This window comes from Delphinapterus leucas, chromosome 7 (assembly GCF_059928025.1).
Source record: "Delphinapterus leucas isolate spDelLeu-1000000601 "Yukka" chromosome 7, BTC_Dleu_Yukka2, whole genome shotgun sequence".
In the NCBI taxonomy this organism is placed as follows: domain Eukaryota; kingdom Metazoa; phylum Chordata; class Mammalia; order Artiodactyla; family Monodontidae; genus Delphinapterus; species Delphinapterus leucas.
In genome coordinates, this window is record NC_143135.1 from 109,073,616 (window position 1) to 109,145,704 (window position 72,089).

Sequence of the window (72,089 nt, forward strand, 5' to 3'; positions counted from 1 at the left end):
GCAACCGGAGCCTGAGGGAGAGTCCTGTTCCTGGGTTGTCAGAGTGGAATGTGCCCTAAGAAACACCCAAGGCTTGTGTCTCCGGACTTCTTCCCCCTTCCCCTTTCCCGCCCACCCGCCATGCCCTGACAGATCCCAACTCCTGCCACACCGCTCGGCTGAGGTGCTTGTCATCCTTAGGTGGGGCCACCCTGAGGAGGGAGGCTGGAGGTGGGAACCCCACCACCGGGAGACGGAGCGCCCAAGGGAATTTTCAAAGCTCTTCCAGCGCAGAGGCTCCACCATCCTTTGGGTGCACTAGGCTCGGTTTCTGTGTAGGAGGGCCAGCAGGGAGCTGGAGACGGTGGGCCCATGCAGAGGGGAACAGGCACTCCAGGTCCAAGGCGGGGGTGCTTATTGGCTGGCACATCCTCCTCAGTTTCCTCCTTCCCACGGCAGTGCAGCTTCGGGACCCCGACCTGCTCCGGCTCCAGGGATGTGACAGCAGCCTGGGTCACAGAGGCCTGAGGAGATGGATGGGGACTTTCTTTTCTTTTCTTTTTTAAATTATTATTTTTTATTGGAGTGTAGGTGATTTCCCATGTTGCTGGGTTGTTTTGGGCTTTTTTTTTTTTTCCCTAGCTGGACAGCAACTTGATTCACTTACACATAGATGTGTACATATTCTTTTTCCAGTTCTCTTCCCAAGTAGGTCATTAGGGTGTTGAGTAGGATTCCTTGTGCTACACCCTGGGTCCTCATTGATTATTTTATAAATAGCAGTGTGCATGTGTTTATCTCAACCTGCTAATTGCTCCCTGCCCCTCCCACGCTTCCCTTTTCCGAACCCTAAGTTTCCTTTCTAAGCCTGTGAGGCTGTTTCTCTTTTGTAAAGTTCATTCGTATCCATTTTTAGATTCCACCTGTAAGCGGTATCCTGTGATATTTGTGTTTCCCTGTCTCACTTACTTGACTTTGTATGATCATCTCTACCTCCTTCCCCATGGCTGGAAATGCCATGATCTCATCCTTATTCATGGCCGAGTAATATTCCATCGTGTTCCCAGACCCTATCTTCTTTATCCGTGCATCTGTCCTTCTATGCTTCGTTTGCTTCCATGTCCTGGCTATCGCGCAGAGTGCTGCCATGATCGTTGGCGTTCACGTGTCTTTTAGAGTTTTGGTTCCCTCGAGATCTTCCCCCGAGGGTGAGACTGCTGGGTCACATGGTAGTTCTATGTTTCGTTTCCTAAGGAACCGCCATACTGTTCTCCATAGTGGATGTATCGATTTGCATTCCCACTGACAGTGTAGGAGGGTTCCCTTTGCTCCACACCCTCTCCAGCATTTCTTGTTGTAGATTTTTTGATGATGGCCCTTCTGACCCGTGAGAGGTGATACCTCATTGTCGTTTTGATTTGCATGTCTCTCGTAATCAGCGACGCTGAGCATCTTTTCCTGTGCTTAATGGCCATCAGTATGTCTTCTTTGGAGAGACGTCCATTTAGATCTTCTGCCTAGTTTTGATTGGTTCTTTTGTTCTTTTGATATTGATCTGCAGGAGCTGTTTGTATGTTTTGGAGATTAATCCCTTGTGGGCATCTTCCGTTGCAAATATGTGTTCTCATTCTGAGGGTTGTCTTTTCGTTTTGTTTCGGGTTTCCTTTGCTGTGCAAACGCTTTCAGTTGCATTAGGTCCCATTTGTTTTCCTGTTCATTACTCTAAGAGATGGATCAGAAAAGAACCTGCTGAGATTTATGTCAGAGCGTGTTCTCCCTATATTTTCCTCATGTGTTTTAGAGTATCCGTCCTCAGGCGTAGATCTTTCATCTGGTTGGAGTTTATTTTTGTGTATGGTGTTCGAGAGTATTCCACTTTCATTCTCGTTTTAACGTTTTAATATATTTATTCTATTTAGTTTTATTTTTTGCTGCACTGTGTCTTCATTGCTGCATGCGGGCTTTCTCTAGTTGTGGCGAGTGGGGGCTACTCTTCGTTGTGATGCTTGGGTTTCTCATTGCGGTGGCTTCTCTTGTTGCAGAGCACAGGCTCTAGAGCGTGGGCTCAGTAGTTGTGGCGCACGGGCTTCGTTGCTCTGTGGCATGTGGGATCTTGCCGGAGCAGGGCTCGATCCCGCGTCCCCTGCATCGGCAGGTGGACTCTCAACCAGTGCGCCACCAAGGGAAGCCCTGCCCTCTTTTCAGTTCTTTTTCGATGACCTACCCCCAGATGTTTCTTGAGGGCAGGTGCTTTTTTCCTTCCAACCCCGTAGGCCTTGTGAATATTCAGTGCCCATCAGCACAGGTTTTAAAGTTGTTGTTATGGAAAACGGCCACAAGGCGGCAGCATCTCTCCATGCCCCACTCTTCTTTTTCTTTTCTTTTTTTCTTTTAATTTAATTTATATTTTCTATTGTAGTAATGTTGATGTCCAATGTGGTATTTATCTTAGATGTACAGGAACTTGATTCGGTTATATGCAGTCTTATGTGTATTATACTTTGGGTTCTTTTCCCACGTAAGTTATAAGACTGGGTTCAGTAGAGTTCCCTGTGCTCTGCAGTAGGTTCTTGTTGGTTATGTCTTTGACATATTCTAGTGTGTATCTCTTAATCTCAGCCTCCTAGTTTTATCACTTTTCTGTAAGTTTCCTTGTTGATAATCGTAAGTTTGTTTTCTAAGTCTGTGAGTCTGTTTCTGTTTTGTAAATTAGTTCATGCGTCTGAATTTATAGATTCCACCTGTAAGTGATATCTAATGGTATTTGTCTTTCTCTCTCTGAGTCACTTCCCTTAGTATGATCTCTGTCCATCATTGCTGCAGCAGATGGCATTAGTTCGTTCCCTTTTATGGCTGCGTAGTACTCCGTTGTATACGTGTGCTACATATTCTTCATTTTCCTGTGGATGAACATTTCGTGTGATCCTATGTCTTGGCTACTGTCAGCAGTGCTGCCCTGAAAAACGGGGGTGCCCGTGTCATTTCCAATTAGGATTGTCTTTGGAGCTAAGCCCAGGAGTGGGCTTGCTGGATCACGTGGTAACACTATGTTTAGTTTTTTTAAGGAACCTCCATACTCTTCTCCATAGTGGCTGCACCAATTTACATCCCCACCAAGAGCAGAGGATGATTCCGTTTTCCCCAAGGCCTCTCGAGCGTTTATTCTTTGGAGATTTGTTTTTTTGTTTGAGCCTGGCCATGCTGACGGTTGTGAGGTGATACCCCATTGTAGTTTCGATTTGCATTTCTTTAATAATGAAAGATGTTGAGTACCTTTCCATGTGCTTTTTTTTTTTTTAATATACAGAGTGAGTAAAATTTACCTCTCGAAATTACCTTGTTGAAAATCGGCCCAGTTTTGAACTATTTTCTGATGATTTACCCCAGGACAGTTCTTGAGGGCAGGTGTCATTTACAGCCCCACAGGCCTTGTGAAGATTAAGTGCCGCTCAGCACCGATTTTAAAGTTGTTGTTACGGGAAATGGCCACAAGGCGGCAGCACGTCTTCAAGCCCAACTCTGGTTACTGGGCAACCGGAGCCTGAGGGAGAGTCCTGTTCCTGGGTTGTCAGAGTGGAATGTGCCCTAAGAAACACCCAAGGCTTGTGTCTCCGGACTTCTTCCCCCTTCCCCTTTCCCGCCCACCCGCCATGCCCTGACAGATCCCAACTCCTGCCACACCGCTCGGCTGAGGTGCTTGTCATCCTTAGGTGGGGCCACCCTGAGGAGGGAGGCTGGAGGTGGGAACCCCACCACCGGGAGACGGAGCGCCCAAGGGAATTTTCAAAGCTCTTCCAGCGCAGAGGCTCCACCATCCTTTGGGTGCACTAGGCTCGGTTTCTGTGTAGGAGGGCCAGCAGGGAGCTGGAGACGGTGGGCCCATGCAGAGGGGAACAGGCACTCCAGGTCCAAGGCGGGGGTGCTTATTGGCTGGCACATCCTCCTCAGTTTCCTCCTTCCCACGGCAGTGCAGCTTCGGGACCCCGACCTGCTCCGGCTCCAGGGATGTGACAGCAGCCTGGGTCACAGAGGCCTGAGGAGATGGATGGGGACTTTCTTTTCTTTTCTTTTTTAAATTATTATTTTTTATTGGAGTGTAGGTGATTTCCCATGTTGCTGGGTTGTTTTGGGCTTTTTTTTTTTTTCCTAGCTGGACAGCAACTTGATTCACTTACACATAGATGTGTACATATTCTTTTTCCAGTTCTCTTCCCAAGTAGGTCATTAGAGTGTTGAGTAGGATTCCTTGTGCTACACCCTGGGTCCTCATTGATTATTTTATAAATAGTAGTGTGCATGTGTTCATCTCAACCTGCTAGTTGCTCCCTGCCCCCCCCACGCTTCCCTTTTCCGAACCCTAAGTTTCCTTTCTAAGCCTGTGAGGCTGTTTCTCTTTTGTAAAGAAGTTCATTCGTATCCATTTTTAGATTCCACCTGTAAGCGGTATCCTGTGATATTTGTGTTTCCCTGTCTCACTTACTTGACTTTGTATGATCATCTCTACCTCCTTCCCCATGGCTGGAAATGCCATGATCTCATCCTTATTCATGGCCGAGTAATATTCCATCGTGTTCCCAGACCCTATCTTCTTTATCCGTGCATCTGTCCTTCTATGCTTCGTTTGCTTCCATGTCCTGGCTATCGCGCAGAGTGCTGCCATGATCGTTGGCGTTCACGTGTCTTTTAGAGTTTTGGTTCCCTCGAGATCTTCCCCCGAGGGTGAGACTGCTGGGTCACATGGTAGTTCTATGTTTCGTTTCCTAAGGAACCGCCATACTGTTCTCCATAGTGGATGTATCGATTTGCATTCCCACTGACAGTGTAGGAGGGTTCCCTTTGCTCCACACCCTCTCCAGCATTTCTTGTTGTAGATTTTTTGATGATGGCCCTTCTGACCCGTGAGAGGTGATACCTCATTGTCGTTTTGATTTGCATGTCTCTCGTAATCAGCGACGCTGAGCACCTTTTCCTGTGCTTAATGGCCATCAGTATGTCTTCTTTGGAGAGACGTCCATTTAGATCTTCTGCCTAGTTTTGATTGGTTCTTTTGTTCTTTTGATATTGATCTGCAGGAGCTGTTTGTATGTTTTGGAGATTAATCCCTTGTGGGCATCTTCCGTTGCAAATATGTGTTCTCATTCTGAGGGTTGTCTTTTCGTTTTGTTTCGGGTTTCCTTTGCTGTGCAAACGCTTTCAGTTGCATTAGGTCCCATTTGTTTACTTTTGTTTTCCTGTTCATTACTCTAAGAGATGGATCAGAAAAGAACCTGCTGAGATTTATGTCAGAGCGTGTTCTCCCTATATTTTCCTCATGTGTTTTAGAGTATCCGTCCTCAGGCGTAGATCTTTCATCTGGTTGGAGTTTATTTTTGTGTATGGTGTTCGAGAGTATTCCACTTTCATTCTCGTTTTAACGTTTTAATATATTTATTCTATTTAGTTTTATTTTTTGCTGCACTGTGTCTTCATTGCTGCATGCGGGCTTTCTCTAGTTGTGGCGAGTGGGGGCTACTCTTCGTTGTGATGCTTGGGTTTCTCATTGCGGTGGCTTCTCTTGTTGCAGAGCACAGGCTCTAGAGCGTGGGCTCAGTAGTTGTGGCGCACGGGCTTCGTTGCTCTGTGGCATGTGGGATCTTGCCGGAGCAGGGCTCGATCCCGCGTCCCCTGCATCGGCAGGTGGACTCTCAACCAGTGCGCCACCAAGGGAAGCCCTGCCCTCTTTTCAGTTCTTTTTCGATGACCTACCCCCAGATGTTTCTTGAGGGCAGGTGCTTTTTTCCTTCCAACCCCGTAGGCCTTGTGAATATTCAGTGCCCATCAGCACAGGTTTTAAAGTTGTTGTTATGGAAAACGGCCACAAGGCGGCAGCATCTCTCCATGCCCCACTCTTCTTTTTCTTTTCTTTTTTTCTTTTAATTTAATTTATATTTTCTATTGTAGTAATGTTGATGTCCAATGTGGTATTTATCTTAGATGTACAGGAACTTGATTCGGTTATATGCAGTCTTATGTGTATTATACTTTGGGTTCTTTTCCCACGTAAGTTATAAGACTGGGTTCAGTAGAGTTCCCTGTGCTCTGCAGTAGGTTCTTGTTGGTTATGTCTTTGACATATTCTAGTGTGTATCTCTTAATCTCAGCCTCCTAGTTTTATCACTTTTCTGTAAGTTTCCTTGTTGATAATCGTAAGTTTGTTTTCTAAGTCTGTGAGTCTGTTTCTGTTTTGTAAATTAGTTCATGCGTCTGAATTTATAGATTCCACCTGTAAGTGATATCTAATGGTATTTGTCTTTCTCTCTCTGAGTCACTTCCCTTAGTATGATCTCTGTCCATCATTGCTGCAGCAGATGGCATTAGTTCGTTCCTTTTTATGGCTGCGTAGTACTCCATTGTATACGTGTGCTACATATTCTTCATTTTCCTGTGGATGAACATTTCGTGTGATCCTATGTCTTGGCTACTGTCAGCAGTGCTGCCCTGAAAAACGGGGGTGCCCGTGTCATTTCCAATTAGGATTGTCTTTGGAGCTAAGCCCAGGAGTGGGCTTGCTGGATCACGTGGTAACACTATGTTTAGTTTTTTTAAGGAACCTCCATACTCTTCTCCATAGTGGCTGCACCAATTTACATCCCCACCAAGAGCAGAGGATGATTCCGTTTTCCCCAAGGCCTCTCGAGCGTTTATTCTTTGGAGATTTGTTTTTTTGTTTGAGCCTGGCCATGCTGACGGTTGTGAGGTGATACCCCATTGTAGTTTCGATTTGCATTTCTTTAATAATGAAAGATGTTGAGTACCTTTCCATGTGCTTTTTTTTTTTTAATATACAGAGTGAGTAAAATTTACCTCTCGAAATTACCTTGTTGAAAATCGGCCCAGTTTTGAACTATTTTCTGATGAGTTACCCCAGGACAGTTCTTGAGGGCAGGTGTCATTTACAGCCCCACAGGACTTGAGAAGATTAAGTGCCGCTCAGCACCGATTTTAAAGTTGTTGTTACGGGAAATGGCCACAAGGCGGCAGCACGTCTTCAAGCCCAACTCTGGTTACTGGGCAACCGGAGCCTGAGGGAGAGTCCTGTTCCTGGGTTGTCAGAGTGGAATGTGCCCTAAGAAACACCCAAGGCTTGTGTCTCCGGACTTCTTCCCCCTTCCCCTTTCCCGCCCACCCGCCATGCCCTGACAGATCCCAACTCCTGCCACACCGCTCGGATGAGGTGCTTGTCATCCTTAGGTGGGGCCACCCTGAGGAGGGAGGCTGGAGGTGGGAACCCCACCACTGGGAGACGGAGCGCCCAAGGGAATTTTCAAAGCTCTTCCAGCGCAGAGGCTCCACCATCCTTTGGGTGCACTAGGCTCGGTTTCTGTGTAGGAGGGCCAGCAGGGAGCTGGAGACGGTGGGCCCATGCAGAGGGGAACAGGCACTCCAGGTCCAAGGCGGGGGTGCTTATTGGCTGGCACATCCTCCTCAGTTTCCTCCTTCCCACGGCAGTGCAGCTTCGGGACCCCGACCTGCTCCGGCTCCAGGGATGTGACAGCAGCCTGGGTCACAGAGGCCTGAGGAGATGGATGGGGACTTTCTTTTCTTTTCTTTTTTAAATTATTATTTTTTATTGGAGTGTAGGTGATTTCCCATGTTGCTGGGTTGTTTTGGGCTTTTTTTTTTTTTTTCCTAGCTGGACAGCAACTTGATTCACTTACACATAGATGTGTACATATTCTTTTTCCAGTTCTCTTCCCAAGTAGGTCATTAGAGTGTTGAGTAGGATTCCTTGTGCTACACCCTGGGTCCTCATTGATTATTTTATAAATAGCAGTGTGCATGTGTTCATCTCAACCTGCTAATTGCTCCCTGCCCCCCCCACGCTTCCCTTTTCCGAACCCTAAGTTTCCTTTCTAAGCCTGTGAGGCTGTTTCTCTTTTGTAAAGAAGTTCATTCGTATCCATTTTTAGATTCCACCTGTAAGCGGTATCCTGTGATATTTGTGTTTCCCTGTCTCACTTACTTGACTTTGTATGATCATCTCTACCTCCTTCCCCATGGCTGGAAATGCCATGATCTCATCCTTATTCATGGCCGAGTAATATTCCGTTGTGTTCCCAGACCCTATCTTCTTTATCCGTGCATCTGTCCTTCTATGCTTCGTTTGCTTCCATGTCCTGGCTATAGCGCAGAGTGCTGCCATGATCGTTGGCGTTCACGTGTCTTTTAGAGTTTTGGTTCCCTCGAGATCTTCCCCCGAGGGTGAGACTGCTGGGTCACATGGTAGTTCTATGTTTCGTTTCCTAAGGAACCGCCACACTGTTCTCCATAGTGGATGTATCGATTTGCATTCCCACTGACAGTGTAGCAGGGTTCCCTTTGCTCCACACCCTCTCCAGCATTTCTTGTTGTAGATTTTTTGATGATGGCCCTTCTGACCCGTGAGAGGTGATACCTCATTGTCGTTTTGATTTGCATGTCTCTCGTAATCAGCGACGCTGAGCATCTTTTCCTGTGCTTAATGGCCATCAGTATGTCTTCTTTGGAGAGACGTCCATTTAGATCTTCTGCCTAGTTTTGATTGGTTCTTTTGTTCTTTTGATATTGATCTGCAGGAGCTGTTTGTATGTTTTGCAGATTAATCCCTTGTGGGCATCTTCCGTTGCAAATATTTGTTCTCATTCTGAGGGTTGTCTTTTCGTTTCGTTTCGGGTTTCCTTTGCTGTGCAAACGCTTTCAGTTGCATTAGGTCCCATTTGTTTACTTTTGTTTTCCTGTTCATTACTCTAAGAGATGGATCAGAAAAGAACCTGCTGAGATTTATGTCAGAGCGTGTTCTCCCTATATTTTCCTCATGTGTTTTAGAGTATCCGTCCTCAGGCATAGACCTTTCATCTGGTTGGAGTTTATTTTTGTGTATGGTGTTCGAGAGTATTCCACTTTCATTCTCGTTTTAACGTTTTAATATATTTATTCTATTTAGTTTTATTTTTTGCTGCACTGTGTCTTCATTGCTGCATGCGGGCTTTCTCTAGTTGTGGCGAGTGGGGGCTACTCTTCGTTGTGATGCTTGGGTTTCTCATTGCGGTGGCTTCTCTTGTTGCAGAGCACAGGCTCTAGAGCGTGGGCTCAGTAGTTGTGGCGCACGGGCTTCGTTGCTCTGTGGCATGTGGGATCTTCCTAGGCCAGGGCTCAATCCCGTTTTGCCTGTATTGGCAGGCGGATTCTTAACCACTGCGCCACCAAGTTAGTCCCCCGTTTTAGTTTTTTAAGGAGCCTCCATCCTGTTCTCCACAGTGACTGCACCAATTTACATTCCCACCAACAGTGCAAGAGGGTTCCGTTTTCTCCACACGCTCTCCAACATTTGTGGTTTGTAGACTTTTCTTTTTTATATATATATAAATTTTATTATTTATTTATTTTTGGCTGCGTTGAGTCTTCGTTGTGGTGCGCGGGCTTTCTGTAGTTGCGGTGAGCGGGGGCTGTGCTTTGTTATGGTGCATGGGCTCCTCATTTCAGTGGCTTCTATTTCTGCAGAGCACGGGCTCTAGGTGCACGGGCTTCAGTAGTTGTGGCACGTGGGCTCAGTAATTTTGGCTCGCGGGCTCTAGAGCGCAGGCTCAGTAGTTGTGATGCACGGGCTTAGTTACTTCTCGGCATGTTGGATCTTCCCAGACCAGGGCTCGAACCTGTGACCCCAGCATTGCCAGGTGGATTCTCAACCACTGCGCTACCAGGAAAGTTCCTGTAATCTTTTCGACAATGGCATTTCTTTCCGGTGTGAGGTGATACCTCCTTGTGTTTTGATTTGCGTTTCTCTAATATTTAGCAATGTTGAGGTCTTTTCAAGTGTTTTTTTTGTAAACAGTGTGAGTACAACTTACCTTTTGAAATTGTCTTCTTGAACGTCTGCCCTCTTTCAAATTACTTTTCAGTGACCTACCCCAGGATGTTTCTTGAGGGCAGGTATTTTTTCTTTACAGCCCCATAGGCCTTGTGAATATTAAGTGCCCATCACCACAGGTTTTAAAATTGTTTTCATGGAAAACGGCCACAAGGCGGCAGCATTTCTTCATGCTCCACTCTTTTTTTTTCTTTTGGCTTTTTAAAATTTTTTATTTTTTCAACGTTTTCTTTTATATTGGAGTATAGCCGATTAACAATGTTGTGACCTTTTGAGGGTCACAGCAAAGGGACTCAGCCATACATATGCATGTATGCATTCTCCCCCAAACTCCCCTCCCATCCAGGCTGTCACATAACATTGAGCAGAGTCCCTGTGCTGTACAGTAGGTCCTTGTTGGTTATCCACTTTAAATATAGCAGTGTGTGCATGTGGATCAAAAACTCCCTGAATATCCCTTTCCTCCTTCCTTCCCCCCTGTTAACCATAAGTTCATTCTCTAAGTCTGTGAGTCTGTGTCTGTTTTCTAAATAGTTTCAGTTGTATGATTTCTTTTTCGATTCTGCATGTAAGGGATATCATACGATATTTCCCTTTCTCAGTCTGACTTACTTCAGTCACTATGAGAATCTCTAGGTCCATCCATGTTGCTGCAAATGGCATTACTTCATTCATTTTAATGGTTAAGTAATATTCCATTGTATAGATATACCACGTCTTCTTATGCAGTCCCTGTCGATGGACATTTAGGTGCTTCCATGTCCTGGCTATTGCACATAGCTCTGCAGTGAACATCGGGGTGCATGTATCCTTTTGGGCCATTTTTATTTCCAGATATATGCCCCGGAGTGGGACTGCAGGATCACATGGTATTTTGTCAAAAGTTTTACTTGTGTTTTAGGTTCAAAGGATTCGCTGGCAAAATAACCAGTCCACACTATTTTAAGCAAAACTTAAATAGTTTATTGAATTAACATAAGAACGCATTATATTAATTAAGAATAGTATAACTAATGTAGGAAGAATAGTAAGGACAGAGGTTTATACATCACCGAACTGGAGAAGCACCTACATCCAGATCAGAGCAGCGCTGGGAAGTCCCTGGATCAGCAATCCGGAGTCCCAGCTGGGCAAAGGCCCAGGCTGTGTGCCCAGCCCACGGGTCAGACTTCAGCTGGCTGCTGGAAAGAGTCCCACTTTTAGTACTAGACCGCAGGCTGACAGCAATCAGCCTACCTGCAAATTTGCATCTCTGGTTATTGTCAGAAAAGCCTTGGTCTTAACTCGTAAGTCTTGGAGTGTTCTCTGAATCTCGGGGGCTGGCCAAAGGGTTCAAGAAGCCCCCAGACTCAGTCCCTATCTTATGTAGCGATTTACAACATGAGCTGGTGCCACCCCTGCTGGCCCGTAGAGCCTCAGCCATTCAGCATGCAGCCAGCTTTCAGGGCCCTTGCCCAGCTAGAGAGAGGCCTAGAGCCGCCTCCATAGCCAGAAGAACACTCCTTTACTAGCTTCCCCAACAACAAGCAAATTATAACCTTCCTAAAGAAGACACCTCCTCATTTTTGATGCATTCCCTATAATATATGCAGAGTGCTAAGCATATAATAGATAATAACTTAGGAAATTATTTCTTGATAATTTTATGTACTAATTACTTTAGCAAATATTTCTTGAGTAACTTTTCTATGATGTATCTGCTAGACATTGAATATACAGTGAAAATAATAGTTCCTTTTCTAGTCTCTTAGGCAGTTTGCAATGGGGAAAACAAATACTAATAGCAATTTCAATAGAATAGTGCAAAAACAGATAAAATTTGCAATGGGAATATAAAGAAGGAAAGAGGGATGGAATTTCCAAGAAGAAGTCCCTGCATATACAAAATGTTAAGAAAGGAATGCAAAGATATATATAGATAGCCTTGCACACTGAAATTCTTTTATCTGTCTTACTTTATTTGATTGGTTACTTGTTTATTGCCAGTTTCCCGAATGGAAATGGAAATTCTGTGAGAGAATAGACCATCTGCAGCTAGCTCTCCATTATAGACTCTGACTGTATATTGCCTTGCATATAGTATCACTAAATAAATATTCTCTGCATAATGAACACAGGAGGTCTTCAGTGACTTGGTTACTAGTCCTTTATGTCTGTTTGGCAGAGGCTGTGGATGGTGAAGCACAAGTAGTGAGGAGGAGGGGAAGTTCTAAGTGAGTTACACACAAAGATTTATAATCCATTCTGAGGCCAGAGAAGACCCACAGAAAGAGAGGGAGCAAGAGAAGTTACCACAATCACATACATCTTGAATGATCTCTCTGGCACTGGTATAGGAGTTAGTAGGAAGAGATAAGATATTGGAAAACCAGCTTGGAGGTTGTTGCATCTGGAATTCATTACCTAAACAAAATCAACAACTGTGGAATGGAAATAAGGGTGAGAACTCTAGAAACATTGAAGCAATGGGAAGGTAGACACGGGGTCACTCTGGAGAACATTCGGGCAAACATACGGATTGTAACTTATACTCCTAGGGATGCATCACGTAGAATTCGATGTTGTTGCAGCATTATATCCTGCAGGCAGGCCTTTTAGGTGATGTGGTTTTCCACGGGGAGCACAGTAGAAAGTTAAATGTGGTGTATCCTCACCAAGGAATATTAGCAGTGGGTTTAAGCAACAGATTAAATGTATACAAAGCATGACATGGGTGGATCATAGAAATATAGTACTTAGTTTAAAAAGTAAGGTGGAGAATGCAACATCTAAGAAAATTACATTTGCATAACAAATATGCTTGCCTATAGAACAGCCCATTCTACAATAAACAAAACTAACAAAATATACACTTAAGAACAAGAAAATCAATCTTATTTCAGAAAAAAATCTGTCATTATTTTTCTTGTTATTGTAGCAAAGTTATACATTTCCAGTAGTAGAATTAACAATATTATAATGTTTAGCTTTCTTATTCAGCCTTTCATTTGTTCAAATCTACTCTTTTCTCAAACGTGAAAATTTAAAGGTAACAAAAATAAGGCACGTGAGGTGGTATCTCGGGAGGTTATTTGTGCAAACATCTTGCAGCCCTGCTGGATTACCTGCACCATGATTGCTAATCATTCACTGTTGTAAATTTGTCAAATGGCTAACCAGGGTGACTGATGGCTAGGTTACTTCCGATTCCTGCCTGATTCCTGCTCTCTTCAGAAAAGGGGAAGAAGAGGCACTGGAAAGACATAACTGTGCCTCCTTTATGTCTGGCCTCTGATGCTCTTGTAGGTCTTATTCCCAGAGTCCCCACCGAACCCTTTCCTGTTGCTCACCAGCAAAGACTTTCAGACATTCCTGGTCAACCAGATAAATGCTGGCACTTCGACATTCAGAGCATTGCACACTCATTCAATTTAAAGAGCTGAGTAAAGAAAAATACGCTAATGAAAAGGCCAGGTCTTATTTTGACAGAGTTTTTAAACTACATTTATGCCGAGACCTTCTCCTCAGTTACTAACACTTGCCGAAGTGAAGCTGCTGATGCAGATATGAGTTGCTCTCCTCCACTCCGTCATCATCCCGGAGAGCAAAGAGGCGGTCACTCGGTTAAGTGGCTCCTGATGTGATTCTGCTCTGACTGCCTCTGTGAATTGATGACCTTCTGCTCTGACTGCCTCTGTGAATTGGTGACCTTCCAAGTGTCACCACTTTGAAGGTGGACCCTTTTCATTCAGAGGCCCCTGAATGCTGACTCATCCTCCTGATGGCCTTGAACTGGTTCATCCTTGGCGGGTGTGGCAGAGCAGGAATAACAGCTATGGAGCTGCAGACTCCGGCCTCTTTGCAGCTGCTCAAGACTTCCTCAGCCAAGGGTTAATGAGCTCCCCCTCCTGAGCTACACTCTGTTTTAATTTATTCTGAAGGGTTCATAGAAATGTGATTCCAAATGAATAACAGAACGTTCAAGTAATTTCACTGACCGTTTTCATTCATGGTTTTATTGTAAAATTATATTCTACTTTGTAAAGATGCTATCATTTTTAATATTTTAGAAAAATTAGAACTCTTCACATATTAAATGCAAGTTTCCTGAGAGGCAAGACACAATCAGTGGGACAGCCAAGCTAGTGCCGGCCTTTCTAACATCATTCACATTACTTAAAACCTTTTAATATCAGCTTGTATGTAGATGAGAATAATACTGTCCACCTCCTCATTAGTCAGATTTCTGCAGAAAACAGAGCCAACGGGATACACAGAAAGATATATTTGTGAAATAAAATTCATATTTTATGGCAATACAAGAAAAATTTAAACATAAAAATCTTCTCTATGCTTTGGCCCCCTCTCTTCCTGCATCGTGCATCATGCATCTGCATTATATGTCCACCAAACCTCCCCATCAGCAGAAACATCTGCTCAGCTGTAAAGAGCAACATTCTCCCAGCACCAGCAAGACAACATCTTAAACATAACACTCTTAGGACTTCCCTGGTGGTCCAGCGGGTAAGACTACACGCTCTCAATGCAGGGGGCCCGAGTTTGAACCCTGGTTGGGGAACTAGATCCCACATGCATGCCACAACTAAGGGTCCGCGTGCTGCAACTAAGACGTGGCACAGCCAAAATAAATGAATAATAAATAATAAATAAATATATATATATAAAAAATAGAAACACTCCTTCTGGTCTTGTAAGAGGCCAAGATGATGCTTAGATGTGGATTGTGTACACTGTCAATAATACGTCATTTAATGTATAGCCCTCTGTCTCAAAAAAGTTATATAACTGTGTTTTGACCTCTAATGAGTGACACAGTTCTCAGACCTTTCTGAGAGGCTGTTCCTGGGTTATAATCCTCAAGTTAGCTCGAATAGAATTTTCCATCAACATACTTCTCTGGAGGTCCAGTGGTTAAGTCTCCACGCTCCCAATGCAGGGGGTCCCGGTTCGATCCCTGTTCAGGGAACTAGATCCTACATGCTGCAACTGAAGATCCCGCACACCACACTGAGACCCGGCACAGCCAAATAAATAAATAAATATTTTAAAAGGTTTATTGTGAAGGATTGGCTCACAGGATTACAGAGGCTGAGAAGCCCCAGGGTCTGCCTTTGCAGGCTAGAGCCCCAGGAGAGCCAGTGGTGTAAGTCCAGTCGCAGTGCAAAGGCCTGAGGACTGGTGGGTGATAGAGAAAGTCCCAGTCTAGTCCAAAGACCCAAGAACCAGGAATGCTGATGTCCGAGGGCAGTAGAGCGTGGACGACCCAGCTCAAAAGTCAAATTTACCCGTCCTCTGCCTTTTTGCTCTATTACCTGCGTTAGCAAGGGGGGCGCTTTTGTCAATCTCCCAACCCAAGTGCTAGCCTCTTCCAGAAACACCCTCGCAGACACACCTAGAAAGGATATTTCACTCAGCTACCTGGGCACCCCTTCGTCTAGTCAAGCTGACACAGAATTAACCATCACCACTTTGTAAAACTCGTGTGTAGGTTAGTAGTCATAAGTAGAAGGTGTTTGGCCACTGTTGGTACTTAAAACTGGGAGATACGATGAGCATTATGTAGAGATAGTGCAGTAGAAATAAAGGACAGGGTTGTTAGAGCCTGTCACAGGTGGATTCCAATCTTAGCTCTTACATGAGGAGCTCAACTCTTCTGAAATCCATTTCCTTTTTACTTAGTAGTGTGTGTGTGTGTGTGTGTGTGTGTGCATGCGCGCTTTGTTAAAAAAGACTCATTCCTAGGTCGTTATTAATACTTTGTTGGGAAAAAATAGGAAAGCCCAAGTAAAGATTCTCTGTGCCTTGCTATTCTAAACTGACTAGCTCATCATCTGACTGATTGATTTCTAAGGGTTGTTTGCAATTTTTACCAACTCTTCCAAAGGAAGAAAAGTCTGTCTTGTGCCTCTTTTCATTTCTGGCCTTGGAGACTGTCACAGGTCTTGTTCTAGTAGACACTGATCACAGATAATCAATAAATGTTTTAATTATATTCAACCACAAAACCATGTGCTCTGCACCGTCTTTCAGAGTTATCAAAATCTAACCTCTGCTCATGGCTGTGATGTTTCAGCCTCCCATCCCCATTGCTTGAAGGGGGAAGTGACAGTAATTGGAGATGTGTACTTACAAGCTATTTTCAAGACTACTTGCAATTTTCCAAATATGGGCACCCATCCAGCCCAATTGGGATTAGGCTTACATCACAGAATAATCATATATTCAGCAATTTTTACCAGGTAATGTGTCTGCTTCATGCAGCAGTTAAGACCAGCAGCAAATGATCTCTGAAATAGAATACAAACGAAGAAGGCGTGATTACCTCTGTCAGCATTGTGGTCAGTAGCCAAGACAGGTACACATACACTATTTTCGTGAATGAATTTAATCAAATTTGGGGATTTCAGATTTAGTCTTACTTCACACTTGAAAATAAAATGTATATCATCTAGTTGATTCACATTAAATTATCATGAACTTTTTATTACAATATACACAAAAAGGGTCCTGTTTGTGCAGTGAAAGACGTGTGAGCATTAGAGAAGACACGTATGTATGATGCTGTTGTGGATGAGTGCGTGTGGATGTACCAGAGGGAGGAAGTTGGGTTCAAGGGCACTCTGCACCATCTGTGACCATCTTGACGCTTGCCTTTCTGCTGATGTCCTCATCTTATCAGTCCATGGCTCCTCTCTAGACCTCTCTTGAGGCGATTTCTTTTTTCTCCACTTCTTTGTCCCACTTTCTTCTATATACATCTTCAGTCTAGCTGAACAAAGCCCAATTTTCCGGCAGAAGCCAGCGGGTGTTCATGCATCTGTGCCCCTCACCACAGTCAACTCCGTGAGGCCACAGGTGGTCTCTCCACAGTGCATTGTGCGTTTACAGCCAGACCCAATTCCCCAAGTTTTTGAGGAAATTCACTTAATGACCTTGTGGAAGTTGATGGTTATTTGGGACTTAAAATTGCTCATTTAAAATTTTTTTATCGAAATATAGTTGATTTATTACAGTGTTGTGTTGAAGTTGCTTATCAGTTCAGATAACTCTGCAGGCTCAAAAACCAGTTAAAGCTCATCAAAAATCCACTTTCACTCTTCACCTCCTGGCTGGGAATAGCGTCTCAGACCACTTAGTAGAGTTATCCATGGTAATTATAGGGTCGGTACGCTAAAGAAGATAAGTTATTTTAAAGGACATTTTTTCTTACATGTCTAACATATACGTTGGCCGAGAGTACACGTGTTAGGACATTTTAGAGCTTAGAGGGCACTTCCTGATCCTAGGGTTTATTGAAAAGAAAACTCTGTTAATATCTGCTTCAACTATGGCATGTGCATTTGTTTTCACTTCTATTTAAGGAAAACTGGTAGTACCTCTATGAAGGACACACATTGCAGGATGAACAGATTGACAGATTTGATCTCTGACTCAGCATCAGCACTCAAGTCTCAGTTGTCCTGTTTATTAACAAGCGATCTGTCACTAGACAGTTTCAGAGAGTGTATCTGTCATGATGATGGTTTGTGGTATATTTACCCTCAAATCTCACCGCTCTGTGTCCATTGTGGAGGCTCCCACTGAAAGAAGGCATCAGTTGCTCTGTGGTCCGTGCTCCTTTGTGGGCTGTCCTTGTCCTTGTAATGAACGGAATGCTGCTGACTGGAGAGTAGCAGCTGTAGCTACTGTGATTCCTGCCATCTCACACTCAGCATGGTTGTCGCCTGCTGCTAAATAATCTCATGACCTGCTAAAGAATATTGAGGAATAATTTTTTCCATAAGAAAGTCAGAGCTCTGTAGGACCTTCCCTCTCCTCGGGGTATTGGTGTTTAGGGAGGAATAAAGAGTGGCCGCAGAGAAAGACAAGGGAAGCTCAGGTGAATGAGTAGATATTCGGCTGGACAAGCTTGCTACAAAGAAGGCAGTTGAAACTGTTGTCAGTTTCTACGTTCAATGATTTACATGCTTATGAAAGGAAAGTACAAGTAGGCAATAAAATGTGTCCATTAGAGCTCAGGTAGGACTCGCCTTTCCCATTACGTAGCTCAACATTGTTTGCTAGACCTGTGTTGTCTCCATCATACTCATGTTTCTCCGGTGTCTGGTGGTCTGCATCTTAATGAAAATAAAACTCTTGCTCTACAGCCGCTGGCAAAGCCTCTGGTTAAAGTAAGCTTGGAGGAAGAAGTAGAGATGCTCCCCAACTACACACACAGTTTACTGGGTATCTCAGCGCCCTGGACTTCTTTCTGATTCTCGAATAACAGGCTCATTTTTCCATACAGCCCCCTTGGTGCTTGAAATAATATCTCCCAATCCTTGCAAAGCAGCGTCCTTTGCACCGTTCCATCCCTCTGCTCTCTGAGAAGTCCCTGCCCCCTCAATACTTGTCCAATTGATCTGTCTAATATTTTTTGTTGCTTTTATTGTTATGTATAATTAACTTGTTTATTTCTTCTGTGCTAAACTATAATCCTGTAAGAACAGCTGTGTCCTGTGTCTCACACATGGCTTTACCACCAGAGCCTTCATACTTTGAACCAGGGTTTGGGTCACCCTACCTATTAGAGAACCACATATGACTGTTATATAGATGTTACTGAAAAATAATCATTATGCCTGTAAAGGATGCATATTATTAGCACTTATTACAACTAAAATATGTTATAAATAAACTCAAATGTTAACCCAAAACACCAACATATCTCACAAAAAGTTAAAGGCAGACGTCTGGTCGAGATTTTTTGTGGTTTAAGTTTCATGAGGGTTGATGATCTATGGCATGATGATGTGTCTTAAGTTTATTGGCCAACATTTCCTGTGTCACAGGATAACATTTACCGAGGGCTCTTAGCTGCCTTTCTTAGGAAGATGAGCCCTAGGTTGGTAAGTGATTTCAGGAGAGCTGCAGTTGTTTGTATTTTTCTGCATGAAGTAGCCTGTTATCTCCTTCAGTGAATGACGAGATAATCCACATATCTGGAGCTAACAGCAACCCAATTACCATTGCTTATGTTGCTAGTCTTGTAAATTGGCTATAGGGATAATTGGTTTGCTCAAGACAGATCCTTGGTACTATAAGTAGTCCAGTGTATAGCTAACACAGTGCCCAAATCCGTGAGAAACCATAACAAGGACAATAGGAAAGAGGAGAAAATATATAAGGAGAGACCTCACGTAATATTTTTAAAGATATTTGAATGGCAGAATCAGTAAGGCTATTTTTTTCTTCTTCTAATTGCTCTGAAAATGTTTAGTACAAACTTTCATGCTAGCAGTAACACAGTCTTATGACAGATGCCTACAGGTTTGGGGCTAAAATTAGATGACTTTCATCTCATTTTAAAATTTGTTTTTAGAAGCCTATTATAAATTAGAGGTACTCTTACACATTGCAGTAGTTACCTTACAAAATTTTGAAGCCATTTCATTTTGAATGTAACTTATTCGGTGGTTTACAATTTACTTCAGTATCTGAGGACTTACCACTGACTAGTCAAACAGTTTAATTCTATTATGTTTTTTTTATTTAAGCTAAAACCTCTGTTTCAGTAAGCTATTCAACAAATGGAGGGAAAAAATTTATTTTTCAAGAAAAAATTGTCTTACACTCTTCAGTTCTTGGACTTATTGACTGCTCTTTGTTCACTATTGTCATCATTTTTACAGTCGTGAAACTGAGCTAGTATCCGATAAGCAGTACCCTGTTGTAGTTTTAACATAATTTAGAATAACTCTTTTTCTGTATATCACGTCTTTCTTATAACTCTTCCCATATCTTTATACATTTTCACCCTCACTTTATTGTTTTTGCACAATGTTAACAATATATAATATGTAACCTTGATTATCACTCATGTTTCCAATTATCTATTGTTATATAAAAGCCTATCTCCAAATGTGGTGACATGTTTTGCCTGTGAGTTTGTACCTTGGGCAGGGCTCAGCAGGGTTAGCGTCTCTCTACACTGCTAGACTCTGCGGGGCTAGAGTGAAATGAAGCTTCCTTCACTCAAATGTCCGGCAGTTGCTGGTGGCTCCTGGCCAAGACCACAGCAGGGACTGTGGCCAAAGCACCAACCACCACACTTTCCATGTGGCTGTTTGTCTCCCTCACAACAACCTTAGACTGTGTTCTAAGGCAAGTAACTTATGTCCCTTAAGAACCAGGCAGATGCTGTTTTGCCTTTTATGACCCAGACTCAGAAGTTATACAGTGAAGTTTCTACCCCACTCTATTTATTAGAAATGAATCACTAAAGCCAATCCATCTTTAAGGGATGGGGAATTAGATTCCACCTTTATGATGGGAAGAGTGTGAAAGATTTGAAAATATGTTTCAAAATTCCCAAAGTATTTAAAGTTTCTATTTATGACAAAATGGGAAAAAGCAAAATAAATGAATAACCAGTCATGAAAAGTCTTTAATATAATTTTATAGTTGGAAATACACTTAGTAATTGAGTTCTATTCCCTTATTTTAGGTTTGAAGAAACTAAAATTCCTTAGATTCAGTAGACTTTCAAAGTATCACACAACTAGTTAATTTGTGGCAGATCCAACAAATGGAATCAGGATATTCCAATTCTAAGATAAACTGCTTCTACAGAGATGAAAAAAAGAAAAAAAATAGCCCAAAGATACACCAGGCTCAGATACAGCAAGCATAGGGTAGTCAAACCATACAGTAAATTTCCTATAACTCCTTTATACAGAATAATTACTCTTTGGGGGAAAATAACAGTGGTCACTTCTAGTTTATTATTTTTTAACTCAAGGATGGATTGAATTTTCTTTTGTTTGCTTAGAATTAGAAGCATAGGTGTTTCTGTAGCTTTATTTAAATAGAGTCACTCTCATTGCCACAAAGAAACATCAATGACTATAAACGCATTTTAAGAATCTACCTAGGTAAAAGGTGAGTGGGTAGAGTGAGTTAGGCACAGTCCCCCTACTCTTTGAAATTAAATCAAAACTAGACGTATTAATGGGTACAGAGTTTCAGCTTGGGATGATGAAAAAGTTCCAGAGATGGATAATGGTGGTGATTGGACAACGGTGTAAATACACTTAACGCCAGTGAGTAGTACACTTAAAAATAGTTAAAAGGGTAAACTTTATGATATATACAATTTACCACAATAAAAAAGACACGAAAACTAAACAAAGAAAATAATTTAAATATATAGGTAGATAAAATCAGATGACAATATGGTATTAGATGAAGGCATGGCTAGCTGAATTATGAAGTACTAATTAAATAAAAAAATTATAGGTTTATAAGATGTTGCAAAGTTAATACAGAGGCTTTCCATATACTCTTCATCCAATTTCTGCTAATGTTAACATGTACATAACCATGGTACATTTGCCCACACTAAGAGATTAACAGTAGTATATTACTGTTAGCTAAACTCAAGACTTCATCCAGATTTCAGACTTCTTCCATGAATGTCCTCTTTTGGTTCCAGAACCCAAGCCTGGACATCACATTTCATTACACAAGTAGTTTGAAATTTTTGTTTAGAGCCTGAGTTTCAGAGGACGTGTACATTTCTCTCACATGTGGACATTTGATTACCTGTCATATATGCACAACATGGTTTTCCGTTTATTCTCTTTCTATTGTTTCTATTCAAGTATATTTGACTCACATTTAAGCAGGTACATAATTGTCTACTATTAATTCCATGAGTGCAGTTTTTGCTGTGCATCTCCAAAATTAAAGCAAAAAACATATATTGAAGTACCACGTGACTCATTCTCCAAGGTAGATGCTGTCAACGTAGGTGCTGAAAACCATCAGCCCCTACACCACAGTCCCAACTTCCCTCCACCTCCATTGGATTGATGGCTCTAATAATCTGCTGTGTGACCTTGGGGAAATAACTTAACCTCTTTTTAAGCATTTTAAATAGTGCTGATATCACTAAATTATATATGAGTAGCTGAAGGGTAAAAGATGTTAAAGGAATTTAACAGAGCTGTAAGTATTGAAAGCAGAAATCGAGTTGCAGCTGCTGGCATTCTGACTTCGGAGCACAAAATTGTGGAGGATACACAGATGAGCAGGAAATACAGTGTAAAGTCGAGTTAAGCTTTGTCTTAAATACTGTTAAAAATTTGTCCCACGAACAATCCATTTACTTATTTTTTTTTCTTACTAGCAGCACATCTCAAATTTTATGTTGTCTCACCTATGCAGAGAGCACTGTGTGCATTAACAGGAAAATGTTGTATTTAATAATTAAGCTTTAACATTGTATGGGGAAGTTAACACAAATTCATGACCCATTTGAGGGTTCATAGTGAAGCTAAAATTCCTTCTGGTAATTTCCATTCCAGAATTTGTTTTTGGCGTAGTATTTTTCCTCCTTTATACGAAGAACATTTACTGGACTGATTCCTCATAAATTTATTACAAAAATTTGGAAAATAAAAAAGAAATTAAAAAGCATCTGTGGCCCCATTAAAATATAGAGACTTGCCCTTAACCTTGTGATGGATAATGCATAAATCTTTTTCTCTATTTCACTTTATTATTCTGGTATACATAAATATGACACATCTCTACTCATTCTGAAACATAGTAAAATATTTTATAATCATCTTCCCATTTAGCGATTTACATCACATATATTTCCTTTGTTATAAATATTAAGTGTATTATTATCTATTATTTATTACTTGCTGTATGTTTTAATGTGTTAATATATTTTATATAATTATATATTACATATTAATCCACAACCAATATGTTTGTGGCCCCCAAATTTCCCACCATGAGGATTTATTTATTCAATCTCTCTGAAGATTTTTCACAATATAAGCAATACTATGATGGGTATTCAACATAAAAGAAAACTGTGCAAGACTGTGATATTTTTCAATAACAAATTATTGGAAATTTAAGTTTAAGTCAAAAGGCATACATACTTAAATGATATGGATCTGAATTTCTCCATTGAAATAGTTTACTCTGCCCACAAGAGGATACTGGATGACTTTTTCAAACACTCAATGGCGGTGTTCAAATGACAGCAACTAAACATTTTTTCTCTCCTTTCTTCATCTCCTGCACATGGAGAACTAATTCTCTCTGTGAATTACAGTAACAGGCCCCTGGGCCCCCTGCAAATTAACACTTTTCTTTAGAACGTTCCAATGTTATCCTGTGCTGAGACTATATGTGCATTGAAAATGGTCAAAAGCATCAAAATATTCAGAATATAAAATAATAATTTTATATACTGCTTGGATCATGTAAAGATGATTGATATCATATAGCTTACTGCAAAAATGACTTTTTTTGTTTTTTTAATCTATGCATTTGAGTTGCAGGACACCCAGGTCACTGTGTCTCCAACATGTTTTACAGAAGTTCATTACATACCTTGTTTATTCTAAGCAATCCCTCAGAGAATAGAAAACTCAACTCTGGTCACTTCAGTTTCTGGTCCTTTCACAATCCGAATGCAAAAATATTTACATACATATTGCAGTTGAGGTTCAGCTCAACTGATTTATTTGTGTTTCATCACGTCAATTGGAATTATTAAATTTAAAAGTCATAGGAAAAAAGCTAAAGCTCAGCCCTCAACTTTTATTAATATACCTTAATATATTCAGAAAAATTCTATCACTATTTCAAGAACTCATATCTATTCCATGCTGCAAGAAAGAATGATATAGAAAAAGTAATGACTGGTAAAAATAATTTTTTCAAAACAAACTTGTTTCTGAAACAAATTATATTTGATTAATTCTCTCTATTATAAGTTTTCTGTCTTTATTTTATTCCTTTCTTTTTTCTATTTTCATTTTTTTTTAACATCTGACTTTTGCTACAGGATAATGATTTAATTAAGTATTCCTTTAAATAAGGAGTAGCTGCTCTCCATCATATGGTAAGCTCTTACTAGATAGTAAGTGAATTTATGAATATGAAATTATTTTCTTTAATTTTATGCCCTTCATGATACTCAGATTACAGACAGGGTTTAAATCAAGTGAGAATACAGAAAACGTTAATATAAAATAGAAGTAGAGAAATGAAACCTCAGATGATTCAGGAGAAGTGGCTCCCAAATTCCTCTATCTTATGGAATAAGATACTATTCCATAGTATCTTATTCTGTAGAATCACTGGGAATTTATTTCTTGACACTACAACAGCAACATTTTTCATGAAATTAATCAAAGAGGAGGGAAGTACCAAGAAAACAATCATTACAGGCTAGAAAGAAAAGAATTAAATATGTTTGGAAAACAGTAGAACTTGGGAATTTATTATCTAAGATTTGCCAATAGGTAGTCTTTAAAGAAAATAAAAACAACTTTATTTTTCATGTTCAGTAGAAAGAACAGGAATTTTACTGAAATGTCACTAACATTTAAATTAAATTTCTGGTAAATATTAAAATTAAACACCTGTCATTTAAAAAGTCATCATTAACTAGAACAAATAGCTTTTTAAACACAAGGGTCCTTCAGGTTTACAGAACAGTATATCTTTTAAAGATTCAAGGCCATATACTTGTAAAATAGGTTGAGAACGCAAAATTACTGCCTTAAATATAATCTTAGTATATAATGACATCTTCTTTATATTTTGTCATAGAATGAACACTCATTGTACAGTTTGGATTTTAGTGAGTTTTACGTCAGTGAAGGAAATTTGTGGATGAAAAATCCTAGTGGCAGAAGCCACCTTTTTCTCCGCGTGCCACCCAATTCAAACAGTACAGCAGCACAACGAGGGGCTGTGTGCCTCTCCAACAGGGTGTGCTCCCCGGGCACATTGACCTATGCACAGGGTCCAGTGCTTGGTGCAATGTGCTCTTGTTGTACTCTTAAAATGCTTAATTATTCGATCCCTGAACTTAGGTTTTGTATGTGAAGTCTGATGGGACAATCAAGCACATCCATGCTTGAGCTAGGAGACATGTGCAGTGTGCATGGCCATAATCACCTAGAGTTTGTGATGCTCCATGGCCATGGGATTCTGGTGGTCCCAAGATGCCTGGGACCTCTGCAGGACTCCAAGATGCAGGAGTCAAGTGTGTCAGGACTGTGACACAATACCTGAGGAAACCAACAACCCTGAGAGGGCACCCTTTGCACTCAAACCAGAATTTGCTTTAAACAGAAGAAAATGGCATTCCAAGACACATCTGTACCCAAGAAACGCTTTCTTTGTTACTTCCCTGAATTAGCCACCCACTTAACACTGAAAATTATGACAGAAGGTAGGAGAACAGCCCAGGGGTCCTTTTCCTTACTGACCAAGAATCTGAAGGCAGAAAGCTTTTGTTAGAAAGTGCACGTGTCAAGACCTGAAATAAAATCAGCAGAGTTCGATCCATACAGGATTTCTTCTCTTCTGATAGGAATGAAATACCTTCGTACCTAGAAGCTATGAAATATGAATTGTGGAAGTTTAGCGATTCTGCATCTGAGTTAAATGGCCTTATATTTCCATTGAATGTTCTCATTGCATAATATAAAGATGAATGATACAATTCATGGTAACAATTTTTAATTATAACTTTTTACTTATAATGACCCTAGAGATAGCAAACTTTTAAAACTATGACCAGTTGAGAAAGAAAGAGAGAACAGAGCAAAAGGGAAAAATGTTGATAGTTTTATATTTTAATACCTTTGAAATTACCTTATTTTTTGCTTTTGAACAAGGACCTCCTTTTTTTTATGTTGCACTGGACTTTGCAAATTATGTAGCCAGTTACCCTCAAAAAATACAAGTTGTGGTATCTGAAATAATATATGCTGTTCACACTGATGTGTTTTGGAGAAGCATGCCTATAAAGAAGACCTTAAGTTGGAAAAGACCATAATTACGAAGAATGAGAACAAAAATAAAAATTGGAGTTTTTATTATGGACAACAAAATGCCAAGAAATATAAGCAAAATCTGTAAAATTGTAAAGATTATGTAGCATAATATACAAGCAAATTTAAGAAATCTTAAGATATCATTCTTGGAAGATGGAGGGATATAAAATGAGGACAAAATAAAGGTAAAGTAAAATAATCAGTGCAAGAATAAAATTTTAAATATCAATAATTTACTGTGTCTCTCCAGGCAGTTTGGGACTATCCATCCCCTTCTACAGCCATCCTGCTGCATTGCGTCTTCTGTGTCAAACTGTGAAGAGAACACCATGCAAGTTCCTTATGACACACTGCCCTGACCTGATCTGCACCGGTCTGTGTGGTACGCTGGTGCAGCTGAAAGGGAAGAGCTGGAGATTTACAATGTGAGTCGGGGATGCCTGGGAAAATAGTCCCAGTGAGCAAAACGTTTAGCAGTATGTTGGTGGTTCACTCTATCTAGAGGGAGAGATGGCCAGAAGTACAGATCTCACGGTTTCATTGGCGACTGCTAACGGTTTGGGTGGATATTCAGGACTTGGGAGGAATGGGATTAGAAGATACGTGACAGGAATTCTAGGGAATAGTTATGTGGATGAACCTCTCAGAATGGGACAGACTGTGATGACCTTGTGTCCCATAGAAATGTGCACCAAAGGGCATCCAAGGATAAGGAGATTCTTAGTAATCAGGTGGGAAAAAATGATGTTCTTTGTGGATGTCAGTCAACCTCATTCCCCTTTCATCCTTCAAGAAAGCTTTGAACAAAGTGCCCATGGTGGCAGGCATGGTGGTTATGAGGGGTCAAAAACATGGACTTCCTCTCTCCAAGATGTTCAGCTCATGTTATCACTGAGTCTCAGATCCGCTGATGCCAGAGACCAGTACTGATTCCCTGAACCAGAAGCACATGCATAGGCGATTCATAGTAAGCCAAGTTCCACAGGGATGGAAAGTGTCAGGTATGAATTTGTTGCATCTCTGCTCCAAACTCACCCTTTCTTGCCCTGAGGTGCAATACCAGAGCTGAATTTTGCATGCTTTTCTCTGTTGCTAGCTTGCACAGTGTGAAGCTTTATCAGTTACTGGAGCCGGAGGGACCCTGGAGGAGGAGGGTCTTCCCACCCTGGCCCTGGCATGCTTTGTCCAGCTTGCTCCCGTAGTGTACAGTGATGGGGGACATGCTGGACACCCAGTCGTGCTCGTTTGTAGTGAGTTTTAGGGGTAATTTTCTGGGCAGCTTCCAGTGAATTTCATGACGTCCCCAGATGACTCCCCAGGTGTTACAGGTGTCACAGAGAGTGGATGACTAGAGTGACTTGTTAACACCATCCTCATGGGTGGCTTCCCGGCGAGTTTTGCCATCATGCCAGAGGTCAGCTCCCCCCGAGTTCAGCTGGCACCGCTGCAAGTCTCCCAGGAGCTCGTCTGGGTGGCTTCCCACTGAGTTACACTGAGCACGAGAGAGCGGATCCCTGCTTGCCAGCCCTGACCTGAGGCATCTCACTGATCTTCACCCGCCATGGGCGGGAGCTGCAGTGTTTCCCTCAAGGCGTGGGTCTCAGCCGTGCAGAAGTGAACCCTCTCCACGTGTGTTTATTTCTAGGGTGCTAGGCTTCAACCCTAGAGTAGGGACTGCTCCCTATACTTTGCTATCTGTTGTCTTTAGAGGTGTTTGTGCTGCTTAGGATTTACTTTTATCCCTAAAAATGATTCTTTATATTAAAGCTTCCCTCGGGACTCCCGTGGTGGCCCAGCGGTTAAGAATCTGCCTGCCAATGCAGGGGGACACAGGTTCGAGCCCTTGTCCGGGAAGATCCCACATGCTGCGGAGCAGCTAAGCCCGTGTGCCACAACTACTGAGCCTGCACTCTAGAGCCCGTGAGCCACAGCTACTGAGCCCGTGTGCCACAACTACTGAAGCCCACGTGCCTAGAGCCCAGGCTTCACAACAAGAGAAGCCACCACAATGAGAAGCCCGTGCAATGCAACAAAGAGTAGCCCCCGCTCACCGAAACTAGAGAAAGCCCGTAGGCAGCAGTGAAGACCCAACACAGCCAAAAATAAATAAATAAAGTCATTTAAAAAATAAAATAAATATTTTTAAAAAGTAGAAAATAAAGCTTCCCTCTTTAAATTACTGTGGGACTTCTGTCTCAAGAATGAACCAAAACTGATACAAAAGGGATGCCTAATTGAAACATTAATTTTGCCTATTTGAGCACTTCATATAAACAGAATCATACAGTATGCATATTTTATAAGTGAGTTTTTTACTCATTATAATATTTTGTGATTCATTAACGTATCAGAAGTTACTAGTAGTTTGTTTCTTTTTACTGCAGAGTAGTACTCCATTCTGTAAACCTACCATAATTTGTTTATCCATTTTCCTGTTGATGGACATCTGGATTGTCGTTACTTTGGAATTATTATGAATATAATTGCTATGAACATTTTTGTTTAAGTCTTTTTATTTAATATATGTTTTCATTTCTCTTAAGTACCTAGGTGTCAAATTTCTGGCACCAAGAGTAGGTGTTTAACTTTATAAAAATACTTGCCAAGCCCTAGTGATTAAACCATTTTATATTACCACCACAATGTATAAGAGATTGTTTTGCTTTACCTCACTGCTATTTTTTGTTGTCGGTCTTATTTATTTTACATATCTTAATGGGTTAATACTGGTATGTCGTTATGGCTTTAATTTGCATTTTCCTAAGGCATATTGATCATATTGCCTGCCCTGCAAATTTTGGGTTGGCCGCTACTTCATGAACAAATTCCTGAAATAAGTATCTTTATGTATATGCAATTTATATATTTACACACATATACACATACAAACTTATGTGTCTGTGTGTGTGTATGCATGTATCCTAGTATGTCTTTCTTTGGAGAACTTCCACTGATTATATTTATACACACACACACAATAATTTTATCATAGACTCTTTTCTCTCTTTAATTATTTACAGAGAATTTTAAATATTTTATTTCTCTTTTTGTATAGAAACAGTTTTTGATAATGTGGATCCTACATCTCATTCGTATTTTCTAGTTCATTAATTTCTGCTCTTATTTTTTGCACTTCTTTCCGAGTACATTTCTTGGTGTGCTGTTTGACACACTTTATGATTTGAATGATTAAGTTTCTAAGTTGTAACCTTTCTTCTAATATAAGTCTTTTAAGGCTATAACATTTTCCCTCAATGGTGTTATGGATTCAGCCCTCAGATTTTTTTTAATAAACCTAAAATTATAAATATTTCAACATAATTTTATTTGGAAACATAGAATTTTAAATATATGTTATCCAATGTGATATTTTTGGTGGGCTTATGAGTTACTTTGAAGTATGTTTTAAAATTTGCAAGCTATTTGGTGTTCTTAATTTATACTGAGTTCTAATTTAATTTCTGATCAAAGAATATAGTGTATATGATATTTGCTTTAATATTTGCTTAGATTAGCTTTATTAACTAATATATGGTCAAGTTTGTAAATGTTTTAGTTATTACTTTAAAATAATGTACATTTCCTACATCTTGAGTTCAGGGTCCTATGTGTTCACCAGAGCAAACCTATCAGTTTGTTGTTCTGTTTTTTTTTAAATTTATTTATTTTTTATTTCTGACTGCATTGGGTCTTTGTTGCTGTGTGCGGGCTTTCTGTAGTTGCGGCCAGTGGGGGCTACTTTTCAGTTGTGGTGCATGGACTTCTCATTGCGGTGACTTCTCGTTACAGAGCACAGATTCTAGGTGCGGGCTCTAGAGTGTAGGCTCAGTAGTTGTGTCACATGGACTTAGTTGCTCTGTGGCATGTGGGATCTTCACAGACCATGGATCGAACCCGTGTCCTCTGCACTGGCAGGTGGATTCTTAACCACTGCATTGATGACAGTGTGTTGTTTGTTTTTCCTTTTTTGTCTTCAGGTTTACTTAATCTGATATTTAAGTGTTGACAAGGTATATCATTTATTTTTCTTTCAATCTTTCTCCAGCCTTAACATTTTTGTTGGATTTTTGTATTTCTAGGCTAAACCATGTCTATAGTTAAACAATATCTTTTATCAATTCTTGAACAGCACTTTAACAATTTTAACTGTTATTATTCCTGTCCGGCCTTTGCCATCCAGGATTGCGGTGCTTCTTTCTTATCGTTGCCCTTCCGGGATGACTTACCACCATCACCATGGTCGTTGTTGTCATGGCCGTCAGCAGCATCACCGTTATTTTATGTTGTCAAGTCTTGTTTAGATCGACCAGTATGCACATCGGTTTCTGCACTGACCATTCCTTTTGGTATTTCACCCTTACTTTTCAGGGTCATTTTCTTATTTTGTAAGGTATATCATTTAGCAATATACCTACTTTCAATAAGGGGCTTTTTCCCCTCTCAATCTGTGTCTGTAAACAACTTTATTTCACGCTTCCTCCATCATGGTACAGTTAAACATATGATTCTATAGAACAGTTATTTTAACTTACCACTTAGGAGATATTTTCTCATTGTCTTATAGTTTTGACTCTTTCAGATGAGAAAGTCAGCTATAATTCTCATAGTCATTAATTTCTAAGTAATCTCTCTTTTCTTTCTGCTTGTAAAATATTGTTTTGTTGAGTTTTGTGATTTCTATAAAACATATCAAGATATGCATTTATTTTTATCTTGGTCAGGACTCATGACTTTTCCAACTGAGGATACATTTATCAATTTTTAAAAAGTCTCTGTTATAGTCTGTTTTAATTTTATTTCTTCCCTGTTCTCTATTTCTTTTTTTCTGAAATACCTTCTCGAGGCATAGTGCAATCCTCATTCTACCTTCACTGTTTCTTATTTTCCTTCTCTTTACTTTCTGTATGTGGCATTAAAGATATTTTTCAGATCTATATTTGCTAATTATTTTTCCTCAGTGTGTATAATTTGCATGTTAAGCTTATTCATTGAGAGTTCTGTTTATTTTGAATGAATAAAAAGTTTTATTTATAGAAGTTTTGAGTTGGTTCTCTTTCAAAGCTGGTTTTTCATCTTTTAGAGCCTCTAAATTTTTATGTGCTTAAGTCTTTCATGTTCTTAGTAATAACAAACATTTAATTTAGTGTATAACTCTTCTATTATCTCAAGTTTGGAAGTAGTAGATTCTAATATTAGGACTTTTTTTTTTTTTTTTTTGCTACTGAATCTCATTTATGGCGGATTGTTCCCAGGTGTTACTTTTTGGAATTTTGACTTTGAACTCATACTCAGCCGAGCTTACTCTGTAGGAATAGTTTATGACCTGGATAGAGGCCTTGTCCATCCAGAGACGTTTGGATTTGGTTGTGATAAGGAATGCCTAGTGGTATTGCCATGAACAGAAAAATTTTATTATTAGTACCTTCACTGAGGGCTCCTAATCTCATGGATGGTAAAAATTCAATCTAAAACTCCAATGTATAAACTGATAAATATGGATGATGATTATCCCAACTCAGAGTCTAAGTCAAGATAGACAATTTCATTTTATGTTTGTGTGTATGAGTTGGCAGAGTTTTCTTGTTGTTTGTTTTGTTTCTGTGTTTGTTTTGTTTTGTTGTACTACAGCTTTCATCTGAGAAGAGAGCTTTTTGTGCTCTCAGTTTTATTTCTAGATCTTAATTCTATCATCCAATTTCAAAAGAAGCAAGGTTCCATCCCCTATCTACCTGATGTAAATGCCTAAATTACTGGATTACAAAGAGCCACTTTCCACACCCTCTACTGCATGGATTTCATTTCTTTTGCATTTCAATTCCCTGTTCACCTTTTAGCACCTGAGAATGTCACTATTTTTTTGTAAACTGAACTATGCCTTTAGATGGTGGAGGATATAAAATATTTTATTCTGGTGTTCTATAATACTGTCACTAAAAACTTTTGAGATAATCCACTCCAGCATATTGCCAAAAATGGAAGTCTAAAATTTAATTTTGAGCCCAGAATACGAGTCACTTATTCTTCAGTGAAAACTTTATCATACATCTCTTAGAGTACTTACCTGTAACTAGGTTTTCACCTCTCCCACCCCACAGTAATGTAAGCTCTTTAGGGATAAAATATTTGGTCTCTTGTTTACTACTATACCCTCAGCCCATAGATAGAGTGATTGACACATAATAGACACGTAATATTGATTGGTTGAGTAAATGTGTAATGAATAAATGAGTTCAGAAACTTGTCATTAACTAGCATCCCTGTATTCTGGAATCATTGTTAAATGATAGGCTGTAATTTAGCTCCAACTCTTACATCTGTGAATTAACACAAACTTTGACATGTAGAATCTTTCATTTTTTTATCCTCTTATTAATTATGCATCAACTTGCCTCAGATAATTCTTACTCTGATAGTTTCAGGCAGCCAAAATTCATGAAAATGGTCTATCATATTCAACTGTTTTACTCACAAAAATGTGTCCCTCAAACCTTAGTAAAATGGCAAAATAATAATCTATAGAACTATAGAGAAATGATGGAGAAAAATTACCTTAATAGTTTAATTACTCATTTCCCTATGACAGATACACATCCCACTGGGATGTTCTTCTGGTCCATTTTCACTTCCCATCTCAATTATTAATTATTTACGTCTGCCACAATCCATGTTCCCCACGATATCTCTTTCTTCATGTTCTAGGAATGTAAATGTTGGATGTGGTGGGGTAAAGTCAGTGTGGCCAACGCAAAAGGTGAGAACAGGCTTAGAAGGAAGGAGTTTACTCTTCTCACAGGTCCCAGAGAGGGGTTCACCACATGCCCCACGGGGCCACAGGGGAAGCACCAGGTTTTAACAAGGGGCAGGAGTCAGGAGCAAGGGGGGAGCCTGAGCCAGAGACTTTGTTGGGTTTCCAAGGAAAAGTAAGGCAGGGCAGAGTAAATGATTTAGGATTGCCTAGTCTGTACAATGCCAGTGCTTTTGGCCTCTGGGGTGGTCCCTAGTTGCCTAGAACCTGGCCCTGAGATGAAGTATGGCAGGGGAAATATTGGCTTGATGTGTGAGAGTTAGATAAGGTGGTTATTAGAGCTGTAGACTCTGAATTTGCTGGTTTGTGCATGAAGTAAGTGCTTCTGAGCTCTGTTAAGAAGCAGCTAGCCTCAGAAGGGGCAGTCCCTCCTCAACCAGCACACTTCTTAAGATGTCATAAAATCAAGCATTATAAAAACAGAATTTAAAAAAATGATTAATTCATTTCACAGTCTCTGCCAAAAAAAAAATGAAAATCTTCTTTAAGCCAAGTTCATAAGTAAAAAAAGAAAAACGCTGATGCTTATTCACAGTGTTCGAATTACATTTTAATCCAGGCTGCATCATTGGATACTGTATGGAAGAGACCACAGCTTGATTAATCAGAAAGTAGGAAAACATATGTACAAAGAAAATCCATCTGAAGATGTAATCCTTATTTCTGTCTCTATTCTTCTCAGGATTTGAATCTGATAAAATCTCCAATTGGTTTTGCCTGATTTAGGTCATAATTTCGTGCTAAATAATTTAATTCCCCCAACAGTCATTTTTCTGTTAAAAAAATAAGCAGGAACTTCTCCCAATGTCACTACTATCAATTTATAAGATATTTTGAATCCTGCAGATTGAGGGAGCTGACTGCCAACATTGCAACCAACTGCCAAGTCTTAATGTGCAGACCATCTCTCTCTTCTTGCTTTCCGCCTCTGTGTGTAACTCAATTGAAATCTCTAGTAACGTGCTCAACAGACCACTCACAGATTTAATTAGCCTTCCTCCTGTCCCCCATGTACAAAATACCCGATTCACCTGTACTCTCTGTCTCAATTTCCTTCCTCTCCACGACACTTTACATGATTCTAACAGCCGGATCCTAACCCCACACGTCCTACTGTCTTGATTCCTTCAACTCTGTGTCATGTCTGCTGTCACTACCTTAATTATGGCACCATCATCCCTCACCTGGTTTCACTGGGTCCCTGACTTCTAAGTAGACTTTGAGAAACACATAATTACGAATCTTGGTAAACAGTTCACTCACTCCATGTATCACAGAGTATTACTTTTGTGGACTGAAAGCACCCTCTGATGTACACAGCTTGCAATTTACTTGTAAGAAGCTTCTTACTGAAGCCTTATTAAATACTTGAGTCCATCAACAGCAGAGGGTGTATCTCTTCCCTTCACTGAGAGAACATGAAACTGACCTTTAAGACAGTTCCTTGGGGCTTCCCTGTTTGCACAGTGGTTAAGAATCCACCTGCCAATGCAGGGGACACAGGTTCGATCCCTGGGCCAGGAAGATTCCACATGCCATGGAGCAACTAAGCCTGTGCACCACAACTACTGAGCCTGCACTCTAGAGACCGAGAGCCACAACTACTGAGCCCACATGCAACAACTACCGAAGCCCACGCTCCTAGAGCCCGCGCACTGCTATTAGAGAAAGCCCGCACATAGCAACAGACTCAGCACAGCCAAAAATAAATTAATTAGTTAAAAAAACGTAAGTTTCCTTAACACAAGTTTTGTGAACATTTCAGTGCACATATCACATAAGTAGTATCATTTTCATTCACTGAAACAAGGTTGTGCTGACCACAATCTGAAAACACTTGTGAGAAAATCTTTATCACAGGTCTGCTTATACAATACATTAAATGCACTACAAAGTGGGTATCAATTCCTTTTGGAGAGAAAACAGTGAGCTGAATGCAGCTGGCAAGTATGAGGAATGTCTTCCATGCCTTGTTAAACGTATGCTCACAGAATGGGTATTCACTCCTCCCATACAGGGTGGATATCATTGCCGCTCGTTGAAAGGACACAGCTGTGAGTGCACCTTGAAGATAGACTTAAAAGAAACATCTTATTAGAATTCTTGGTAGGCCCATCACTACATGCACTTCGGAAGACGTATCATTCTCGTGCTCTGCAAGAACTCTGTAGTCAATGCCATTCACAAGGAGTTGGTAAGAAACATTTTATTACATGTCTTGTTAAATACTTTACTATATGGACGCTGAATAGTATCCTTTCCATTGACTTAAAGCACCCTTTGCTGTATGCATTTTGCAACTTGCTTATAAGAAACTTCTCTAGTGAGGTTTTATTAAGCACTGGACTGCATGAACAACAGAAAGCATATCTCATCCATTCACTGAGAGAACACTCTGCTGAATCCAGGCTGTAACTGGCCTGTGAGAAGTTTCCTTAACACAAGTTCAGTGAATCACATGTCCAGTACATGTATCGTAGATGAGTGTCATTTCCATTCACTGAAACGATGCTGTGCAAAACACAATTTATAAGTACCTGTCAGAAAAACCTTTATTGCAGGTTTGCTTATACACTAAAATAAATGCATTCCACGAGTGTCAGTTCATTGCACAGAAAGAACGCTAGGCTGAACACAGCTTGCAAGTAGCTTATAAGAAATGTCTTTAATACCTTATTAAACACATCAGTACATGCTCACAGAATGGGTTTTCATGACCTGCCTTACAGGATGGTTATCATTTCCACTCACAGAACCCTCTTGTAAATGCACTTTGAAAGAGGCCTTGAAGAAACACCTTATTATAAGTCTCGTGAAGCACATCACTCCATGCATGACAGAAGAGGTATCACCTCCCTGCACTGGAAGAATTCTGTGTTCAATGCCATTTGCCAGGAGTTTGTAAGAAACATTTCCTTACACGTCTTGTTAAACGCTTCACATACATTACAGAATAGTATCACTTCCATTCACTGAAAGCATACTTTGCTGTACCCAGCTTGCAATTTGCTTGTAACAAACTTCTTTAAAGAAGGCTTACTAAACACTTCACTGAGAGAACACTGCCTAACGCAGATTGTAACTGGCTTCTAAGAAGTTTTCTTAACACAAGTAATTTAAATTTTCTTAACATTTCAGTACACATATCATAAATGAGTATCATTTCTCGTCATTGAAACAGTGCTGTGCTGAACACAGCTTGCAAGTAACTGGCATGAGACTTTGTTTTTTACAAGCCTACACTTGTAAAAATGCTACACTATATGCATTACCCAAGGGTGATGAGATTCCAATCACTGAAAGATAATTGTGCTTCATACAGCTTGCAAGTAGACAGTGGTAACAACACCAACAAATCACAGGCCTTACATTGTATCATTAGCACTAAAGCCCTAATGCCAAACCTAAGTGCATTTTCAACCCTCATCAGAAATGTATACTTAATCAACTAGTCTGGAATATTCTGGTCAGCACCAGTGAGGCGAGCTGCCAGGTAGGTCCTCTCCAGCCCTTAGAGGAGGAAGAAACAATCTGCATGATGAAACACCTGCCCTGCCCTTCTGCCTGAAGAAGTTATCCTGCCCTTAAAAATAATCTTTTCTTTTCTTTTGCTAATCGCTTCCTTGTCTCACCCTTGTTTACGTAAATTTTTTTCATTTTGTACAACCGCTGGGAGCACTCTTTTAGATTCTACATGGGATGCTGGCCAGTTCATGTATCACCTAACAAAGCCAAATACATCTTCAAATGTACTCGGTTGGATTTTGCTTTCTAACAGATTCGTGACAGTGACAATCTCCGAAGTGGTTTTCTGACCACACTCAGAGACAAGGAGTAACACAGGCATCATCATGCCCCACAAGCCTTGTTCGGAGTTCACTGTCTTTCTTGCCATTTCGAGAGCCCTTGGCAAGTTCTTGGTTGAGTTCTGCTGTATTTGTGTTTGAGCTCCCGATCTAATTGGCTTTAGACCACAGTTCCCAGGGGAAAACCCCAGCCCTGAGCACAGTCCCTGGATTCCATACTGAGCACTGGTAACCGTTTTGTCTGCATTTCCCCATTTGTCTGGAATCCTTCCCTGAATTCCACCTTAGGAACCGTGGTGACATCTGCAGCGTTCCATTCACGTGGAATCAGCCTGCAGCCCCTTTCTCTGAGGTCTGCTGGTCAATCCTTACCCTCAGCCCACAGTTCCATGGGAATTATTGGTGGTTATGGATGGAGATGGACTGGGTCCAAGATCAAATTGGGTCCAATATGAGCTAGGCTGGGTCAAGTAGGAGGCCTTGGGTGGATATTAAGTAAAGGCTAGTTGCTCATGGAGATCTTGGATATACTGGAAGCTGATTGGTTTGGCTCCAAGAAACCCAAAAGCCTGGCTGAAAGAAGTGGAATCCTTTATGTCTGAAGAGTTGAGCGTGCCATTTCCCAGCATACCTGGTTACCTTATGTTTAACAACTATACTCTCGAAAGTTCCAAATATCTAACAAAATAGCGAGATTTTACTAAAAACAACCTAGAATTACAATGACAATTATGGGAAATGTGACCGTTCATTTAAGAAGTGCACTTGAGAAAAAAGGAATCCCAAAGCGTAGAGACAGAAAGGATGCCTACTTCAATTGGTATGCAGAAGCTTACAAAAGGCTTCATGATTCCAAAATAGCTTCGTTAAATGACTCATTACAAAAGTCTAATGTAAAATTAAAGACACAATATGTACCTAAAACAAAATACGAGGGACTGACGTGAACCCTACTGCTCCCCCCTTTCCATCTTCACCCGAGTACTCATGTTTTACTAATTCTCTGTCCAAACTGCATTTCTACTCTGAAGGGACTATTACACAGCTATCATTTACAACAAAACCACTGGAGGCTGCAGACTAACTGCTTCAGGTATTTTCACACCTTGGTCAAAGAGTGAACTAAGGGCTGTGGGTAAAGCATTTCATAAACTAGGGAGGAACCTACCTTTTTATTCCACCATATGCAGGCTCTGTCTTGATTTGTATAAACATACATCAGTTTGTCCAGTTCTTGAAATTCATAAAAATGATGCAAATCAAAATGTACACATTTATGTCTGACACTTTTACTTAATGTTTTTGAGTGCCATCCAATATTTGGTGTGGATAAGCAGTTCAATCTGTCTTTATGGCTAAGTAATTGACATTGTAAGAATATATAAAAAAATCATACCCCTCAAGATTGAGGGGTGAAATATCTCAAGGGGGGGATCTTTTAAGCAGATAGGGTAGGGTGTCCCCAGAGAAAGAAAACCAGTCATGACTTTCTTGACAGAAGAGCAGCCAGTTTTGGCCTAAACCATTCTGTGATCTTAGCCTGGCCACAGTGCTTGCCATTGAACAGGGCTCAGTAATTAATATCTTAAGGGAACAAGAGAATGTAGAAACAAATGACTATTAATCAGGCAAGCAAAATAACAATAGCAAAGATAATATATCAGTTGTAAAGACTCCCAGTTCTCTTTTGATGTAAAGATTATCCCAAAGTGCTCAACCACCAGGTCAGCTGGAACCTAATGGATCACATTGACCTTTGCTGACCCTCCTGACCCTCCTGACTTCAAGCAACTGAAGCTTGGACGCTGTAGACTGCACAAGCCCCTTCATGAATATGCATGTATCCTTGGTTTAAAACTTCCACAATTTTCCTCTTCAGGGAGACACTGCTTTGGGAAAGATCCCCGATGTTCTCCTCACTTGCTGCAAGTAAAAAATCCTTCATTCTCCCCATCTTTGGCTCAGTTGTCTTTTGGCTTTGGCACCCACCAAGAGGGGAACCCAGTTTTCAGGTGACAGTTCTAATAGGTGAACAGTGATATATCATTGCTGTATTCATTTGTAATTACTGATGGTATATGATGTTGAGTATATTTGTGTGTACTATCTGTATATCTTTTTTGGCCAGGTGTCTGTTTAGTTCTTTCCCTAATTTTAATGGGGTTGCTGGTGTTAGAGGTCTTTGTATATTTGAGGCAAATCCTTTAATGGATATGCGTTTGCAAATATTTTTCTCCCAGTTTGTGACTTGTCTTTTGATTTCCTGAATAAGGTCTTTCAGAGAGTAGAAATCTTTATTTTATAAAGTTCACAATATTACCTATTTTTCTTTCTGGACTGCCCTTTTTTGTGTTGTGTGTTAAAACTCAGTGCTCGTGGTGCTTGCTTCGGCAGCACATATACTAAAACTGGAACGATACCGAGAAGGTGAGCATGGCCCTACGCAGGGATGACATGCAAATTCCATATTTTTTAAATACTGTAACAAATTCAATAAAGACTTTAAAAATGGTCCACATAAAAAATATTTTAAAAAATTAAGATGTGTGACTGTATTAAAGGAAAACTCAGCGTTCATGATCTACATGACCAAACCCAAGCTCATGTGTTTTTCTTTCTACGCTTTCTCCTATAATTTTGAATCATTTTGCATTTAAAATTTGTCTATGAATAATTTTTTTATTTTTTATTTATTTTTATTTATTTACTTTTATTTATTATTTTTGGCTGCATTGGGTCTTTGTTGCTGTGGGTGGGCTTTCTCTAGTTGTGGCGAGTGGGGCCTTAGTCTTCATTTGTGGTGCACGGGCTTCTCATTGCAGTGGCTTCTCTTGTTGTGGCTCACAGGCTCTAGGTGTGCGGGCTTCAGTAGCTGTGGCACGCGGGCTCAGTAGTTGTGGCTCACGGGCTCTAGAGCGCAGGCTCAGTAGTTGTAGTGCATGGGCTTAGTTGCTCTATGGCATGTGGGATCTTCCCGGACCAGGGCTTGAACCCGTGTTCCCTGCATTGGCAGGCGGATTCTTAACCACTGAGCCACCAGGGAAGTCCCTATGAATAATTTTTGGGTAAATTTGGTGTAAGTTGTAAACTTTGTGTCTTCATGCATGTCACACCAAATGGTTAATTGTTCATTAACTCTTTTTGGAGAAGTTATGGGATACTGTCTCCATTTCAGTTTGAATTTCCACAGGTTAATGGGTTCAGCAGTTCCGCCAGCAGGGGGAGTTGTCGCCGGTGACCCGTGAGGAAGACGCGGCCTGCACTTCCCGCGCTGACCACAGGGTGGCGCTGAGCCGTCTCTGACCCACGGCGCATGCACGTTTCCCGCGGACTCCGCTATGAGCGCAGCTGAGAGGCTTTGTGTCTCAGGCACCGTCAGGGCCGCGGCTGGCACGCCCGGGGTGAGCGTCTCAGCCGACAGGCGCTGGGTCTCCTTAGGACTTGCTGGGGTTTTGGCTTCAGGACAACACTGGGCCGTGTCCACGCTGACGGGAGCTGGGTTTCCTGACAATGACGGCGACGCGGGGAGGAAAGGGTGAGGAGAAGCCTCCTGCCGGCACTGACTGCTGCGGGCTCTCTGTTTACAAGCCTCGTTGCGCTGGCTACCCACACTGCCGCCCCCCATTCAGCGCTGTCGTTAGTCTCATTTCACAGCTTAGATGCTCAGGAACGTGCCCCAGGTCACGTGCTCACTGGGTGTCAGAGCCAGCCCTTTGTGACGCTGGGCCTTGAGGTCTGGATCGCTGTGGTTGCACGGCTGGCGTCCAGAGGATGTGAGCGGGGTGGGGGGGGCAAGGGAGGGCTGAGCCGCATAGGGGACGTGCGGGTGGGGGGCAGGACCTGACGCCGGCTCAGACTCCATGTCTCCCCCCTTCCCCCGGTGGGTGTGTGCCCCCAGAGGTGGGCTGTTGGGGAACTCCCGCCCACTGGACCGCCATGGCATGGGGCTCCTGCACCCCTTGCCAGCCCTGGGGGCACCCGGGGAGCTGAGTGTGGCCCGTCCCCTCTGAGGGTGTCTGGGCCAGAGAGTGGGGCAGAGAGGTGGGGGTAAGGGAGGGACACTGAGGTGCGATGCCTCTGAGGCGGAGGGGAAATGGGTGGAACTGGTGTTGATGGGGTGTCGGGGTGGGGCTGAGAGGAAGGGACGAGCCTGACTGCGATGGTGATGGTGATGCTGCTGATTGAAACGAGGAAGAGAACCCTTTACAGATGCTGGGACCGTATTTTTATATGACACACTTATCAGGTATTATTGATTTGATGGAGTTTTTTTGCTGAAAAGAAAACCACCCAATTCCTTTATATGGTAGGAAGATATAACTTTCCAGAATACATAGAGCAGAAATATTATTATTTCGGTCATAAATTCATATTCCCTTCCTGCCTGTTTCAATGTTACTTTTCCTCCTTTCCCATCATTCCTTTATCCTCTGCTGCTCACTAGGGTAAGAAAACACACTTCTTGCTCTCTGTATGATTGGTTTGGCAGATTCTTTTTTTTTTTTTTGCGGTACGCAGGCCTCTCACTGCTGTGGCCTCTCCCATTGCGGAGCACAGGCTCTGGACGCGCAGGCTCAGCAGCCATGGCTCATGCGCCCAGCCGCTCCGCGGCACATGGGATCTTCCCAGACCAGGGCACGAACCCGTGTCCCCTGCATCGGCAGGCGGACTCTCAACCACTGCACCACCAGGGAAGCCCAGCAGGTTCTTCTTGAATTCCTTGGGCCCCAGGTGGAGGGCCACACTTATTTCTCATCAGGCGCCGCCAGTGTTCGCGGTGGTGGCCACGGGTGTGTGGAGCCTGCTCTGCCCCCGTGGAGCACACTGATGCCCAGCATCATAACAAAGCCGTCGATTCCACACTGGGGAGAAGGATTAAAATGCAGACAGTCTGGTGAGTGGTCATATAAACTTCAGGCCCTTTCCTGGCAGGAGGGGTGGAGGACAAAATCCACTGGGCTGTGGGGAGTGAGGCAGCTGGCCTCCCAGTTCTGCTCGGGGACAGCTCCCCCGGTCAGTTTAGAAACACACGTCTGCCAGCTGGGGAGGCACGACCTTGCCCGCTGACTCTGCCTCGCCCTACGGGTCAGCTCCCGGCTCAGGACCGGCAGATGCAGTACCAAATACCGCTGAGTGCTGGCTGGGACCCGCATCTCCCTCTCACACAGGCCAGCCAGCGCTCTGCTCCGCTCCCCTGCCATGTCTGCAGCTGAGTGTCCCCAGTCTGAGGCCTCCGGCGTGGGTTGGAGGGGAGAGACAGGAGCCTCTGGATGAGGAGAGGGATGACGGGCCTCCCTCCCCGGAGCTGCTGCTGCAGTGTTTTCATTCCTCCTGTTACAGCCTTGAAACCATGCTTGTGCTAAGAACTCTGGGAAGTACGTGACCCTTCCGTTCCTGGTATTTTGATGACCTTTTAGAGACTGCCATCTTTGGAAATATCTTCCTATAAGTTATATGGGATCCCCTGCTCCATGAAACAAAGCCTACTTCGGAAGCACCCCTGCCCTGTGTCCCTGCACAGTTGTCAAGAGGCCCTGCTCCCAGCTTCCCATCATTCTCCTGCCGGATCATCTGTGTCTCACCCCCAGACACTGAGGATGCCTGGCAGGGGCCCTGCCCACACACCACCTGGCCATCCCAGAGGGTCCCAGCCTGGCTCATGTGTGCGTGTAGGTTTCCACCTGGCAGCACAGATCCTGTTGGGGATTCATCTCCCGTTCCCAGCGATGCCTGTCCACACCCTCGGTCTCTTACCTAAGCCAAACTAGGACACGCATGGCTTCACATGTCCACAGCTGAACTCGTTGGCTGGAGAACCTGCCTGTCCTGAGAGCCTATTTAACTTAATGGGCTGAAAGTCAGAGATTTTACATTCCCACTAGAGTGAATAATACTATGGGTGGACTTTTTCTTTTTAATATTGGAATGGATTTAGGGTTAGAAATGAGCATCGGAAAAAGTTATAAACAAATAGTAAACTTGAAAACAATAAAAGTAAACCTCACTGTCTCAGACAATACTCAATTCTGAGAGTGTGTGCCTGTGTGTGTGTGTGTGTGTGTGTGTGTTTGTGTTTGTGTCAGAGAGATAGAAAGAAGGAGAGGAAGAGAGGAGGTCCTGCTTTTCTCTGTATAGCTTATAAGTGAGGGGACTTCTTGGTAACTATTTAAATCCTAAAAATAAAGAAGGTTTTAAATTAATCTCCACACCAAAAAAGTGTAACATTTTCCCAGTCACATGAAAGAAGAATTTTTGATGGCTGCAGAGCAAATAGTTCATGCTGCAAAATAGGGAATGGGTTGGTTTATTAATTCATTAAACCATTTAATTTATTAATTAAATCTCTAACAGATGCTTATTCAAAGTGCTACTGTTTACCTAATGCAACCCGAAATGGTTTAAATAAGACCCCTTTTGAAATCCTCAGAGCCACTTAATTGCTGTGTGACCATAAGCAAGTTAGAGTACCTACAAGTTGGGGATAATAGTTCCTACCTTAAATAAATTAATATATGTAAAGCACTTACAACGAAGCTTGGCAAAGAGCAGGGTTACGTGCTTTTTTTTATTACTAATTTGAGAAGGAAAAGTTGGTTGCCTTAAGTGGAATGCAGTTGGTTGCAATGTTGTCATTTCACCACAAGAGGGCTGGGATAGAATAGAAAAAGTAGAAAATGCACTTGGTATTAGAAAATGGCAAGAAGTTTCACAGTATCCTTCAGCCGTTTCATGGGATCGGAGAACGGGGCTGTGCTTGGCCTTGGTCATCACGTTATTCATCCTCTCATCCATATCTATAAAGTTATGGCAATTTTTAGCCAGATTTTGGAAAATGATCTCTTACTGGTTCTCCCTCCAAGTAAACTTTTTTTTTAACCCTCTCTTTGTCTCTACAACAAAGATGTTTTTAAGCGTTGCATATTTTTGTGTACAATTTGGAGAACATGCATGTCTCTCCATCATGTGACTTTCTCTGTCTTTCCCTGTATTTCTGTTTTTGCCTAATTCCTCAGTTGATTCTCATTTCACCCCATTATTTTTAAAAAAATTTTATTGAAATACAGTTGATTTACAATGTTGTGCTAGTTTCAGGTATACAGAAAAGTGATTCAATTATACATACACATATATTCATTCTTTTTTAGATTCTTTTTTTATATACATTATCACAGAATATTGAGTAGAGTTCCCTGTGCTATACAATAGGTCCTTGTTGGTTATATATTTTATAAATAGTAGTGTGTGTATGTTACTCCCAAACTGCTGAATTATCCCTCTCCCCACCCCCACATTTCCCCTTTGGTAACCATAAGTTTGTCTTCTACATCTGTAAGTCTGTTTCTGTTCTGTAAATAAGTTCATTTGTATCATTTTAAAACTAGAGTCCACATATAAGTGATATCACATGATATTTGTCTTTGTCTGACTTACTTCACTTAGTATGATAAACTCTTGGTCCACCCATGTTGTTTCAAATGGCATTATTTCATTCTTTTTTCTAGCTGAGTAATATTCCACTGTATATACATACCACATCTTCTTTATCCATTTCTCTGTCAATGGATATTTATGTTTCTTCCATGTCTTAGCTATTGTAAATAGTTGTTCAGTGAACATTGGGGTGTATGTATCTTTTTGGATTATGTTTTTCTCAGGATATATGCCCAGGAGTGGGATTGCTGGATCATGTGGTAGTTTTATTTTTGTTTTTTTAAGGAACCTCCATACTGTTCTCCATTGTGGTTGTACCAATTTACATTCCCACCAACAGGGCAAAAGGGTTCCCTTTTCTCCACACCCTCTTCAGCATTTATTGTTTGTAGACTTTTTGATGATGGACATTCTGATTGGTGTGAGATGATACCTCATTGTGCTTTTGATTTGCATTTCTCTTGCAGTTACTGATGTTGAGGCATCTTTTCATGTGCTTTTTGGCCAGATGTATGTCTTCTTTGGAGAAATGTCTATTTAGATCTTCTGCCCATTTTTTGATTGGGTTGGTTTTTGTTTTTTTTCTTTGACATAGAGCTGCATGCACTGTTTTTATACTTTGGAGATTAATCCCTTGTCAGTCACTTCATTTGTAGATATTTTCTTCCATTCTGTGGGTTGTCTTTTTGTCTTATTTATGGTTTTCTTTGCTGTGCAGAAGGTTTTAAGTTTAATTAGGTCCCATTTGTTTATTTTTGTTTTCATTTCATTACTCTAGGATATGGAACCAAAAAAGCATTGCTATGATTTATGTCAAAGAGTGTTCTGCCTATGATTTACTCTAAGAGTTTATAGCGTCCAACCTTAAATTTAGGTGTTGGATCCATTTTGAGTTTATTTTTATGTGTGGTGGTAGAGTGTTCATTCTTTTACACATAGCTATCCAGTTTTCCCAGCACCACTTATTGAGGAGACTGTCTTTTGTCCATTGTATATTCTTGCCTCCTTTGTTGTAGATTAATTGACCATATGTACATGGGTTTATTTCTGGGCTTTCTATCCTGTACTGTTGATCTATATTTCTGTTTTTGTGCCAATACCATACTTTTTTTTTTTTTTTACGGTACACGGGCCTCTCACTGTTGTGGCCTCTCCTGTTGCGGAGCACAGGCTCCGGACGCACAGGCTTAGCGGCCATGGCTCATGGGCCCAGTCGCTCCGCGGCTTGTGGGATCTTCCCAGACCGGGGCACAAACCCGTGTCCCCTGCATCGGCAGACGGACTCTCAACCACTGTGCCACCAGGGAAGCCCTATACTATTTTGATTACTGTACCTTTGTAGTATAGTCTGAAGTCAGGGAGCCTGATTCCTCCAGCCCCATTTTTCTTTCTCGGTGTTGCTTTGGCTTTTCAGGGTCTTTTGTGTTTCCATATAAATTTTATAATTTCTTGTTTTACTTCTGTGAAAAATGCCATTGGCAATTTGATAGGGATTGCATTGAATCTGTAGATTGCCTTGGGTAGTATAGTCATTTTGACAGTATTGATTTTTTCCAATCCAAGAACATGGTATATCTTTCCATTTGTTTCTCTCATCTTCGATTTCTTTCATAAATCTTATAGTTTTCAGAGTACAGGTCTTTTGCCTCCTTATACAGGCTCATTACTAGGTATTTTATTCTTTTTGATGTGATGGTAAATGGTATTGTTTCCTTACTTTCTCTTAGCTTTCTCTTTGCCAGCTTAATCCCCATCATAGTGTTTATAACAGCCACACCATATCACCTCTGACCAAGAGTGCACAAGCATTCCCATTTAGCCACGTCCTTGCCTCACTGGTTATTTTCTGCTGTTACCTTTTGTTTTGGTTTGTTTACTGGCCATCCTAAGAAGTGTGTGATGAGACTTAATTTGACTTGTTTGTTCATTCTATAACCAGTTTCTCTCTCTTTTTAAAATAACTTTATTTGGCTGCATTGGGTCTTCGTTGCTGTGTGCGGGCTTTATCTAGTTGCGGCGAGTGGGGGCTACTCTTCATTGTTGTGCATGGGCTTCTCATTGCAGTGACTTCTCTTGTTGCAGAGCACAGGCTCTAGGTGCACAGGCTTCAGTAGTTGTGGCATGAAAGCTCAGTAGTTGTGGCATACTGGCTTAGTTGCTCCATGGCGTGTGGGATCTTCCCGGACCAGGGCTCAAACCTGTGTCCCCTGCAATGGCAGGAGGATTCTTAATGACTGCACCCCCTGGGAAGTTCCTGTGTCTCATAATTTCTTGTAGTTTTTTAAAATTTAATATTTATTTTTTATTGGAGTAAGTTGACTTAAAATGTGGTGTTTTTGGTAGGTGTACAGAATCTTGTTCACTTATACACATACATATGTATATTCATGCTTGGTCTCTTTTCACATATAGGTTATTATAGAGTACACCTCCCTTGCTGTAGAGTAAGTTGTTGTTGATGAACTATTTTATATGTATTCCTGTATATAAATTAATCAAACCTCCTAATTTATCTCTTTCACACCTTTCCTTTTTGGTAACCATAATTTGTTTTCTAAGTCTGTGTGTCTGTTTCACTTTTCTTACCTTGTTAATTTATATCAATTTCTCCATCCAACCTATAAGTGATATCATATAATATTTGTCTCTTTTTGACTTACTTCACTTACTATGATTATCTCTGGGGCCATAGGTTAATGCAAATGGCATTATTTCATTCTTATTTCTGGCTGAGTCCTGTTTCAATGTGTACATGTTTGCTTCCATGTGTTGGCTATTGTAAATAGTGCTGCAGTGCACACTTGGGTGTCTGTGTGTGTTTGAATTCTCATTTTCAACACATATACGCTTAGGTGTGGGACTGTCAGATAATATGGTACCTCTGTTGTTACCTTAAAGGCACTTCCATATCTTCTCCATAGTGGCTATTACCATTTCCATCCCACCAGCACCAAAGGAGGGTCCCCTTTTCCTAAGCCCCACTCTAGCATTTATTTTCTGTAGACTTTTTGCTTATGGCCGTTTTGACTGGTGGGTCGTCATATTTCTTCATAGTTTACATTTGCCTTTCTCCAATACTTTGCCATAATGAGCATCTTTTCGTGTGCCTTTTTTTTCCCCAACAGTGTAGTAGAACTTGCATGTTGAAATTGTATTCTTGGACGTCTGCCCTGTTTTTCTTTATTTTCGATTACTTACCCCTGGAAATTTTTTGAGACCAGGTATCATTTGCATTCCAACAGTCCTTGTGAGTATTAAGTACCCCTAAGCAATTGTTTTCAGGTTGATGTTTTGTGAACCGGCCACAAGGCAGCAGCATTTCTTCCTGTCCTACTCCTGTTACTACGGTAACCAGAGCCTTAGGTGAATTTTGTCCCCTGATTGTGAATTAGTGTGGAATGTGTCAGAAGCTAGCAAAAGCCAGCTATGTATACCAAGGAAGGGCTATCAACACTCTCTAATAACCTATACGGGAAAAGAAGCCGAACATGCGTAGATATATTTATTCATGTAACTGAAAATGAATCTGTATCCCGACAACATACACAACATTGTCTATCAATGTTACTCCAATAAAAAATAAAAATGGGGCTTCCTTGGTGGCTCAGTGGTTGAGAGTCTGCCTGCCGATGCAGGGGACGTGGGTTCGTGTCCTGGTCTGGGAGGATCCCACATGCTGCGGAGCGACTGGGCCTGTGAGCCATGGCCGCTGAGCCTGCACGTCCGGAGCCTGTGCTCCACAACAGGAGAGGCCACAACAGTGAGAGGCCCATGTACCGCAAAAAAAAAAATAATAAAAAATAAAAATGAATCTAATTTAAAAAGCCGTAATGAGACACAAGACTTGAGTGTTTGTTCTGGCACATTCCTCTCTAATTTACACACCCCAAACAGGATTTCCCCTAAGGCTCTGGTTGCCCAGGGAACTTGAGTTGGGCCCAAGGAAATGCTTCTGCCTTGTGGCCTTTTCCCACAAACGCAACCTCAAAACGATTGCTTGTGGGCACTTAATAGTCACAAGGACTGCTTCACTCTAAATGACCCCTGCCCTCAAAAAATGTCCCAGGGTAATTGTTCAAAAGTTATTGAAAATAGGGCAGACTTTCAAGAAGGTGATTTCATTAGGTAAATTCTACTCACACTGTTTATGAAGAAAAACAGCCCATAAAAGCATGCTCAATGTAGCAATTTACAGAGACATGCAAATCAAAACTACAACAAGGGATTACCTTGAACCGGTCTGAAAGGCCATCATCAAATATCGACAATGAATAAATGGTGGAGAGGGCATGGAGAAAAGGAAATCCTTTTGTGGTGTTGGTGGGATGTCAATGGTAACAGACACTATAGGGAACATTATGGAAGTGCCTTTAAAAGGTAAAATTGGATCTACCATATGACCTGGCAGTGCTACCCCCTAAAAGTATATGTGGAGAGAACCAGAATTCAAAAAGACACATGCACCCAAGTGTGCACTGCAGCACTATTTACAATATTCAAGACATGGAAGCAAACAACATGTTCATCGACAGATGAATGGATAAAGAAGTGACACGTGTACACATGGAATATGACTCAGCCATTAAAAAAAATGAAATAAGGCCATTTGCAGTCACCTGTGGACTAGAGATGATCATAGTAAGTTAAGTCAGAAAGAGAAAGAAAAATATCCTAAGATGTCACTTACAGGTGGAATCTATAAATTCCTACAAATGAACTAATTTACAAAACAGATACAGGCTCACAGACTTAGAAAACCAACTTCTAATTATCAAAAAAGAAAGATAGGGAAAGGGATAAATTAGGAGGTTGGGAGTAACAGATACACACTAATATATATCAAAGAGATAATCAAAAAGACCTACTGAATAGCTCAAGGAACTCTACTGAAAACACTGTAATAACCTATTTGGGAAAAGAACCTGAAAAAGAATAGATATACATCTGTGTATAACTGAATCAAGGTTATGTACATCTAAGACAAACACAACATTGGAAATCAACTCTACTCCAATATAAAATAAAAATTAAATTACCAAAAAAAAGAAATGTTGGGCCTGAAGAAATGCTTCCACTTGTGGCCATTACTCCATAACACCAACTTTAAAACCTGTGCTGATGGGCACTTAATATTCACAAGGCCTGTGGGGCTGTAAGTAAGTAGCACCTGCCTTCAAGAAATGTCCTGGGGTAGGTCATTGAAAAAGAGTTCAAAACAGGGCAGATGTTCAAGAAGCCAATTGCAAGAGGTAACTTTTACTCACACTGTTTAAAATAAATCACATGAAAAATTTTCAACGTTGCTAAATATTAGAGAAGTGGAAATAAAAACTACAATGAGGTATCACCTCACGCCAGTCAGAATGGCCATTGTCAAAAAAACCTACAAACAAGAAATGCTGGAAAGGGTGTGGAGAAAAGGGAACCCTCCTACAGTGATGCTGGGAATGTATGTGAATTGGTAAAAGCCACTGTGGCAGACAGTGTGGAGGTTCCTTAAACAATTAAAAAGAGAATGAAATTAGAATACTCCCTAACACCATACACAAAAATAAACTCCAAAATAGATTAAAGATCTAAATGTAAGTACGGATACTTTAAAACTCTTGAGGAGGGCTTCCCTGGTGGCGCAGTGGCTGGGAGTCTGCCTGCTAATGCAGGGGACATGGGTTCGAGCCCTGGTCTGGGAGGATCCCACATGCCATGGAGCAACTAGGCCCGTGAGCCACAACTACTGAGCCTGCACATCTGGAGTCTGTGCTCTGCAACAAGAGAGGCCACAATAGTGAGAGGCCCATGCACCATGATGAAGAGTGGCCCCTGCTTGCTGCAACTGGAGAAAGCCCTCGCACGGAAACGAAGACCCAACACAGCAAAAATAAATAAATAAACTCTTACCCCCAACGTCTTCTAAAATATAAATAAAAAAACTCTTGAGGAAAATATAGGTAGAACATGCTTTGACACAAATTGCAGCAAGTTCTTTCATGATACACCTCTTAGAATAATGAAAGAAAACCAAAAATAAACAAATGGGACCTAATTAACCTTGAAAACGTTTGCACAGCAAAGGAAATCATAAACGAAAAATGACAAGCCTCAGAATGGGAAAAAATATTCACAAATGAAGATACCCACAAGGACTCCATGTCTGAAACATACAAACAGCTCAAGTAACTCAATATCAAAAAAACAAACAACCCAATAAAAAAATGGGCCAAAGATCTAAATGGACATTACTCCAAAGAAGACATACAGATGGCCTACATGAAAAAAAAAAAGCTCAGCATCACTAATTATTAGAGAAAGGCAAATCAAAATCCAATGAGGTATCACCTCACACTGGTCAAAATGGCCATCATCAAAAAATCTACAATAGATGCTGGAGAGAGCGTGGAGAGAAGGGAACCCTCTTATACTGTTGGTGAGAATGTAAATTGGTACATCCACATATGGATATACATCTCCATATGTGGTACATCTACATATGGAGAACAGTATGGAGGTTCTTTAATAAACTAAACATAGAAGTACCACCTGACACATCGAAACCACCCCTGAACATAGATTTGGAGAAAACCAAAACTTTAAAGACACCTGCACCACCACGATCATGGCAGCACTGGGTACAATAGCCAAGACACAAAAGCAACCTAAGGGTAGAAGGACAGATGGATGTCCTTCTGGATAAATAAAAAGGACAGATGGATGTCCTAATGGATAAATAAGATGTGGTACATAAACACAATGGAATATTATTCAGCCATAAAAAGCATGAAATCCTGCCATTTCCAGCCACAGGGAAGGAAGTAGAGATGATCACACTAAATGAAGTAAGTGAGACAGGGAAAGACAAGTATATGATATCACTTCTAGGTAGAATCTAAAAATGGATAGAAATGAACTACTTCACAAAACAGAGACAACCTCACAGACGTAGGAAATTTAGGGTTATGAAAGGGGAAAGGTGGGGGGCAGGGAGAAATTGGCAGGTTGAGATTAGCATATGCACACTATTATTTATAAAATAATCAATGAGGGCCCACTGTATAGCACAAGGAACCCTACTCAACACTCTGTAATAAGCAATATGGGAAAAGAAGCCAAAAAAGAACACATATATGTCTATGTATAAGTGAATCAAGTCAATGTACACCTTAAAAAAAACCCATAACATTGTAAATTACCTGTATACTCCAATTCAAAATGAACGTTAAAAAAAAAAAGAAAGAAAGAAAAAAAGAAATGCTGACTCTATTCCCCTCAGTCCTTGGTGACATAGGCTGGTGTCACATCCCTGGAGCCTTAGCAGGCTTGTGTCCCAAAGCTGGACTGCCATGGGGCTGAGGGTGCTGGGGAGGATGTGCCAGCCAGTGAGCCCCTGGAGTGCCTGTTCCCCTCTGCATGAGCCACAATCTCCAGATCCAGCTGGGCCCTCCTACAGCGAAAATAAGCCTAGTGCACCCAAAGGATGGTGGAGCCTCGGGGCTGGAAGAGCTTTGAAAAGTTTCCCGGGCTCCATGTCTCCCGGTGGTGGGGTTCCCACCTCCAGCCTCCTTCCTCAGTGTTGCTCCATCTATGGATTATGGCATCCTCAGCAGAGTGGTGTTTCAGGAGTTGGGATTTGTCTCGGGGATAAAGGGGAATGGGGAAGAAGTCATGAGACAAAAGCCTTGGATGTTTCTTCAGGCATATTCCATTCTAACTGACAACTCAGGAACAGTACTTTCCCTCAGGCTCTGGTTGCCAAGTAACCAGAGTTGGGCTTGAAGACATGCTGCCGCCTTGTGGCCATTTCCCGTAACAACAACTTTAAAACCGGCACTGATGGGCACTTGATCTTCACAAGGCCTGCAGGGCTCTAAATATCACCTGCCCTCAAGAAATGCCCTGGGGTAAATCATCGGAAAAGAATTCAGAACAGGGCTGACTTCCAAGAAGCCAATTGCAAGAGGTAAATTTTACACACAGTGTATAAAAAAATAAGCACAGGGAAAGATACCCAACATCACTAATTATTAAAGAAGTGCAAATCAAAACTACAATGAGATATCACCTCACACTGGTCAGAATGGCCATTGCCAACAAAAATCTACAAAGAATAAATGCTGGATAGGGCATGGGGAAAAGGGAACCCTCCTACCCTGTTGGGGATGCAAATTGGTGCAGCCACTGTGGAGAACAGTATGGAGTTTCCTTAAAAACCAAAACATAGGACTTCCCTGGTGGTGCAGTGGTTAAGAATCTGCCTGCCAATGCAGGGGACACGGATTCGAGCCCTGGTCTGGGAAAATCCCACATGCTGCGGAGCAACTAAGCCCATGTGCCACAACTACTGAAGCCTGCGATCCTAGAGCCCCTGCTCTGCAACAAGAGAAGCCACTGCAATGAGAAGCCCGAGCACTGCAATGAAGAGTAACCCCTGCTCACCGCAACTAGAGAAAGCCCGTGCACAGCAATCCCATTCCTGGGCTTAGATCCAGAGAAAATTATAGTTAGAAAGGACACGTGCACCCCTATTTTCAGGGCATCACTATTTACAATAGCCAAGACAGAGAAACGACCAAATTGTCCATTGACAGAAAAATGAAGATGTTGTACAGATATACAATGGAATACTACTTAGTCCCTGGGGTGGGGGCGGAGCCGGGATGTGGGTGCCTGGGCCTTTGACCAGCAGGTGAGAGCAAGGAAGAGGACCAGTCCTGAGGGCAGAGGTTCACTGAAGTCTGTGAGCCCCGGTGCCCTGATGGGATTCATTCCCAGTGGGGACATGGGTTGGGCCTGCAGTGGTTCTGTCTTCCACCCGAGCCCCTTTGATGAAGCCATGGCAGCACTGGGCTCAGAAGTCTCCTGGTGGTGTTTCAAACTGTCATAGCAGTTTTACAAAGGAAGAGGAGAATGAAGCCCCTGATGGCCACTCCTTTATGGCTCTGAGTTCCTTCTATCAGGACCGCAGTCACCTGCACGTAGTCTGCTGTGAGGCACCTGCTTCCGCCTGGCCTTTGCCTCCCTGCGATGATTCCAGTGACATTTCCAGCCTGGACCCCTCTCCCAGGTCAGATGCCTCTGTCCAGCCACTGCACCCCCATCTCACCTTGGGGGCTAACAGGCCCCTCAGAGGACTGGGGTCCTGCAGCTCCCCACATCCAGGAGCAGCCCCACCTTCCCTGGTTGCTGAGCCCAGGCACCGGGTGTAACCGAGCAGGACCCTACGGGGCCTTCCCAGGACAGACCCCTCCCCCATATCCTCTGCTGTAGCTCCTCTCTGAAGTACCTGGATAACAGTATCTGCTGCACGCTTCCTGAGTTGTTTTACAGATGCTAAAACCACCACCAATTGGAAGAAATTAACTACTTGATGATCATGAACACAGCCCCAGAGCTTCTGGTGCCTAAGAATTTACAATGTTAACCACCTGCTACCTCACCATCAACCAGAGAGTTGTGCACCAGCTGACCACATACCCTGTGGCCCTCCTTCTTCACCTGGCCTTTAAAATTGCTTTGCTGAAATCCAGGGAGTTCAGGGATTTTAGAGCACAATCCACCTGTCCTCCTTGTCTTGGCACTTTGGTTAGGTAACACTGGGTCCTCCCAGGCTCCCACTCTCCTTGTTCCCCAGTGGCTGTCAGGTCCTCCTGCAGAGTCTGTGGCCAGTCCCCACACTAATTCCCCTCTACACCCACAGCCCTGGCCCAAGCCTGATCTTGTGCTTGGTTCCTCCATCAGGCCCTGACAAACTCCCTGCCCCATGGTGCATCTCGCATACCACCCGAATGTGGTCTTTCTGAAGCATAAAAGAGACCGTGACTCTCTCCCACCTGTAATCCTCCAAATGTTTCCCCAATTTCACTAGGGTATCTGCTGGGAGAGACATCTGCCAAGGCCCTGAGAGTCCTCGGCATCCCCACTAGGCTGCTGGCTCCTGGGTTCCCTTCCTCAGCAGGCCGGGAGACATGGCAGGAAACCCCAGAACTGCTCACATCAGGATGGGGCAGGCACTGCCACGGCCTCATCAAAGAGAGCAGAGAAGGGGTCCCCAGCTGGGACACAAACTCTGCATGAGTGGCCTCTCCTTGAGCCATTACATCACCTCGTGTGACTTGAGGGAAGGAAGGACTGAGGCACACTTGCTTCCTAAGGAGGGTGGTATAGGTTCAGTCGTGTCCCCCCAAATTCACATGCTGAATCCCTAACCCCCAGGACCCCAGGATGTGGCTGTATTTGGAGATGGGGTTTTTAAAGAGGTGATCAAGGTAAAAATGAGGTCAGTAGGTTGGATCCTAATCCAATAGGATTGATGTCCTACAAGAAGAGATTAGGACACAGATAGGCACAGGGGGAGACCATGTGAGGACCTGGGGAGAAGACGGCTGTCTAAGCACCAAGGAGAGAGGCCTCAGGAGAAGCCAGCGTGCACACACCTTGATCTCCGACAGCATCCAGGACTGGGAGATAGGTCTGTTATTCAAGCTGCCCAGTCTGTGCTATTTGTTACGGCGATCCTGAGCAGACTCACACGCAGGGTAACTCAGGGCTCATACTAGACAGAGCCCACTCTCCATCCCCCGTACATGAGTTACAGGAACCCCAGGAACTGAGGAGGGGGTCCCTGACGGGAGGCACAAGATAGAAGATGCTAGGCATTAACATGACTGCATTCATGTTAAACGTGCCTGAACTACATTCACACGAGATGGTTTTGTCCTGTATGTACATCGGCACCTTCAGTCTGAACTGCAGATCTTTGGCTTCACCAGCTCCACTGAGAGCATTAGCTTCACCTGCTGTGGACCATCTCCTATAGGACTTCCAGAACCACAAAACATCGAAGCTTCATAGGACGCAGAGTCTGTGCACTACCGTCCAGGTGACCCTCACAGCAGGGCCGCACAGCTGCCCATCAGAACCCATTTCCCTTTTTCCTGTTCACGGCTACCCTGCACCTCCCAGCCTTCCCACCCCTTCCAGCTAGGGCGTAGTGTCTCATGTTACCAAGGGTAAGGGGTGGAGGTGGTGAGGGGCTTGGCCAGCCTGCATCCTAGGACGGAGGGCATGATGCCCATGTGGCCACCCCACCCTGCTGGTTAGAGCCCTCACCTGGAAGCAGGGAGGAGAAACAAGGGGGACAGAGCCTGGGCCCCGACACCCACCTGCCCTGGACTCTCACAAGAAGGGGAGAGAGAAATCTTGAGCTTCAACCCATTTTTGGGAGACACTTTTCCTGCAACAAACCTTTGCCTTAAAAGCCAAGGTGCTTTACAAACCCCTTCCCAGCTGTCATGGAAAGTAAGGCTTAATCTCATCACACTTCTCAAACCCCAGCTCATGCTGGGACCACCACTCAGGTGATGGTGCTTCAGAGCAGCCCCTTTAAAAGATCCCTGGAGTTCAGCTCTCCCAGCCCTGCCTTCAGTTTAAGGGAGAAGTTTCCATGACAACCTTGACAAACCTGCTCAGTTTCCTTGACATCCAAGCTTCACAGTCTCCCAAACTCTAATCCTTCAAACATTCCTATGCTAGGTTTGATGAGCCTGAAGTGACAGTGCTGTCATCATATGCCAGAAGGCGATTCCTCCAAGTCCGTAGTTATTGGCTACCACATGCTGTTGATGATGAAATCCCTGAAGAGCCAGCTTTGCAAGGTAACCCCTTCTGGACTCAGCACTGGGTCCCTTTCCGCGGACAGAGTGGAGTGGCTGTTTCCACGGGCCCCATGGTAGAAGAGCTCACCTAATGAAGCCAGGGCTTCATCCTTTCCAGGTGATTCCAGGGTCCTCATTCTGCCCAGATCCCTGGCCACATGGCTGCTATCTGTGCCAGTCTATACGGGGCCTTGGTAATCTCCTAAAATGAGGTTTTTTTGTTTGTTTGTTTGTTTGAGGTACGTGGGCCTCTCACTGCTGTGGTCTCTCCCATTGCTGAGCACAGGCTCCAGACACGCAGGCTCAGTGGCCATGGCTCACGGGCCCAGCCACTCCGCGGCATGTGGGATCTTCCCTGACCGGGACACAAACCCGCGTCCCCTGCATCAGCAGGTGGACTCTCAACCACTGCGCCACCAGGGAAGCCCCAAATGAGGCTTATCTTATACACAGGTAATGGGTTGAATCCTGGCCCCAAAAGATGTGTCCCCCCAGAACACATGAACAGGACCATATCTGGGAAAACCGTCTTTGTATATGTAGTTAAGGATCTCAAGGTGAGGTCATCTTGGGTTAGGGTGGCCGTCAATCCAATTGAGAGAGTCCGTATGAGAGACACAAGAGGAGAAACACAGACATAGAGGAGAAGCCACGTGAAGATGAAAGCAGAGATGGGAGCCATGCAGCCGCAAACCTGGGGACGCCTGGAGTCCCCAGAATCTGGAAAAGGCAGGAAGAACCCTATCCTGGAGCCTCTGGAGAGACTTAAGTCCTGCAACAGCTTGATCTCAGATGTCTCGTCTCCAGGACTGGAGGAAGATGAATTCCTGTTATTTTAAACCATACAGCTTGTGGTCACTTGTTACAGAAGTCAAAGAATGGTCACACAGACCCTGCTCTATAGGATCCTGGAGGTGTGGGTCTCACTAAAGGCTGACAGAGGCTGGATTGCAGAACCCGTAGAGTCAGCATTGGGCTCCAGAAATCCTAAAGCAGTGGTTGGACACCAGAATGTTGAGGGGTCAGTTGGAAGCCCATCCCTAAGGGTGCCGACTGCACACGGCCTCCCCAGGTTTTTACGCCTGTACCTGTTGGGGATTAGTATTTCCATGCTGATTCAGGACCTCTGATGTCACCGTTCACGTTGCTAATTAAGAACCCACTAGTTAGACAGATGAAAACCCTATCAGGACACTTGCTCCAGTGGTAAACAATTCTGAAGTTGGTCAGAGGTGGGGAATCGTCTCCCAGGCAGCCAGCAGTCCCCCCGCAAGGAGCATCCTCATTGCAAACCTGGGGGACCGTGCCGAGGCGCCTGTGAGTAAACGTGAGCTGAGCCCCAGGCCAGCTGCTGCTGAACTGTTCCCACCCTTCCCAGGTAAAACACCTGAATATGTACAAGGACTTGAAAGCCTAGAGGAAGGGCCATGGAGCCACACGAGCGACAGCATGCCAGCCGACTTGGTGCCTGCAGGCCAGCCAGGATGGTCCCGGCCCCGGGCGCTCTTCTGGAAGCTTTCCATTTCCCTGCCTGAGATACCCCTCCTGTCTCGGCCCCCACTGCTTTTTTCCTTCCTCACCTCTGCCCAGGGAGAAATTCCAGTGGAAGGTATGGGTGACACATCCTCTTCTTTAGCAGGTGGGAGCCTGGAAACTGCTGCAGAAAGTCCAGCAGAGCCCCACTCACACTGGGCCACCCACAAAGCCGTGGCCTCTCACTCCCTCCCACCAGCCCAGCCCCGAGACTGCTGACAGGGCAGAGAATATGGCGATAGGCCCAGCTGCAGGGGCTCTTGCTCCCTGGAGGTGGTGTTTATATAGACTTCAACCCAGAGGCTCATAGTTGCAGAAAATGGGCCTTGCTGCACTGGCCAGGTCCAAGGAACAGGTGTGGGCTCCTGAGAGTCAGGATAGACACGGGGCTGCAGCTCTGGCTTGTTTTCTAATCATTTTAACTGGGCCATGAGTGGGAGACAACTTCAAGAAGACCCTCTCCTAATGAGAGGAACCCAGGAGTCAGGGAGAGGAGGGGTGCTGGGTGGAGACAGAGGCCTGGTGCCCCGGGTGCAGTGGAAGTCCCTGGGAGACCACACGGAGGGAGACCACACAGAGTGAAGCCCAGGGTCACAGACCTGTCGGAGCTGCTGTTAGTTCAGGTCCTGCTCTGAGGTGCTGAGGGTCAGATCTGACCCCCAGGTGAGCTGGGGGTGCTCTGCAAGGAGGGCTATGTGCACGGCTCCTGTGTGCCCAGCCCTGCCAGGTACCTGCCCAGGTGAGCTCTGTATCCTGAGAGGGGCCTGGCCATGAGAGTCCCGTGGGTGGGAGAGGAGCATGTGTATGAGCAGCCGGCACAGAGTTGCCTAGCAACTTCCCTGTGGGCAGTGGAACAAGGAGATGCTGCAAGCCCCCTGAACCCCTGTCCATCCAGAGTGATGAGGTCAGTAGGTGGGTGCTGGCCACTGTGCTGCATGACGGGGGCCCCACGGGTGCCTCTTGTTTCTTCCACCTGACACCACGGAGGCCTCCCCAGGACAGAGCAAGAAAACCTGCCCAACGCAGGTGGGAGCTCCTGGTGACCCTGCAGGGGACATGAGAGGGATGGACCAGGCAGGAGGGGGTGGGAGCCCAGGCAGAGCCATGGGGCTCAGGGCCCGAGGGGGCCTTTCTGGGTCTGAGCTGGGAGTGGATGAGCAGGTGGTGACTGTGATCCAGGAAAGCTGCTCTGATGATGAGAGGCTGAACGTGCTTCAGAGTGACAAGCTTCTGGATGATCCCAGAACAAGATAGTGAGACGGATCCTGTTAGAAGAAGGTAAGTGAATCACCCCAAGAGGAGACTCTGTGAGCTGGTCCTGGGAGGAGGGTGAAGGGAACAGGTGTGGAAGCTGCGGGGAGTGGGCAGTCCCACTGGGCGGGTGGTGGGTGCAGACCCCACTCTGTGGTCCCACAGCTGTGCTTCCGGCTGGATTACTTGGCTTCTCGGAGCCTCAGCTTCCTAATCTGCTCGTGGGGTGATGGTAGCATGGATTGACTAGTAATTTGCTGAGAACACGGTAGGAAGGGAAATGGAAAGTGGACATTCCACAGAACACCATCAGTATAGGAATCACAGGCCCTGTTTCCCGCAGGTCTGCCTTCAGGATCGGGAGAGCAAATCCGAGCAGACTTGCAGCAGAGCCTGGGGACGACGGGCTCCGTTTGGTGGGTCCCCCTGTTTCCTGAATCTCAGAAGAAGCAGCTCCAGCGGGCAGTGGAAGCTTCATCCCACACCTGGGAGCATCCAGACCTCAAGGCCCAGCAGCCCCGAGCCCTGTGTCTGGGCTCTCAGGAGGCAGACAGGACAGTCCAGCCTCCTCCTCGGCTCTCTTCCTGCCCAGAACATTCGGTGTCCAGGCTGTCATTAGGGAGAAGCAGGGATGGGGGTGTCCCATGTGGGAACAGGACACGGAGCGGCTTGTGCACGTGGCCATCCACACTGGGAATGCGGGTCGGTGGGACGTGGGTACCGGGAGGGCCAGGCGGTGGGCCTGAGGAAGCAGGGCGGGGCTGGGGGTCCTGGGGTGTGTGTGTGCGAGCTTCGCCTGTGCCGGGCCTCAGACTCCACGGGGCTTCCCTTCCCTGGTCACTGGGGAGGAGGGGCTGAGCAGCATTGGTGGAGGGACCCCTCGCATCCCCAGGCCCTGGCAACATCAGCTCTTCAGGCTCTGGGTCAGGGTCCCTGAGGGGCGCAGGTCCAGCTATGCCTGCAGGGAGGCCTGGAGGGGTCGGGCGGGAAGCACGGGTGTGGTCTCGCCTGTGTGGAATCTCCCGAGCCAGTGTCCAGTGGGAGCCCTCACCTCGCACGTGGGTTTCAAGTCCACAGCTCAGATCACCTTCTAGCCGCTTGGGTTGTTTTCTAGACACAAAGCAGAGTCTTATATCTACTCTGTCCCCTGCCCGTGAAAAGGCACGTCTGATCTGGCACCAGGTTCTGCCTCTGGTCCCTCCTGACTGGACGCCCAGCAGCCAGTGTCATCACGTCAATACTGTCAGGGGGTGTCAGGCGTGGGGGGACGAGAGCACACGGTGCAGGCCCACAAGACACTGTGTCGTCCATGGAGCTGGTGCTGTGGCTGTAGGCGTTCCCTCCCCACCCCACGGGCAGAGACCACTGTCCCCTTACAGACTGTTACCAAGTGAAGTCATGTGCACCCTCCTTGGGCCCCAGCCTGGCGAGGCACTCTGCCTCAGCGGGGAAGGATTCCTTTTTCCATGTGGGTTCAAGTAGACAAATAATAGAACCAAAGCCGAGACCAACACAGCACAGGCTCCATTCAGTGGCCAAAGAATGGAGAAGCGGGAACTGAGTTCACAGATCAGCTTCTCGCCCTCCTGGAGAGAGTGTTTTAATTTTAAAGAGTAAAGACAAAGGGAGGAGTGAGGCTAGTGGTGGGATGAAGAGGCCTTCCGGGGAAGGGGCGGCGTTTTTCCCAAGGGAGTGGGGTACCACCTCCTTTTACCCGTTTCTGGTCCTTAACGTCCAGTCATGGCCGCCGGTGGGTGTGTCACCTAATATGCTGATATAGTAAATTCAACACGTGATGAGACTCAGGTTCTGTTGGAGGTCACATTTGTTGCCATCTTGGTCCCAGCTGGTTCCACCTGTTTTTCTGTTTGTAGCTTCCTTTCTTATCTCTGGACCCTTTCACTTAAATACTTAGGTGAACTCCTGTGAAGCTGGGGGTGGAGAACAGCCCTGTGAAAGGTGGGTACATGGGGCTTGAGTAGGGCCTGGAGCAGCTCTGACAACAACAGGAGGCTGAGACGGGCGGTCAGTCTGATGCCCGCACTGGGGCCTGTGGTCGGCATGCAGAGGTGGTCAGCTGGGGGCACGTGTCAGGGAAGGTTCTTGGTGTTTACACAGAAGATGTGAACGTGGGCCCAGGTGCAGAGCTGCCTGCGGATGCTGCTACAGAACCCCCGATTCTTTCCTGAGAAAACTTCTGGGCGGTCATTCAGGCAACAGTGCAAACAGATTGCTCTGGGTTTCTTATGGGGAAGTGGGGGCATAGCAACAGGGGCTCAGCCCACAAAACCCCAGAACCCCTCCCCGAACAGCTCCAGAACCGCTTCTGGAATGGCAAGGAGAAGTGGGTCTTCCACCTACTAGACGTGGAGGAGAGGGCTCGGGTCTACAGGGCCGCCCTCACCTTCAGGGACTGGTTGGGAGGCTCACAGGACCCGGCACATGATTGTGCCTTGCATGCTCACAGCTGAGATGGGTCACAGCACGCAGTAGGGATGCACAGGAGGGAGGGTCCCTGTTCCAGTCAGCTCATGACCCTTAATGCCTCCTCCTTCCCTCGAGGGTCTCTAGGGTGTCTCTTCCCCCAGCGACGAAGGGCAGAACCGTGACAGTTACCTGCACCCCCGACCCCCCAGGGAAGCTCACTAGACACTTGGCACCCGGCTGGGGGCTGGTCATGTGGTGTTCTCTGCCCTCACCCTCCAAAATGCTAGTGCCCAGAAGGGGAGCTGGGGTTCAGCATGAACCACATGGTTTGTGCAAGCCGCACAGGCTCAAGGGGCTGCCCCTAACGGGAGGAGGGAGGGTTTAGATCAGGGCAGGGAGCTGCTCACCAGCTGCATTAGCTTCCCGGGGCAGCTGTGACAAACGACCACAAACGGAGGCTCAGAGCAACAGAAACCTCTCCTCTCTCAGTCCTGGAGACCAGACGTCTGAGGTCAAGGTGTCCCAGGGCTGCACTCCCTCCAGGGGAGGGTCCTTCCTGCCTCTTCCAGCTTCTGGGGGCTCCAGGCATCCCTGGGCTTGTGACCACATCTCTGCCGTCTCTGCCTCCGTCTTCACATGGTGTCTCCTGTGTGTCCGTGTCTCTCCCCTGGTCTCTCAGAAGGACATTGTCACTGATTTAGGGTCACCCTGATCAGGAGCCTCAGGCAGGACACATCCTCTGGGTTTGGGGAGGACCCCCAGGAGGCCTTGGAGGTCAATTCTGGTGGGGGAGGGGGGAGGGTTCAACTCTGCCGCCATAAGGGCGGCGTCTACACATGGAGGGGGTGGTGTTATCAGTTTACCTGAGAAAACACAATTTCAGGTTACGGGAAGATGCATTACGGGAAGATCCTGTCTCTAACATGTGGGTGTTCAGGTAGCTGGAAGTGCTCCGGCGTTACTCTGTGGCTGGGCCTGTGCTCCTACAGCTCCCGAAGACTGACTGCAGTGCCGTTTGCTTCACCTGTCAGGTCCCAGCCTTGGGGCAAGGGAGATGGGGCCACGGCCGCGGTGTCCAGAGATGCAGTCAGGCAGTGCCCGGCCACCGGCCCCATGGGGCTGTTCACAGTGCAATGACAAATCCAAACGGATTCTGTCCTGTGCTGTTGGGGACGAGCCCTGGGTCTGCCTCTGGATCGTCCCTGTGAGGGGTTGTTCATGCTCTCATTTACACTCCACAGCCCCCACGAGGTCACCCGGGGTCCCAGGAATCACCTGGGCAAGCAGACAGGGTCTCTTGGCAGAAATGGAAATTCCCCGAGGTGTCAAGTTGTTGCTGTGACAAATAATATTTTTTTAGTTGTGATTAAAATATATGCAACATAAAATTCACAATTTACCATTAAACTGAACAATTCAGTGGTATTTATCACATTCACAATGTTGTGCTAGCACCACCTCCATCTGGTTCTAAAACATTCTCTTCCCCCCAAAAGGAGACCCCCCTCCTCCTCTCCTAGCCCTTGGAACCACCAACCCACTTCCTGTCTCTGTGGATTTGCCTGTTCTGAACATTTGATATAAATGGAATCAGTTTGTGGTTGTTCTTGGCTGAATGTTTGTGTCCCTCTGAAATTCACATGTTGAAATCCTTACCCCCAAGGTGATGGCATTAGGAGGTGGTGCTTTTGGGAAGTGATTAGGTCATGAGGGTGGAACCCCTATTATGGGATTAGTGTCCTTATAAAAGAGACCTCAGTGAGCTCCCTCACATCTTCTCCATGTGAGGACACAGGGAGAAGATGCCACGTACAACCAAGAAGAGATCCTCACCAGAACCTGACTGTAGTGGCACCCTGATCTCTGACTTCAGTCCTCCAGAACTGTAGGAAATACATTCCTGTTGTTGAATACCCCAGCCTGGTAGTTTCTTATGGCAGCCCAAGCAGACTAAGACATTGTCCTTCTGTGTCTGGCTTCTCTCACTGAGCATTGTGTTCTCGAGGATTGTCAACATTGTAACAAGTGTCAGTGCTTCACTCCTTTTCATGGCTGAGTAATATTCTATTGTGTGGATGGAGCACATTGTGTGTATCTGTTCTCTGTTTACCTGTTGATGGCCATTTGGGTGGTTTCCACATTTTGGCTGTTGTGAATCATGCTGCTATGAACATGCATGTACAAGTGTTTGTGTGGATGTCTGTTTTCCTTTCTCTTGGGTTTATACATAGGAGTGGAATTGCTGGGTCTTATAGTGACTCCATGCTTGACATTTTGAGGAACTGCCAGACTGTCTTCCAAAATGGTGGCACCATTTCACATTCCCACTAGCGCTGTTTGAAGGTTCCAATTTCTCTCCTTTTTATTGTCTGTCTTTTGGATTCTAGTACCTTAGAGGGAATGAAATGCTATGTCATGGGTGTTCTGTCAGCCCATCAGACCCTCACCACTTTTATACCAAGTACTTTGTAATGCTCCCCTCACTTTCTGAAATCAGAGGCAGAGATGAGATAATCTCTCTACACATACAATTTAAGTATAATTATGTATATGTGTGTATGCAGCTATAGTTACAATAGAGAGAATTAAAGATAAGTACATTTTAATGAAATAATACATAATTTAATAGGTGAATGCTTGGCTTCAACTACACTAAGTCATCAGATGTTTGCTTAAATTTTTTTCTTCAATTTAGATTTAAGAAAAGGCAGGTAACATTCAACTCGCTTCAGACTTTATATTTAATGTTTTTAAATGAGGACAAATTGGCATTGTTGTATATAATTCAAATTACCGTGGTGACAGCAATCCTGGTGCATTAACTGGCGATTCAGAAACTCTGAGCCACTTTACCAGGAGATTGGATTTTCCAAAATGTCAGAGAATTCTTGGTAAAGTTCTCAATAACTGTGAGAACAAGCTTTCCTAGAATCACATCGTTGTTATATTCCTGCAAAATTCAGCCTATCTTAAAGCCATATAGAAATAACTTGTGTGTAAAGTAGAACAGACTCAGACTCTCAGCTCAGAAAATCACGGGCAGGTCCTTCCCAGGAAGGGAGGGCAGGCACAGGACAGTGCCTAAAACAACTGTCAAATACATAGTTCTATAAGATCAGTGATTGTAATAGTATAACTCTAGATATGGGAAGATGCTACAAGAGGGAACCATTTCCTGGACCATAACAGACTAGTAGGACAGGCGACCCAGCGTCTTTGGACTACTGTTAGCAGGGCCTAGTCCAGTAACAGCACATTGAATGGCCTATCAAGGAAATCCTCGCCTGAACTGGGAATGAGTATTCCAGGCGCCGTGGGATAAATTGGTCATGAAACGCCTCCTAAACCTTGGTCAAAATTAAGACCAAAAGAGGGGGGATTGTAACATAAAGAAAGTTGCCCACGATTCAGTTCTACAAGAATGAAGTCATCACCCATCACAATCACTGACTTACAGGACACCCTGAAAGGAATTCAGAGCAAAGACCAGGATGTGGCACTTTGTACTCTGGGCCAGAACCAGCCCTCAGAGAGTTCCATATTTTCAGGAGAAAATTTTTATGAACCAGATTCTTGCCTCTTCCCTCATTTAGAAAAACACTAAAACCATTAAGGTGTCTGTCCCTCCTGAATAGCACTAACCTCCTAGCAAGCTGTGTACTTGGTTGCACATACCCCTTCATCACATTCACACAAATGGGTCACTTTTTAAATACAAGCAGTTCTTTTCAGCTTTCATGTAGAGAAAAGCCGGTCATGAACAGCATTTCACAGGAGAGCAAACTGAATGGGCCAATCGACAGTGGTGAGATGGTCCTCAACACGTGCCGTGTCCTATGTGGTCTGAGGTCCCACGTGGCTGTCCTTTTGCCCACCGTGTTGGGGGAAGATGAACCAGAATGTCTGGCCCTGTGTGTCTGACATGCCCCCACTGTCCCCCTTGGATATGGGGCTCCTTATGGGAGAAAGCACAGCTCCTCAAGTCCTTCTCTTTGGTCTCAGGTGCAGGGACCAGCCCTGTGTGGCCCTGATGCCTTCGTGAAAGCAGGCACTGGCAGGGGCCCCCCCGCTGAAGCAGCAGAAGAGGAAGGTCACCGTCACCACGGAGGCGACCCTCTTCAAGAAGCACTTGCCCAGAGGAAGTACTCTGTGCAGGTGCAGCCACTGTGCAGTTACGAATGTGGGAGCTGCTGGGGCACGTGGTGGGGGAGGGATGCTCCACACCAGGCAGGGTTGGTGGCTTGAGCCCATGACAGCACTGCAACCCTATGGTGCCCTGCCCACTAAGATGCCAGGTGAACCTGATCACGTGGGTGTGTACCGCACCTGATCTCAGACATGTGTGCTCACTGCTGACCCATCATGTGTGCCTGATGTCACACACACAGGTGTGCTCACCTGCTCACTGCAGGCCCATCACATACACTTCATCACACGCCCACTCACTGCTGCCTGTCGCCCCCAGTCCACATGGGTCGAGTCCTCTAAGGAGCTTGGGGTTGCCCTGCTGGACCTCATCAGCTGGTCCAGTGCTGCTGCTGCGAAGGGGAGCCTCACATGGGTGCTTCCTGGTGTCCTTGACACTCGGGTCCTGAGCCACACTCTCCTGCCCAGTCAGTTTCCAAGAGACCAGGCAGGCTCAGACCTCTTCGAGGCACTGGCTTAGGTAAGGGGCTTGCTTGCTTCCTGGGCAACATTACTGTTACCTCAGACTGAAGGGGGGTTGTGTACCCCCCAGGGAAAGAGACATCCATGTCCTGACCGCAGGGCCTCAGGACATGACCTCATTTGGAAGTAGGGCCTTGTCGTGTAACTAGGTGAGACAGGGACCTTAGGGTGGTCCCAATCCTGTGTAACTGCGTGCTTATATGATGAGTGGAGACACAGACACAGAAGGGAAGCCCCATGAAGATGAAGGCGGAGATGGGAGGGATGCAGCCATAAGCCCAGGGAGGCCTGGGGCCCCAAGAAGCTGGAAGAAGCAGGAAGGACCCTCCCCTGGAGCCTCAGCACTTTCCAACTAGACAGTTAGTAGGAGTGGGCCTGAACTGAAGGCAGCACCATGGTCCCTGACCAGTCTGTCTTGCCCGCTTGGCATGGTGGAGAGCAGCTCTCACGAGACACTGACGAGCGAGTTCATTTCCCATGAGACTGTAGGACGCTGGCCCTGTAAACAGGCAGGCTCATCTCACCCTTCCTCCTGGGCCCTTGTCTCACACGGCGACTGTGCACCGTGTGGGGCTGGGCTTTCATCCTCTGCACAGGACCCCTTGGTGTTGGTTAAAATTTCAGCTTACACCCCAAGAATGACAGAAGGTGAAATCCTCATTAGCCCTGTGCGGTGCAGGCAGGGAGACACAGCTAAGTATAGAGTTAAAAGCAGAGAGGGTGGGGCCTCCCTAGTGGTGCAGTGGTTGAGAGTCCGTCTGCCGATGCAGGGGACACGGGTTCATGCCCCGGTCCGGGAAGATCCCACATGCCATGGAGCGGCTGGACCCGTGAGCCATGGTCGCTGAGCCTGCGCATCTGGAGCCTGTGCTCCACAACAGGAGAGGCCACAGCAGTGAGAGGCCCACGTACCGCAAAAAAAAAAAAAAGCAGAGAGGGTAAGGATGACTCAGCCATGGAAAAGGAGTGAAGCACAGATACAGGCTATGATGTAGATGAACCTTGAAAACATGATGCTCAGTGAGAGAAACCAGATACAAAAAGACAATTAGTGGATTCCACTTACACGAGACATCAAGAACAGGCAAGCCCACAGAGACAGAACATGGACTGGGGGTGCTGGGGCTATGGGAGGTGAGGGGTGACCTCTAAAGAGTGGGGTTCTGGGGAGATGATGGAAATGTTGTCAAATGCATTGTGCCAGTGACTGCACAACCCTGTGAATATGCAAAACACCACTGAGCTTAATACTTAAAATGGGTTAACTGTGTGGTGTAGAAATTCAATCTCAACAAAGCTGTTATCAAAAGTGAAAACCTAGAGGCTTTCAGGCCCACCTCCAGAATGTGACAGCAGAGGTGTGGGGTCGGATAGGACCTGCGTGTCTGAAAGCCCCATGTGTCCAAACAGGTGGTCTGAGGGTACCTTGCAAAATTCTCCCTGTGGCATCAGAAGCGGGCGGCGCTAGTGTGGCCAGGCCTCAGGCAGAGAGGCTGGATTCTGTGGCCTTGCTGTCCTCTCTTAGGGACTGTGGAATCGTCTCTGTAGAAGGAGGTGGGTCAACTTGAAGACCGGTTCCTTCTTCTACACGTTTCTTCTTTCTCTCCCAGCGATGGTGCCGGCCGAGCTGTGCCAAAGCAACCAAGGCAAAATGGTTGTGCACAGAATGACTGAGAACTTTGACCAGGTGCTGTGGGCTCCTCAGAGGCAGTGACCCAGGACTGAGGCCCCAGAGCCTCCTTCTGAGTGTCGTGGCCCCGGTGCCCCTCTCACGGGAGTGGTTGTCAGGCTTGATGGTTGAAGCAGCCATGGTATCGAAACCTCACTGGTAGAAACTATTCCTTTTCTAACCAGGGAGAAGCAGGTCTCCTTCTACTTTGTTGGGGAGACCACCTTTTTAATAAAGAATAATGATAAGCTGTAAGTACATATTAAGGATTAGGTTATATACATGTAAAGAATAACCATAAACATCAAGAAACAGAACCTGATGAGTGGACACCCAGAAGTGCCCTTCTCTCGTCCCAGCCTCCTCCCCCACCGTCTGGTAGCTGTTCTCCTGATGTAATGTCAGTGACTTGTCCTCATAGCTTATGCCCAAGCACGCATCCCTAAACAACGCAGCCCAGCTTTGCCTAGTTCCAAAGTCCGTAAGTGGGTGTACCATGCTTGCTGCTTTATTGCTCTTGATGGCTCAGCATTGTGTCATGAGATTCTTTCATCTTGTGAATATAGTTTTTTAAAAAATAATTTTTATAGTTTTACTACCTTTAAACAAAATGTTCTCCATTGCTGTGGAATGTTCCTTCCTAGGAGTGTGCATGGTTCATTTCTGCATCCGCTTGCAATGGCCTTCAGGTGCTTTCAGGTTTGGCTCCTGTGGCTGCGGAGTCCATGTCCGTGTGTCCTGGTGCAGGGCTGGGGGGTTTGTGTTCAGCTGGGAGGAACACTGTGGGTCTGTGTGCATGGAGTGCACTCTCTGAGGCCTGATTGTCTCAGAAGTGGTTGCATCGCCCGCTGCGCACCAGGCTTTCCATTGCTCCACGTCCTGCTGATATTTGATACTGTGCCTTCATGTCTGCCATTCCGGTAGGTGTGCACACAGTAGTTTTCTTATGGTTTTAATCCCTCTGTTGCTAGTGAAGTTGTGCATCTTGTGGTATTCATGGACTACTTCTTGTTGTTTTTAAAAAAGTTTTAAAAATTCTGGTCCAATACACAAAACATAAACTTTACTATCTTAACCATTTTAAAGTGCACATTTCAGGGTCAAGAAGTAATTCTCACTGTTGTGCAAACCTGGGCGCCATCATCCTCCAGAACTTTTTCATCTTGCAAAATTGAAACAGTCCCCATTAAACACTCAGTCCCCATTGTCCCTCCCTCAGCCCCTGGCACTCAACATCCTACTTTCTGTCTCTGTTTCCGACTGCTCTAGGGGCCTTGTATGATTGGATCAAGCACTGTTTGTTTTTCTGTGTCTAGCTTACATCACTGAGCATAATGCCCTCAAGGTTCATCCCTGCTGCAGCCTGTGTCAGAATTGCCTTCCTTTTCAGGCTGAATAACATTCCCTTGTATTGATGGACCATGTTTTTCTTCTCCATTCATTCATTAGTGGACACATGTAATATCTACATTCATTTCTCCTGTCATAATGTTGGTGGAATAATGTCAGAAAGTCCTATGAATCAAAAGTCATTTGCCATTAACTTTTTTCTTAAACCTTTTATTGTGAAAATCATCAAAGCTAAGAAAAGGGAAAAATACATGTCAGCTTCACTTGTGCTCAGGAATTGATGCTTTACGAATTCACTTTATTCCCTGTGTGTATGCTATGTGTGTGCAAGTGCCTGTTTGCATACATATGCTGTGCATGTGCATAGGTATGTGCAGTTGCACACCTTAGTGTATGCACGGGCATATGCGTGCATGTGTGTTCATATGCTAGTGTGTGAATATATTTGTGCTGTGCACCTGCATATGTTTGTGTGTGTGCTGTGCCTGCCTGTGCACACACTGTGTGTTTGCTGGAACCACTTGCAGATATATCCACATGCAGCTGCTCTAACAATCCTGTGTGGCCACGTAAAGGTCACAGACCTCAGGGATTTAAATGGATGGAGCAGGATGTCCTGACAGCCTGTCTTCCAATGACTGTCACTGTCTCAGTAACATCCTTCACACCTTCTTTAAGCCACATTCAGGGTCCAGTTTAGGCCCCCATTATATTCAGTCACCTGTCCCAGGTCCCCTAAAGCTACAATGTCACAGTTGGAGAGCCTGGCCAAGGGCTGGGGGTGCCCCTCCTGTTGGCCTGGCCTCCAGGCCCTGCACTTGGCTCCTGTGTTCCCATCTCTCAGCCAGGCCCCGACTTGGATGGGGCCGCCACCTCTTTCCTCACAGGGTCCCATCGCCCAGTCAAGGGGGTTCATTCTCCCAAACTCAGCATCAGGAGTGGGGGCGTGACAGTCCCCACTGGGTCTCCTGCATGTGAGACCCTTTGCCGTTGAAAGAGCAGGCGTCCTGCCCTTGGGGTTGGGGGGCTGGGAGGTGACATGCGGCCCACGATGGGCAGGCAGGTCCCCAGGTGGAGCGAGCCAGTGTGCAAGGATTTCCACGGTGGGTTCTCCTCTCCAACGGCTTCTGTGCCCCTACCTCTCCCTGTGCCTCCCCTGGAAGACAGCGCGCTGCCCAGGACGGGAGCCATGGGAGCCGTCAGATACCGCTCCCTCTACACACACACACACATGCACAAGCACACACACACGCACACACTGCAGGGAAGCAGGACCTGAGTGCAGGGCTCTCAGTGGCCTTGAGTGCCCCGCCCGGAATCGGCCAGCGGAATGGAAAGACCGGATCTCCCAGCCCGGACCATGCAGGACTGTCCTGCCTGGGCTTCCAGTGCGGCCGCCTCCTTCTGGAAGCCTGGGAGGCTGGAATCAGGCCATTTCTTGTCTATCCTGGCAGCAGACTGGGCTGCGCTCTAAGAAGTTCATGGCTCACCCATGGATCCTGACCATCAGGTGGCCAGAGATATTGGTAACATTTCTGTTTTGCCTGTTGAAATGTTTAATGACAAAGATTTTGTTCAGTTTCCTGATGTGGGTGTCCAAAGATGAGAGACCCATGTGTGTGATCTGTACCTCCTATGAGATCAGCCCTAAGCTAGTTTAAACATGGTCAAGTTCTGTCTACACGGTAGATTTAGACCCCTGCCTGTCCTGTCTACTGATTATGTTTAGAGTTGACCATGTGTTGTCTATAATAAGAAGATTTAGACCTTGCCATGTTCTGTGTACGCTAGAACTATGGGAACCTGGGTAGAAGCCGAGCCTGGCCTCAGTACTGGGAAGACCTGTGCCTGCATCTGAAGGTCAGTGCTTAGATGTCTGGGGTCTGGAGCTGAGGTGGGCTTGTCTACGTAACAACCTCTTTTGTGAGTGTCGTTACCTGGTCCTCCCAAGTGTCAGTGCTGTGGTTGGGGCCTTAGTCTTAATCTCTGCAAGGTTCACCTTCCCTGGGGCTTGTGGAGAATCCGCAGGGGGGCTACCTGGCAATAATTCCAATTCACCAGCACGTGCATGGTGCGTAGGGAGGCAGGTTTAGCTGGTGAATTGATTGCAGGGCACGCAGATTGGGCAAAAGGCCGATGGGTAACAGCTGAGGCTGCTGCTGAGCTCTCCTTCCAGTCTACCGTCCCTACTCAGAAGCGTCCAGAGCTCCCCCTCGGCTTTCAGCCCTGCTGTCCTGTGAGTTTTCTCAACAAGTAAGTGAGACAAGAAAGGACTGAGCCTGCCAGAACCAAGTAGTGTGTTCACCTCTAGCATGAAAGCTTTAAAAACAGGTAAAATCAACAGAACCAAAGTGAAAAGAGGAGGACTTCTCTGGGACAAGCGTGGGGAGAGGAGACCCACCTGCCACTTTTTCCCATCCCAGGAGGCCCCAGGAACACAGCTTGTTTCCACATTAGGGGAGCCACCAGCAGAGCCATGGTGGCCTGACCAGGGGTATGTGTGACTACAGGTGCAAGGTCTGGGGAGGGTGGTTCACCCTGGGACTGTGGACATGTGACTCAGGTGGAGGGGTCACCTGTTGAAAGAGAACATGTGACTTTAGGTGCAGGGTCTGGGGAGGTGGGGTCACCGTGGTGAGTGTGGATGTGTGACCCCAGGTATAGGGTGTGGGGACTGTGTGGGTCTCACCACATCTGCATGGGTCAGGATCACATGTACGGGGAGAGCACATATGTGCTCTTTGCCTACAGTGTATCCTGTCCCCTTTGATATTTCCAACCTCTGCATTAAGTGTGTTGCTCTGATTAACCTGTGGTTCCTTTTCTTCTCTTAATCTTGTCACATTCATATGAGGTCAGGCATGTTTGAGTGGGTTGCTGCTCTGTGTTCCGGTGAGTGACAATGCTTGGTGGTATCATATTAACATCATATCATATCATATGTCTAATCTATGGGGGTCTCCACTGCATGGGTCCCCCTGGACAGAGGTCAGGTGAGCACAGACTAGCCCTCCCTAAGAATGGTCTCCCACGTGCTCTGTGAGTGTACCATGATGGCCCCTAAGGTAGGGGACTGTGTCTGGGCCTCCGACATTTGTGATGAAGGGGAGTCAAAATGGTATCTCAATTAACAAGACATTATTTTAAGAATTTATTTTAAGTGAAATAAAACACACGTCACATTCCCTTTACCATCGTCACCATTTTAAGTGCACGTTTCTGAGGCATCAGATCTATTCACTTTCTCGTGGAGCCATCACCACCATTCCTAGAACTTTTCATCGTGCAAAACCAAAATTCCACAACCATTGAAGTCTCACTCCCTGTTCCCTCCCACTGCCCCTGGCCCGGATATCCACTTCAGTCCCTGAGTTGTCGACTCCAGGGCACCCACTGGAGTGGAATCCTGCAGTGTTTTCTGACGGGTCACTTTGGAAGAGCTGACTTTCAGTCTGAAGCTCTGCCTGTTTGCATCTGAAGAATCTGCATTTAAGGAGAGGGTGTACGAGGAAGGGGGTGTATGAGTGACAAAGGTGTCCGGGGTGCAGATAAGCCAGGACATGACCAGCTGCCTTTTGGGTCCTCTGGTTCCATCTCTTGGTCTGTGCCTCATCTGCATCATCACTGGCCCCTCTGGCACCCCTGGGGTGTTGTTGTCTGAGTGAGATTCCCCTGGTGCCCCTGCTCTCCTCCCCTCCTCCTGCTGGTTGGGGAGGGAACTGCTTGATGTGTGGTCTCTACTCCTGAGGCACGAAGGACCCTGCAGCATGGACCTGCAG

General features: G+C 44.5%; 1 long non-coding RNA gene and 1 other non-coding gene across 3 annotated transcripts; both read left to right on the forward strand.

Moving 5' to 3' along the window:
* Positions 1-25,470: 25,470 nt before the first annotated feature.
* LOC111171003 (uncharacterized) lies at positions 25,471-43,919 on the forward strand. 2 transcript variants are annotated; one of them, XR_016393975.1, is made up of 4 exons: positions 25,471-26,147; positions 34,545-39,734; positions 40,852-41,227; positions 41,674-43,919. It is a non-coding gene; the product is annotated as an uncharacterized LOC111171003 (long non-coding RNA). The 2 variants fall into 2 exon arrangements; XR_016393976.1 differs by having other exon boundaries at positions 39,524-39,734.
* LOC115802450 (U6 spliceosomal RNA) lies at positions 38,712-38,817 on the forward strand. Its single transcript, XR_004022924.1, has one exon. It is a non-coding gene; the product is annotated as a U6 spliceosomal RNA (small nuclear RNA).
* Positions 43,920-72,089: the final 28,170 nt, after the last annotated feature.